Source organism: Podarcis pityusensis (assembly GCF_964106645.2).
Source record: "Podarcis pityusensis genome assembly, chromosome: 2".
NCBI lineage: Eukaryota > Metazoa > Chordata > Lepidosauria > Squamata > Lacertidae > Podarcis > Podarcis pityusensis.
The window spans coordinates 83093180-83165268 of NC_138029.1; the positions used below are offsets into that span (position 1 = coordinate 83093180).

The following is a 72089-nucleotide window of genomic DNA, read 5'->3' on the forward strand; positions in this document are numbered from 1 at the left end:
AGGCATTGGACTAGAGGGGTTTGGGAGTTTCTTTGAGCTTGATAAATCCTGATTTTTAAGGCATATCCTTAACTTCTGAGAACATAATGAATCCCTAAAATGTGAACGCTTAAAATCCCACAAGATTAGAAGACGTCCAGAGTCTTGCCATGGATTTCATCCTGAGGTATGTGTTTTGGTTTACATTGAAAAGGTGTCTTAAGAATGAGCGGAAATGTATTTGTTCCTTTTCTGCATCTCCCACTGCCTTTGTTTTCTGCTAGGGTGCTTCATCGTTATCGCAGACTCGGTATACACAAGAAGGACTTTCCCATATTTCTTTCTTAAACAGGGGTGGTTAAGCCCCCATTTAAGGGCCTGATCTGGCTCCCCAAGCAAATTTTTCTCACCCCATCCAATGATTTTGGTGGCAGGGGTCCAAAAAGAAAAGAGAGAGTGTGCTGGGGTGTGCAGAGCCTAATGCCTTGGTGGTTATTCATATTGCTTCATATTCATATTGCTTCCTCCCCGTTACCAGATCAGTCATTTGGTGAGCGAAGAGGGGACCGTGTGCTTCCTGTCTTTGCCTGTGGACAGATCTACACTCATGGTTTCTAACATTAAAAAGGGTTAAGGAAAGCTGTAAGGGTCACATTCCATTTAGCTTAGAATGTTAATAATGTGTTATTAAAATGTGTGTGTTGGTAAATATTGGCTTGAACGATTGTAACACTCTGCTTTTCTCCCGCTTCACTTACTGTGGGTTTGTTTTTCAGGAGAATGCCAGAGAATGTGGTGGTGTTTTCGGCCTGAGTGCTAGGCCTGCTCTTCTTGCGCTTCCTCTGCTTCTGGCCGTTTTCTCAAGGTGACACTGACTGAGAAGCAATCACTTGGCATGCTAAACAATACATGGATAAACTGTGAACTGAGAAAAGGTGCAACTTAGAAGACATGAAACTATAGTCAAAACATCAGCATTTCATGATTTTAAATGGTGGGATGATATAAACTCTCCAAATTATGTAAAAAAGAGAGAGAGAGAGAGAGAGAGATTTATCTTTTTTTGGTGCATCATGCAAAGATGGATTTGCCATACAATAGTCACAATTCATCAAGAACAGGACTTCAGTAGATAGAAACAGATGGTCATTATTTTCTGCTTTGTTCCATGGAAAACGGTTTCAAACTGTGTACTTTTTAAATAAAGTATATTAAAATCACAATTTTCTAGCAGGTGTTTGATTTAAACCTAGCCATGAAGCAAGCCCCTGTGCAAAAGAATGCATTTTACACCTCCAAAACATTTTACACGGGTGAAAACAGGGAGACACAGTGAACCTATAAGCTTACTGATAACCCTGAATGTGTGAAGACTCCTTTCAGCCTGATTCAGGACTGACTGGGGGAAATAGACTAACCTTTGCACACACACGCACGCACACACACACACACACACACACCCAGTTAATGCTGATTTCTTTCTTTTTTTCTTAATTCTAAATCAGACTAGTGAATGTTTGCCCATTTTTAATTTGACAGTGTGTCTGATTTTGACACAGTACAGCAGCAAATGTAAAAATATTGAGCTTTAGAATACAGGTATTGGGGGAATGATCAGCTTTCCTGCCACTTTGATTAAACGTAATATGCCACACTGTCATTTTCTTGTCATTTTCATCAACACTGTGTCTTCGCTGATGTGTTCTAGATAAAACTGTTTGCAATTTATGATAAATGATGCAAACTCTCACGGGCAGAGCTATCTGATCAACCAGAGTTCTTCATTTAAATTAAGCCCTGCTGGAAACCATATTATTTAGAAATATCACAAGACTATCATTGCTTAAATCTATATGTGTGATTCAGTCATTTTTCTTGACATGTGCTTAACAAAACATGGTTAGGAAATCACTCACATTCAGCTGCAAGATTTTTGTATTTATTCACAGTTATTCCTCATATCTGAATAGCAAAAACTAGGGCTGTTACAATCCGGCACAAGTAAATGAGGCTTAAGGCCAGACCCAAAATCTAATAAAGTGTGCTAGATGCATCTGCTTGTGCTGCAAAGAAGTCTTTAGAGACTCCTGCCAGCCCTTGAGTTTACAGCTGTGCTGTCTTCTGTCTCTCTTTTCTTTTTCTCTTTTTTTGCATCTGTGTCACTTAGAACTCTCAATCCATGGCCTCCTTTCAGTTCTGCCAATGTGTCCTGAACAGGTGGCTGCCTGAGGCAGATTGATTCAAAGGAAGCAGTAACTGTTTCATTGTGTAAGCAACTATAAAGGACCATTTCCCCCTCAGAACTGAAACCCTGCAGGCCATGGGCATTTTTACCCCCTTCTGGTTTGGAGATCAAGGTGGAAGACCGAGCATTTGTAGTTGTTTTGCTTATATCTCTCCTAAAGGAACTCTTTGTGCCTTTGCTCATGATTCTTTGTTATGCAGCTTGTTCCTGTGCATACTTACTCAAACGTAAGCCCCACTGACTTCAAATGGGATTTGCTTTCCCAAGCAAGTATACATAGGAGTATGGACGGCATTTATTAAGGCTTTAACATGCCACAAAACTTATTTTTGCTCAAGGGAGTAACACAACATATCCCCCACCCCCATTCACCCTTGTTACATTTGGCTTTTTCTAGTTTCTAGCAGAAACATCTTTGGATTATCTTTGCCAACTGCAGAAATACAACATACGTATTTATTTATTTATTGCAAAAAAAGGTTCAGCATCGAGGATGGATTGGGAAATAGAACTATAACCACACACTGCATCTAAATGAAACAAACTTATTTTATAGGTCTGCATACTGTATATTATAGGGTTTGACAGTGCTTTTTCTATTTAAAAAAATGTTTAGGGGTACTCTCATTTTCCTTCTCACATTGAAATACTGGCCCTCAGTGAGTCCAAACTTAGATTCACAAAATGCTTAGGGGTATGTGTACCCCTGCGTCCCCCCAGAAAAAAGCACTGGGGTTTGATATGAAGTTACTTTCAGGATAGCAACCATTTAACTTCTTCTGTCTCTTATTTTATTTGCTCACACAATTCACAAGTTGAACAAAAAGGGCCCTGAGCACATATGGCCTATATGAGGGATAGTCAACATGGTGCCCGTCAGACACTGCTGTACTACAACTCCCATGCTCTCTCGCTGTTGGCCACAAAGGCAGATTACAAAGAATAAACACAGATGCAAATAAAAACAATGCAAATGAAAAAAAAATCAAAACATATCAAAAGTATTAAAAACCCAACACATTTGTGTTCCAGCCAAAAAGGCAAAGAGCATTCCCCACAATAATGTGTGTGAGAGAGCAAGAGCAGCAGCTCCTCCTCCCCCCCCCCTTTTTTTGCTTTTCCCAAAGAGACTCATCTGGTACCTTCATTATATATATATATAGGTGCCAAGCAAAAAATGCTTCTCCAAGGCCTTTGTCTGATTAAACCACCTATGGCCCTTTGAACTGGGGAGGGGTGTATTGCTTTTGTTTGTTAATATGTTATGTATTTTTGAGTTTTTATATTGTAAACCACCCCGTGATCCTTGCATGAAGGGTAGTACAGAAATTCAATTTCTAAAATAATTTTAGAAAATATCCTAAACAAACTGGATTTCAGGAGAAGTGCAATGCAACACAGACCAGAGCAAACATATGGAAGAATAAAGGAAGAGAATAGAGCCAGCTAGGCCTAGCTCAGCAAGGATGGAAAAGAGTATTTTGTGGGAGAGAGTGTTGCTCTCTATTATCCCTTCATTAAGCTGCCTTTTCTAATATTCTGTAAGCAGTTGCTGCAATGGCTGTTATTGCAACAGGTATGTATTTAAGGAACAATCGCTGCTGTTGTTCAGAGCCATTTGGTCCTGAATCCCTGGCCTACCTGGCAGCAAGTCAGTATGTCAAGTCCCCAGTCCAGGGTCAAACTGCACATGTCCAAAAAGTGCCACAGAGACCATGGAGCATCTAAGCTGCAGTTCATCAACATAGGCAGTTGAGCAGAAACAGCACCTCCCTTTTATAATTTGCCTGCTGATTGCAGCATCTGGGCTCCATGAGGCATGTGATCCTCACCTGTCCCAAGCCTACTCCAGCTGAGGAATCACACACCTCCTCCAAGAGCTAGCGAGCCCCACCTGGCCAGCTAGGGAGCTTCGGCCTGCCTCAGCCTCCTAGAAGGTCCCTTCTTTTGCTCCCTACGCCTCAGAGCCTGTCGTGTTTGTGGGGGCTTGTGGCTCTGGTGATGGATCCTGCTGCTCTGGTTCCTGTGCACTGACCCCCATCCTCTTGCCATCCTCCGTCACCCTGTGAGTACTTCTTTTCCCATCCCCTGCTTCCCTTGGTGTGTCCCAGTCCTGCCTACACCCCTTGCTGGAATCCTCTTCCTCCTCCCAGTTGTCCTGCCAGTTCATGACACTTTTCAAGGCTTAAAACTAAAACGTTTTAGGAACGCACAGTAATTCCGTGTTTTGGAAGAAAGGGTAACAGATAACTATTTGTGTTCCTCATAGATCTGAGAATGTTTTTCTACATATACTGCTTCCAACCCAAAGATCTTCAGCCTACATAATTTTGGTTCAGTCAAAGGGTTATGGAGATTGCATATATAAAAGCCAGCAGACAGCGCCCCCCCCCCTTCACTCCTCTGTTAAAGCCTATTATAGCAGAATAGTCACAATATCTTATGAGAGTGTTGAATTTATGGGAAATGAAAACAGCATTGCTCAAGTCTGTTTCCCCCCCCACCATTGAATCTTTTTTTAAAAAAAAATCTTAATTTAATTCTTTTTTTACATATGGCAGTTATTACATCTTTGTGTCTGTCTGTCTTTGAAAGGAAAGGCTTATGCTGAACATATTTAGCACTAATCACTTATGGTCTCCCTAACAGTAAACAATGATCTTAAATAGCCTTATGAAGGATGTAAATGATCTACAGTTCATGCACCTTACTTCCAGCTCAGCCTTTGAGGCCTTTAGGCAATTCTGTTTCATATTAGAACAAAGCATGAATCTCCAAGACTGCATTTCGCTGGAGAGGGGAAGGGCTGATAATTCTTAGCTGTGAAGTTAGAAATTTGTCCCATTCACTCTTTTCCGAATACAGCACCCCCTTTCTTCGTAAGGATCTGGCAGATTTAAGATTAGTATAGACAGGATACCCTGAGGAAACATTAATGGCCTCCAGAAGGAAAAAGATCAACACACACAGAGAGAGAAACCACTACTACCCTCATGTCGCGTGCTTGATATGTTATATGGTGGCAGAAGACCTTGCAAGCCAGTAGGGAGGCCAAGGAGCATGCGGACTTCTTAGAAATATTAGGTGGGTTCCTTTTTCTCCTTTGGTAACAGTTGCTCGTGGCATCCATGCCAGATTTATGGAAATATCCTCCCACAAGCAATCTTTGATACTGTAGGCAACTCCAGCAAAGCTCCTCCACAAATGCTGGCAAAAGTGTGTGGCCTTATCCACAAACATCCACACCCCCCCATGCGAAGATTTTATTTTGTAGTCATCATTTTAATTGTATTATCTATCAACGTGATTTTGAAAATGGGGGGAAATAGCCTCGTGTATTTGTATAATAAAATAGCATGCCACTTGCTTGCAGGTTTCCCATGGGAATCTGGTTGGCCGCCGTGAAAAGAGGATCCTAGGTTACTGGCCTGATGTAGCAGGCTCTCCTTACAAGGTTCCATATTCTTATGTTCTTGTCTGTAAAGAAGCCTGGGTACAACAGCTGTAACTAAAAGAAGGAAGGCAGCTGAGTTTACTAATAATATATGGAACTTTGTCCCCCTCTACTATGCTCCTGCCAACCTCACAGTTCGAAAGCACGTCAAAGTGCAAGTAGATAAATAGGTACCGCTCCGGCGGGAAGGTAAACGTGCACTGCTCTGGTTTGCCAGAAGCGGCTTAGTCACGCTGACCACATGACCCAGAAGCTGTACACCGGCTCCCTCGGCCAGTAAAGCGAGATGAGCGCCGCAACGCCAGAATCGTCTGTGACTGGACCTAACGGTCAGAGGTCCCTTTACCTTTACTATGCTCACTACTGGGGTATATCATAGGATGGCTCCTTTCCTGCAGTGCTGTTATATTCCTCTCACTCCCTGGTCCTACCTTGATGAATCAGAGCAAGCAGGGGACACTCCAGCCCCATGGTTTCTGCATGATTCTTATAATCGAAGGACACCGGTGCTGCTTTTGTTTAAACGACCACTGCATTGACTACTGGAGGTCCAGCAAGCACTTTTCTTCAACAGCGTAGGAAAATTGACAACAGGACTGCAAACCCATGCTGAGTTCAGTAGTAGGAATTGGAAGCTGCAAGACAGAGACTCTGGCTGAGCTTTGGAAGGACCCAGTCTATGATGCTAGTGTGGAAGTATTTATACAAGGATGTAAATAGTAGCAGTACTGCGATTAGATGAGATCATTTGTGTTCCTGCAGTGCTGTCACATTTCCATGTTCTGTGTTCTAAAGTAAACTGTACAGAAACCTTGATCTGGTAAATTATTCCAAGGATTAAAAATTCTCTAGGAGGGCAGGGTTTGTTTGTTTTTTGTTGGAGTTAGCAAGTGATGTGATACAGTTCTCACTGGGATCCTCATAAGAACATGAGGATTACCTTACTAAGGTTGCTTCCAGATGACCTGATTTTTGAGCATTTATCCCAGTTCGTTGGCACAAAGTTTGTGTGGAAGTTGTACATCACTAGCTGCTTGTTCTGATTTGTTGAGGGGGGGGGAGTTATACAATGCTGTATCAAATAGTTATCCCAGTGCATTTTCTCATAACGTTTGTTACAGCAAAAAGGCCATAGGTTTTTTCGAAGCAAGTTTGCTGCGCAAGAGAACCAAGCCACTATAATTGTGTGATGTGCATATTTTTTGGTTAGCAATTGAATAGCAACAGTCTGGAAATGTAAATGAAGTCCATCAATCTGCAGGATTCCTGAACTTAGCACGAGTTGCACTAGATTACCTCTTGGGTCTTCCAAATCTTTGATTTTGCAGGCCAGTTGTCTCAGTGAGAATTCCCGATCAGGACCAAATCATCCACTCACTTGTGAATAGTTTTACATCCTGGATGTAAAATTCCTGAAAAGTTGTGGCATTGTGCAGGACTGAAGGAGACATTCTCAAAATGTTTCATCCCAGCTTTGGTGCTGTATATAGGAAGAGGATCTACTGTTCAAAGTAGGAGCCCATTGGGCATTCATAAATTGGATTCTAGTAGATGCTAGACTGTACATAGGTATATTTAGCCAGAATTGAACAATTATCTCCTTTTTTTGTTTTGTTTTCTCTCTCTCTGGTTACAATGAATAACTTTTCTTATAGATAACTAACACCAGAACTCAGAAATAGTGACCTGAATATTTTTTCTTTTGTCCAGCAATTTTTCTGCTAGAAATGAAGAGATCAGTTCTGTTATTCTAGGGGGAATATATTTAGTCCTGGAAATGGATGGTGGAGAGTAGGATTCCACACTTAGTCATTTTTTGTTAATGGTAAGCAGAAAATCATCTTACTTTCTGGTTCTAATTACACCTCTCAACCCCAGTCACTGCAGATGCACTTGGGTGCAATAACTTAAAGCATACCATGGGCCACATTTTTCACACAAGCCTCTTAGATGTCAGTATAAATCACTTTCAATCTTCTGGATCAGTTTTCATCTTAAAGCTCATAGGCTCCTCCTCTTGCTTTTTTTTTTTTTTAATCTTTTAATGTAGGACATCTTCCTATAGACATCAGTAAAGGTTTTCTCTGCTTACAAAATGTGGGCTGGATAGTCAGAATAGCATTCTTTCTATAATGGAAAGAGAGTCAAAAGAGTTCCTAATATCCTGGGAGATTCCATTGCTCTTATCATTCCTCTAGAGTCTAGGTTTAATGAAACTCCAAGGACATGCTTGATAACAGCTTCAAATAATAATTCTCTCTACAGTTTTCAAGAAGGTGATCTGATTATTAAGGTAGATTAAACTCAGGGATAAACAACATGGCCTCCTCCAGATGTTGCTGGACTACAGCTCCAGTCCCAGCCAGCATGGCTAATGGTCAAAGATGATGAGCTACTGTTGGTCTAACATCATCAGTAATGAAACCATACTAAGGCATTTTAGGCCCCTTTGGAGGAGGTGTATACACACACACACGATACAAAATGCAAATAAAAACAAACTTTAAAAACAAGTTGACATTAAATTTAATCAAGATATAATGAAAGTTTGACAAGCTTAGTTTATTTTTCATAATCCAGTTCACACAATCTTGGTCCGATCTTTTACCTTCTATGAGAACTTCATTATGTATTTTTAGGACAGTGGGTTGTATCCCACTAAGTTATAGTCAGAGTAGACCCGTTAAAAAATAGTGTGTCCAAATTAGTCCTCTCCGTTATTTTCAATGGGTCTACTCTACATAAGACTAACATGGATACAACTCAGAATTCTTTATCATGTTAATTTTGTCATGTAAATATCACAGCATTCTTGGTCAATTGTTGCTAAAATCAAAAACTTTTGACTTGGCAGCTTTCTGAAAAGCCAAGGACATTTGACCAATGAGTGTTGACACAGCCCAAGAATAATGTTGTTCCCTTTTGCTCGGATGGTAGGACTAGAACCAGTGGTTGGAATAAATAAATGAATACCCAGTGTACTGAGAGAGAGTAAGAGCCACTGAGGGGTTAATGCATCTGGGAGCAACCAGAGGAGTGGAAGGGGCTGGGTGGCCTTCTCAAGTTCTCTCTTTCAGTTTCTCTTTCACATTTGCTGTTTTTCATAATAAGAAATTTATGATAATATTAAGCAAAGGATCCATGTAAAGCCTGCAGCCATTTCTGTCTTACTTGCAGTGAGACAGAAACCTGCTCTGAAACATGAATGGGTGGAAACGGCCAGGAAACAAACATTAGGAGGCAGTCTTGGCAGTGAAGCTGACTGCCTTAGGAGATGGTGGCCTCTCCTTCAAGGAAGGTGTTCAAGGCTGCCAGGATGCTTCCTGTTGTTCATTTGCTGCAACTGAACAACAATTGAACAACAGGAAACATCCAGGGATGATGTACAAAAAAGAGAAATGAATCTTGCAAATGCCAATGCAAATAATAAAAAAAACTAACTGACAGACAGACAGACGGACAGACACATAAGTTCTTTTTTTATTCAATGTGCCCAACGTGTTTCAACCAAAAATGCCAACAGGAGCATCAGACGTACTAAATGGAAAATCCCTCAGAACATTCAGAAATCCTTTAGATTCTGTTAAGTCTCCAGCGGCAGATCATCTATCCCCCACCTTATAGGCAGAATTTGATACCATCAATCCAAACCTTTCTATGAAATAGTCTGCCGTTCTACTCTCCCAACTCACAATATCATATCATCAATGACATGGCCTCAGGGAAGGGTGACATGCTGCTTTCTCATATAGAGGAATTTTTAAAATTTTATTTTCGATATGTAGAAATTTATTTTATTTTTATATGGAGAAGTGAACCATCATGAACCATCATGTGATTTGAGGAGAGTTGGGCCCATTTCAGGGTAATTGGGTTAGGACCGAAAAGAAAATAATAAAAAGAAAACAAAATAAATCAGATTTATTAGCCTCGATGCTAAGTCACTCAAATGATCTATGAGAGTAAATGGAGGAACAAAACCATGAAAGCCAGAAAATGGATTTCAAATTAAGCCCGAGGGAGATAATGATCAAGATATACAAAGAAAGACTGATTAGCATAGATGGGAACATCAGTGGACAAGCAGAAGAATAAATCTCACTTGGACAGCTGCTCGGATCAGACTGGAGCACATTTAAAAGGATGAAAACAACATACATAGCCATTCCTCATCTAGAGTTTGGAAGGTGGCATCCAATGGAGGGATTTCTCCTCTCAGTGTGTCCCACAGGCAAGATGCAAATAAATGTGGTAGTTGGTTTCCTGAGATTCCTGAGAATCCTTAGAAAGATCATGACAGGGTTGGGACGAGGGGTGGGGGGTGGGGAGGAGAGAAGGAAACCAACCAAAGCTCATGTACAAATGAAACAAGCACTAAGCTGCAGTTCCTGCCCTGCTCTTCTCAGGGCAGTTCACAACATAAAAATACTTTATACTGTATATAAAAACTCAAAATTTAATAAAACCAGTGCTTTTTTTTCTTTAAAAAAAACGTTTAGGGGTACTCTCATTTTCCTACTCATATTGAAATATTGCCCCCAAAGAGGCCAAACTTAGATTCTCAAAAGTTTAAGAGTATGCGTCCCCCCCCCCCCAGTAAAAAAGCACTGCATAAAACAAACAAAAACAAACCAATAATCCAATGTTTAAACTAACTGACAAAATCACTGCTGGTGTGGAAAGAACTTGTTTCTATGTTTAGGACCACATTTTCAAATCCAGTAGGACTTTGTAGAAATTAGCTGTGCAAATGTACCGCATATAGAAAAATGCGAGCCCCAAGATGCCTTCGACAAATTAATATGAAGAGCATATAACAGTCATTTTAGTCAGCTTCCCTAGTTGAGCCTGCCAAAGGTAGGCTATTTTGTGTCAGAAGCCGAAAGTCACGCACTGTTACTATACTTGTGCTGACTCCTCTCTAATCTCTCAACACATTTTAAAGCATATACTAATAACAACTTACTTTGCCAGAAGAGACAAACTAAACAAGCACAATATCTATGGAAAATTTAATTGCCAAAAACTGTATTTTTATTTTTATTTTAAAAAGCTTGAAACTGTTGCTCGAACTGCATTGGACAATTGTCTGACCAGTTCTATTTCAATCACGGTTTAGGACTAGAAAATTATATGGTGCGGGTTTATCGTGCTTCAGTTTCCAGGCTCAGAGAATTCTATGCATTACTGGGCTTAGATGGTCTCATTACATTAGGGCAGAGTTTATCAGCAGCTGAGGCATTAACCAAAAACCATTTTTCTGGAAAGCAGGGGAAATGATGAGTTGGTGATATTTTTTTTGAGTAATGGGTGGGTGGAGTAATACTGTGAAAAACATGTAAGAAGCCATCAAGATTTTTAGATCTGAAGTGTGTGTGTGTGTGTGTGCGCACACACACACACACAGATATACACACACACACAGAGAGAGAGAGAGAGAACTCAACCATTTTAAAGGAGACCTACACTATTAGCCTCCTGCCAACCTAGCAATTCGAAAGCACATCAAAGTGCAAGTAGATAAATAGATACCACTCCAGCGGGAAGGTAAACGGTGTTTCCATGCACTGCTCTGGTTCGCCAGAAGCGGCTTAGTCATGCTGGCTGCCTCGGCCAATACAGCGAGGTGAGCGCCGCAAACCCAGAGTCGGCCTTGACTGGACCTAATGGTCAGGGGTCCCTTTACCTTTACCTTACACTATTAGTAAGCCACCAAACTGCCTGCCTACCAGTTACATATAAGGGCAAATCAAGTGCTTGCTAAACTTGATCTTGCTGATTGCAGAACACAAACACAGAAAAAGGGGGGGTTGTCTAACATGGTGTCTGCCAGATGATGCTGGACTTCAACTCCCATCAGCCCCAGCCAGCATGGCCAATGGTTAGAACTCGTGGGAGTTGTAGTCCAAAGGTTTCTAGAGGGCACCAGGTTGGGGAAGACTGTCCTATTGGGATGGGAAATATGTCTGCATAAGAAAGTTAGATTAAAAAGGAAGCCCCCCAATGAAAAAGTCTAAAGTGGTACCACTTATGCACATGTGATTTCAACAGGCACGAGGGTGATGAAATCACAGCCCTGAAGGCATTCCTTTTTTAGCTCCTGTAATACTTTTGCAGCTACCCAAACGGATAACTGTACTTTTAACAGGCACTCCCTACTTCATTGTTTCCCATCCCTACATATGGAGGCTTTTTAACGGCTTTTTGGATTATTACTATTATTAGTATTACATTATCTATCTTCTTTGTGGGTAGGTAGGATAGACTTTAAATGAGTTTTTAAAAGCTTCCCCTCCCCCTTCCACAAACTGTGTAGGAGGTCCAGATTAAATCATCATGAAAGGTTTCAAAATGTTTATACATGTTCACTTTTGTAAGCAAACGGAAGCCATTAAGCTTCCAGTTTCTAAGGATGCTCCCATCAAAAGATGGGTGGAGTTGGACTGTCATTAGAGATTTATACTAACAGGCAATCACAGCTGAGTAGTGAGAGCTGATTTCCCACAGGGCAAACTGATGGCTGCTTTTCACATATTTCTTCCTAGAGCATGAGGAAGTTTAATGAATCAAAGAACAGGGCATAAGGGGCTAAAGTGTGGAGAGTGAGTGTGGTGTAGTAGTTAGAGTGCTGGTCTAGAACCTGGGAGACCAGAGTTCAAATCCTCACTCAGTCATGAAGCTCACTGGGTGGCCTTGTCTCTCTGCCTACCTCACAGGGTTGTTGTGAGTTTAAAAACAGGGAGGAGGAGAATCATGTGTGCCAACTTGAACTCCTTGGATGAACATAAGAAGAGCCTGCTGAAACAGGACAGTGGCCCATCCAGCCCAGCATCCTGTTCTCACAGTGGCCAACCAGATTATTATTATTATTATTATTATTATTATTTACTTAAATAAATAATAATAATACTTCAGTGACAAACCTAGACAGCATCTTAAAAAGTAGAGACATCACCTTGCCAACAAAGGTCCGTATAGTTAAAGCCATGGTTTTCCCAGTAGTGATGTATGGAAGTGAGAGCTGGACCATAGAGAAGGCCGATCGCCGAAGAATTGATGCTTTTGAATTATGGTGCAGGAGGAGACTCTTGAGAGTTCCATGGACTGCAAGAAGATCAAACCTATCCATTCTTAAGGAAATCAGCCCTGAGTGCTCACTGGAAGGACAGATCGTGAAGCTGAGGCTCCAATACTTTGGCCACCTCATGAGAAGAGAAGACTCCCTGGAAGACCCTGATGTTGGGAAAGATTGAGGGCACAAGAAGAAGGGGACAACAGAGGACGAGATGGTTGGACAGTGTTCTCGAAGCTACCAGCATGAGTTTGACCAAACTGTGGGAAGCAGTGGAAGACAGAAGTGCCTGGCGTGCTCTGGTCCATGGGGTCACGAAGAGTCAGACATGACTAAACGACTAAACAACAACAACATTTATTACTTATACCCTGCCCATCTGGCTGGGCCTCCCCAGCCACTCTGGGCAGCTCCCAACACAATATTAAAAACACAATAAAGCATCCAACATTAAAAGCTTCCCTAAACAGGGCTGCCTTCAGATGTCTTCTAAAAGTCAGATAGTTGTTTATCTCCTTGACATCTGATGGGAGGGCGTTCCACAGGCTGGGCGCCACTACCGAGAAGGCCCTTTGCCTGGTTCCCTGTAACTCACTTCTCGCATTGAGGGAACCAACAGAAGGCCCTCGGAGCTGGACCTCAGTGTCCGGGATGAGCGATGCTTATGGGAAGCATAAGGAGGACCTGACTGCAAAAGCATCCTCCTGCAGTTCCCAGCTTGCATTCTCCTACCCCTAGAAACTAGTTGAAACTAGTTACCTGGTGCATCTTAAATCCTGAGGGTGGGACTCCCACCAGTAGCAAGGGCCCAAGGGTAAAGAGGAGAGGTGTGCAAGCCCATGCATCTTTACTCACAAGTAAGTTCCACTGTGTTTCATGGGACTTGCATCCAGGAAAGCGTGCACAGGATTGAGGCCTAAGAGCTTTGCTGGATGGCAGCCTAATTGATGATATGAAGAGATAAGTTCCTGGCTTTGTAAATGTTTGTTTCCTTGTGTTTTTCTTCAGGGTCAAGTTGCTGGGGTTTTGTTTGTTGTTTGTTTTGATTTGGTATAAAGAATCTTATGAATGAAGAGCTGTGCTTTTAATGTAATTCTGTTATCTGGGAAGCTTGTTTGTGTGTGTGTTTGTGTGTGTGTGTGTATCCTGACAGCTATGCTGGAACAATTATGCTGATACAATCTTATCATGCGGCACATAAGGGTGATTGAAATGTTATGTGGGAAAATAAATGGGACTGTTATAATATAAAATTCGCCATCTTTCTAAAACAAAATAATAGTATAAAAAGACAAAGTAAAGTAAAAATAGGCATTGTATGGGATATCAATTATGAAAAGACAAAAAATAATACTTTTTTGGCATATGGTGCTCAGTTTATATGTGGGACATTATGTTATGTCCCTGCTCCGTTCTTCATTGTTCTCTGTACTCACTCTGAATTCCAATTTTAATTATGAACATTTTGAGACTGGGCAGTGTGATCCAAGCTACCTTTATGCCAGATTGTGGCTGGGCTGGATTCAATGGAGGCATCCCTCCACTTGACTCTGCCAGGTGAGCTGCCTCCAACCAGCTGCCACCAGCGGAGGCATGCATGTTTCACTCTGGCGGGTACCAGTTGCCATATGCAGGTAGCCCACTGGTAGGACCCCACTCAGCAGAAAGTCCTGAAACAGAGTAATCCTAGTACTCGCATCAGATCCACAAAAAAGTATCTTGACCCAACTATGCACGAATCACATCAGGATCTTCCTTCCTTCCTTCCTTCCTTCCTTCCTTCCTTTCTTCCTTCCTTCCTTCTACAGCATTTTTTCAATACGTCAATAACGTGCTGTGCACAAGAGACCTGCACATGCTGTGGTAAATTGCAGAGGCATAGCATTCTGTACAAAGTTTGGCAATAATAACATACCCTTCAACATTTCTCTGATGGAAATAGGGGTGTCCAGTGCTATTTTTCTAGAAAAAGAGGTACTGGAACTCACCATGAACACTATAGAGAGCCATTGCACTGCAGAGAGCGTACTAACTTACGGTCTGTGCGTGTGGTTTGGGAGCTGCACGGCCAGGGAAAAAAACAATGCTATCCAGGGTTGTAAAGACTGCAGAGAGAATTATTGGGTGCACTCTTCCCACCTTAGATCAAATCTATGCTGCCAGGTGCCCTAAGAAAGTGGCAGAGATAGCACATGATAGTACGCACCCCGGAAATGATCTCTTTCAGCTTCTGCCTTCTGGAAGAAGGTATAGGGTTATAAAGGCCAGGACTAGCCGCCTGAAAAACAGTTTCTACGCTAATGCAATTCTGGTTCTAAACGCAGCATAAGGGGTTTCTGTAGTATAGTGTGTTTTAAAATGGGGTTTTAGAGTTTTTAGGGGTTTTTGAATGTTTTATGTAGTTTTTATGTAGTTTTATGTAGTTTTTATGTAGTTTTGTGGTAGTTTTATGTAGTTTTTATGTAATTTTATGTAGTTTTCAATTTCATTGTTCCGCAAGGGACAATGACAATAAAGATATCGTATCGTATCGTATCGTATCCTTCTTTCTCTTAAAATGGCAATGGTGCCTACCTGAGAGGTGTTGGAACTAAGTACTGGTGAGTTCCTGCTGATTAAAAGCCCTGGCGATGTCCTATTCCATACCCTCCAATATTAATCCAATGAAAATAGGGACATCCTACCATACCCTCCATCATTTCATTAATAAATCAAATCAGGAACACATATAGCAGATCCAAAGCAGATCAGGTTGTTTCTCAGTACTGCTGACACTGATGTCAGGCAAATACTTTGCCAGTGCACACCTCTAACATATCCAAACACAGCACAAATAGCACAATAGGGGCTGTAGCCACAGATCCTAAGAAAAAGGCTCTCCCCCACTTTGAGATTCATCTTCAGCCAGCTCACATGTATTTATATTTGTTCTACCAATCCATAGCTGTCAACTTTCAGATTTGAAAATAAGGGATCAGCAGCCTCGAAAATAAGGCATCAGCGCCTCACCTGTCCCTGGCACAGCCTATGGGATATCTAACAATCCAGGATAGCAGTGCGAAGCAGCGGGAAATGGTGCTGGAATAAGGGAATTTCCTGCAAAAAAAGAGAAGGTTGACAGCTATGTACCAATCTCTTTTTTGTTGTTGCTATCTGCCCCCTCCTTTCACCTGGATTGTTGCCAACGTTTTCTAAACATTCGCAGATCCTTCATTCGAAACAGATATCTCCTAAGCATCCATAGACTATGCCACCTGACTTACACGAGGTAACATGAAGTCCAGGAAAGTGGGGAAGAATTTCCTCAATTTCTTCCAGGGAGGCAGGAGAAAGTATAAAAATATTCAGGGCTGGGGACATTCTGGAACAAGCAGCAGTGCCTTACCCCTCCTCTTGTAATAGGTTTGCTGCTAGAAACATCACATGTTCCCCAGAATGCCTCAGTTGAAGCCACCCCAGTAGTGGGTTCCTATTCTGCTTCAAGCAGGGAAGTGTATGGGGCCATCCCTGTTCATGCTACTTTGAAGGAGGCCAAATTGGTTTACCCCCTTCCTGTGAATGCCTATAAATATCGTCTTAGAACTATTAGAATAATATTTTGGAAATACAATGCTTGAACATGTGGAATGAGTTACCTCCCACAGTCATGTGAACTACTACTGAATTACTGCATTAACTTCCCTGTAGCTAATGAACCATGTTATTAATTACAGGCTTTCCAAACAAAACAAAACAACATACTGCAAGGCAAATAAAATATTGGCAATAAATGGAAGGGTCAAGAAACTACAGAGTAGCCCCTTTATTCTAAAGCAATTGTGTTTCATATTTACCCTCATCCTTCCTGGTTCTAATTTGAAGCAGTGATGGTGATGTTCTACATCAAGAATGATGGCTACGGACATGTATCCCGGATAATCTGCTCACGAGTACTGTAGGAACTCATTGGGTGCTTTATGTACTTATATTTCTTTTTGTTTAACCCTTTGATTCTTTTATGATTAAGTGACCTAAAAAAAGCACAATTAATTAAGTGTGCTAAGCTTTTTTAAAAATATTAAGCTCATGAAACTTTCTTGCATGCCTATCGCTCTTCTGAATCTTAAGAAAATGAGGATCAATTCATGCAACTTTTAGTTTGCAATATCCCCTGGTCAAAAAAACAATTAAGTAGATGAACGTATTTTTAAAATAAGCACAACCAAGTCTTTTGGAAGATGAGAATGGAAATAATTGTAATATTTATCATCAAGAAACTCAGAAGCAATACAGAAAAAGCTCTCTACCTGAACTGTGCAAGTTTCAAGAGGAAGAGGAAGTTGATTAATTACTCTGGGATAGTGATAACTCTAGGATAAGAATGTCCATTTTAGGCTGGACCAGAAGATCATCCTTATTGAAAGCCCAATATTTTAACTGTGTTGCTGGGGAGCTTATCATTCACCACCTATTATTTGCTATTTCTGATAGACTGTATGCATTTCATCAGACAATTTCCCTTATGATGATTTCATGACTGAAAAAGAAATATTTTTTTAAAATATTCATTTCATTTCTGTGTAGGCTACTCCACCCCTCATTTCTTCTCAAACCACAGTGTTACCTCTCTCAAAACCAGGGTTGGGGAGGCATTAAACATATGAATACCAACAAGCGGTTTCCCCCAATGAAAATAAACGCATAAAAGCTCTCATACTTCCTCCCTTACATTTGTAACTTTTTAGTGGTTGGGATGATGGAGATAATAGAACTGATAAGTATCCACTCTAAATTTATAGCAGGGGATAAAAGCAGCCAAAACGATAAAATATTACGGCTATCAGGAAACCAGAAAATGCCCTGGTTTGCCGGGAATCCAAAATATTTTCATTTCGTTCTGTATTATGTTCAGGTCTATTTACCCGAAATGCAAAATGAAAAAAATATTGGGTGAAAGACGATATTTCAAGAAGGCTTTTAAGTCAATGGCCAGAATCCAGCAAAGAGTTAGGCATGCTGAAGCTCATTGAAATCAATGTATTTAAGCATGCCTAATTCTCCCCTGGATTCTGGCCAAAGTGTTAAAGATGCTAAATGCTGGGTCAAATCTAAACATTTCTTTCCTATACAAATCGCATAATAGGATTCTGTATTCCCTTTAAATGAATCACAACTCTGTTTAATTCTGAATTTCACACTACCTTGCTCCCTTACTGAGGGGAGTTGCTTTCAATGCAGAGGCTTTAGGAGCTAATCACAGGGATTTCTAGAGAGGATGCAGCAGCTTCTGCAGAGTTCTTAAAATGGGAGATGACCATGACCTTCTCCTTCCTAGCTCTCAGCTGGACCACAGAGCGGCAGGGAGCCAAGGCAGGAGAACTGTGGCCACATTAGCGCCATTCCTCCATGTTGAGAAGCGGTATTGTCGAGACAAACTCTGGAAACTTCAGCAGGCTGACTTTGTTCCTCTCCCCACTAGAGCTAGAACAACAAATGAGGAAGAGGTCATTGGGTGTGCTGTGTGCCACAGTCTCCCCTCTCCTGCCCTAGGAGCAGTAGAGACACAGAAACAGTGTCCATGTCAAATGTCCCTCTTAGATGGCCATGGATGAACCAGCTCTGAGCATGGCCAAACAGCGGAAATAGACAAAATCCACTCCGGATAGGAAATGACAACAGATGTGGGACACAACTTCCTAAAAAGTCATGAGAAGATCAGGTTAACGGATCAACAAATAAGTGATTCAAAGAAAAGGACAGCCAGTTATGGGAGTGGAGAGTAAGATGATCAAAGAACTTTTTCCCTTCTGGGATACTGGGTGCAGAATGTATTTTGTTATTCTGCATGGATTGTATCCAACTAAGTGATACAGTGGTACCTCGGGTTACAAACACTTCGGGTTATAGACTCCGCTAACCCAGAAGTAGTATCTCGGGTTAAGAACTTTACCTCAGGATGAGAACAGAAATCACATGTTGGCAGTGCGGCGGCAGCAGGAGGCCCCATTAGCTGAAGTGGTACCTCAGGTTAAGAATGGTTTCAGGTTAAGAACGGACCTCCAGAATGAATTAAGTTTATAACCAGAGGTACCACTGTACTCAGAGTAGACCGCTGAAATTCATTGACTTAAGTTAGCTGTGTCCATTAATTTCAATAGGTTTACTCTGAGGATGACTTTGTTTTTATTTCTGGTTTGATTTTAAAAGGTTGGTATCAGAAACAAAAAGAATAAAAGGACATTCTGATTACTGCATTACTCTCCACAATGACTATGTACGCAGTACTCTGTTGATTAGTGCATACATAGTCATTTTTCTTTAAAATCAAAGCAAAACGCCCGTTCCACATTAATTAAAAAGTGCCCTTGGGGTATACTTGTATCTATGATGGGAATGCCCCAAGGTTAAATGCTTTGGGGCTGCTTTATTCCATGTAACTGGAACTATTATAAAATGCCAGGTGGCACCTTCTCCACAACTAGCATTAGTTAATTTATTTAAAGATGATGGCATGTATAGCAAAATTCTGGAGGAACTTGGCGGGAGCTAATCTCAATTATTGGTATGGAAGGTATGAAGCACTGCATTTCTTGAAAAGCTAATGTTCAAATTAAGTGTCCTTAGAGGTCAAAGTAGAAAAATATAAATTTATTTCAGTAAGGTATGATATTTTAATGTGTGTTTATGTATAGGAGCATAGACAGTCTCCGTCTCCTGCTTTTAAGTGGAATTGGATTATTTTATTTCTGTCCATCATATCTCTTTTATAGTGGTTTCAATTTTGTTACCCCTTCCCCTGAAATGGATAAATGGGAAGAAGAAGAAGAAGAAAAGTTTTTTAAAAACTGATTCAAATGTTTATTTGATGCCCTTACCTGAGGCAATCTCTTAATGAAAATTTGATTATGCACCTGCTCAGAAAGTTAAATTTATTACAAATTGCATTTGTTGTAATTGGATTTTGTTTTATACTTAAATGTATCTAATGTCCTTGCATGCTATAAAAATAGTTATTATTATTTAAATCATTTCACATCAATTAAAAAGATTTCTAAACCTGGCAAAAGAGGTGTAGGTAAGTGTATTGATGTCATTTCTTCTATAAACTATTAAGAGACACCAAGCTGAACATTATGAAAAAATAATATTTTCAGTGCCCAGTATAATCACACTTGATTTGAAATCCCCTCATGATATTTCCATGAAATCCAAGATTGTGGGGTGGGGTGGGGGGAATCTATTTTTAGAGTTCAACATAACATATATTGTCAGAAAGAATCCATGTTTTAATGCACTAGTTTTAATGTATCAGTATGCCATATTGAAACACCCTATACAGTGGTACCTCCGGTTAAGTACTTAATTCGTTCTGGAGGTCTGTTCTTAACCTGAAGCTGTTCTTAACCTGAACAGCTAACGGGGCCTCCTGCTGCCACTGTCCCGTCAGAGCACAATTTCTGTTCTTATCCTGAAGCAACGTTCTTAACCTGAAGCACTATTTCTCGGTTAGAGGAGTCTGTAACCTGAAGCGTATGTAACCTGAAGCGTATGTAACCCGAGGTACCGCTGTATAGAAAACCAACTTCACCATGTCTCTCATAGAGGGGAGCTAAACCAATGTGTCAAATGACAAAACCATGACATTTGCAAAGGTTGAGGATTTTAAAATAACAATCATTGGCTGAGGAGATTAGGGTTGTCCTCACCAGTAAAGAGGAGGATTTACGGTGATCTAACTCATGTCTTGCAGTTTGTGAAGAGGACTGATACCATTGATCAAGGCAAACTTTCCCCACTAGCAAAAGCACAAAACCAAGATGGTATGATGTACAACCTAGGAAATTAGGCGCAGATAAAAATTTGAACATAAAACTACTGTGTCCCATCCAAAGGGAAGTTCACATATTGAATATATTATAAAGAGTCCTCACTAAAGCTGGCAAAATCAGTTCAGTCAAGAGAAAGTGAAAGAGCTGTAGGCAGCGGGCAGTTCTGGATATTTGCCATTAATTTCAAAGGAGCTGGTTTGAATCTCAAATGCTACTTCTTTTAAAACAAAGGAGGATGGGCAATGGGTGCTTTCTTGAATGTATTCACAGTTAGTTCCCAGGAGAAAAATATCACCTTGAAATTTAGATCAAAGGCAAAAGGTTCTGGCCTGCAGTTTTTATTTTCAGACTTTTCAAAATGATATACAGGGAGAATATCTATATTTCTCAATGTCTAAAGGTAAAGGGAAAGGTACCCCTGACCATTAGGTCCAGTCATGAGCGACTCTGGGGTTGCGGCGCTCATCTCACTCTATAGGCCGAGGGAGCTGGCGTTTGTCCGCAGACAGCTTCTGGGTCATGTGGCTAGCAATGACTAAACCGCTTCTGGTGAACCAGAGCAGTGCACGGAAACACTGTTTACCTTCCCGCCAGAGCGGTACTTATTTATCTACTTGCACTTTGATGTGCTTTCGAACTGCTAGGTTGGCAGGAGCAGGGACCGAGCAACGGGAGCTCACTCCGTCGCGGGGATTTGAACCTCCGACCTTCTGATCAGCAAGTCCTAGGCTCTGTGGTTTAACCCACAGCGCCACCCGCGTCCCTTCTCAATGTCTAGCTTAACTTTTAAACCACTTACTGTTGTACTTACTGTAGCACTTCAAAATTACTTATTTTGCACCTAAATTATCTAATTTATAACTGTGACAAGAAATTGTTTTCCTCCCTGGATCTTAGATGTGTTGCAAAGGCTGCTGGAAGCTAAATGGTTATGCATATTGGACATTGATAGAGACCAAGGATGTATTCAAAACCTTCCTTTGTTTCCATTCCTGAATACTCACTTGTATGGTCATAATTCTATGTACCTGGCAGCCAAACATTATCAGCATCTACAAAAAGCAAACTCTCATCAGTTCATCTCTGCTGTCATTAGAAAATAATAGAAGACTGCAGCAGTGCCGGTAACAGGTTTGACTTGAAATAATCTATGCTCCTCAAAAACGCAATTTAGTTTTACTGTTATTGCTAACAGGGTAATTCAGCTTGCTAAAACGAACAAGCACCACATCCAGTTTTGTTCCCCCAAAACAAATATTTCATACTGTGTGATAACAAAGTGAAGGGACTTCATCCCTATGTAGAAATCCGTGTGAACTCAGATGCACATCTGGATATCTTCAGAACACTGGCTTTCCATGGAAAGGGAGGACTCAGCCGTAAGCTGCTGCACATGCACAGATTAGCCTCCTCTTTTGATTTATGAGCTGGAGGGTCCCTTATGTGTATCACTTCCATTTCATTTTCATTTTTGCAAATGGCAGGCACTAGGGACAAACCATCAGTTGCAGCTTTTTTTTCAAAGGCAATAACTAATCACAAACTATCTACATGATTTTTTAAAACACTTAGTAACTTCTTATGGCTCATTTGTCCAAATAAAAGTACAGCAGCTGAATGGAAGGCCACGAAGGCCTAAATGAAGTGCTAAATTTAAAATATTTGCATCAGGTATTGCCAGCAGATTCAGTGATCCAAAGATTTAGGATTATGGGACGCTATGGGCACATACACCCACCCACCCACCTACCCACACACAGAGGGGGGGGGAGAGAGAGAGTTCTCCCATGCACAAGGACTGTTCCATTCACATCACCCCAAAGGAATGTATTTTGGCATAATCAGATGGGGAGCCTGCCTATTGGAGTTCGGCAGATGGGGTTTGAGGGATGCATTTGCCGTAGAAGGTGGGTGGGTGGATGGATTAATGAATGCAGAGGACTGGAGTGTGTTGATCACTGTATGCTTCAAGAGGATCAAACTTTGGGGGAACTGCCTTCATGTGCTTACTTGGGAGCAATCCTTTGGCTTCTGTGTAGATACTCTGAAACAAAGAGTTTAAATGTAATAAAGGGGAGCACACACAGAAACACACACCCATAAATATGTACAGTGGTACCTCGGGTTACATACGCTTCAGGTTACAGACTCCGCTAACCCAGAAATAGTACCTCAGGTTAAGAACTTTGCTTCAGGATGAGAACAGAAATCGTGCTGCAGTGGCGCAGCGGTAGCGGGATGCCCCAGTAGCTAAAGTGGTGCTTCAGGTTAAGAACAGTTTCAGGTTAAGAACGGACCTCCGGAACAAATTAAGTACGTAACCAGAGGTACCACTGTAGATTGGTACCCATTTTATTTTATTTTAGATAGCAAGACTGATTGTATATAAGCCACTCTGGGAGCCTTTTTGGCTGAAGAGTGGGGTACAAATGCTCTTGATAAATAATAATAAATAAGATAAATAATAAATAAGACGTTAACTATGAAAATCCTTTAATAAAAACAACTTAAATATTTATCATTCCGTACAGCATACATATAGAAAATAGCCCTCTCCCAAAACAGTGGTAGCATAGTAACAATAAACAAAATGATACGCCCATGGACAAACCAGCAGAGAAAAATTAAAAACTTGGAATGCTGACACTCCCTTCCCTAGCCCAGAAATCCCTAACCCAGAAGAGTCAGTCACATCAAACCACTTTTATTTGCGTATTTATTTTCCGCTTGTATTGTTGTTTTCAACTCCCGAGTCCATCCATAAAATAGCCCACAGTGTGATCAATACTGGCTGAGAAGATCAAAGTCTGTTCAACTCCTGTTCACCAACACTCTGAATTAGCAATCGGGTGTCAGTAAAATGACCGTGCTCCCACCCACCCCCCAAACCCACTTTGCCTGCAGGGTGATGGATGAGATTCAAGACTGGGGTGGAAGGGGATAGAAGGCCCTAGTGAAAGACAATCTTTTTAAAAATAAAAATAAAAATAAAAAAGATTGTACTCCAGACAGCACAAAAAGAAATGTTATGGGCGCCATTGGCTTTGTATGTTTATTTTAGGTAAAGGACTGCAATTCACTGTACTTCCTTCCTATCCAGTTGGAAGCAAGGGTTTGTTGAATGGACTCACTACATGATTTTTGCTCATTATTTACTATTACCTCTTCAGATTTGGCCTTATTGGAAATCTTGCTTTCTGTGGCAACATCTAACCCCTTTCTATAAATATAAAGTTGGAGTGGCTTAATATAGTTTTCAAAGATTTCTTAGCATACAATTAAATAGTGTGGATTATAGTTTTCTGGTATTAATCTATGATTATATTTTAAATAGTAGCATCAGGTTGCCTCTCTTTTTTTAAAAAAAGGCTTTTTTCGTGGTCACTTTCTATGAATGGTTATGAAAACAAATGGCAAACCTTAAGAATGTTAACGAATCTCAGTTTTTTACTCATTTTCATCATTGCTTTAAAGGATATGTTTTCCTCAACCTGTATACTCATTATTACAACATCAATTGGAGGTTTTGCCCAGTCACATTTAAATTCTTTAAAAGCTAGTTTGCTTACAATTGCACCCATTTCCCAAAAGAAGCCAAAGGCAGAAATTGTTCCATAGGATCATTTTCCGTTGGTAAATAAAGTAAGCATGGCATAGTACTAATTGTGTTGGAGCCTTTCCTGATGGTGGAACTGCAGCCACACCAGAAGACATCCACACTCCATGCAGGACAAATATTTTATTTCAGCTATTTTTGACCCTTAGTCACCTATGCCCATGGATGGTTTTCAGACACACCACCATTTTCAAATGCCATTGCTAAAGGAGGTCTGTTCCTCAGCAATGCCAGCATAGGAGCCATCTATTTTGAGCTGGGCTCCATGAAGAACAGGGTACAAATATAATAAATAAGCATTTTGATGCTACTGATGTGCTGAATGGGAAATGACAATGCCATTGTTTCGCATATCCATTTTTTTAGGGATGGGAACCCCAAACATTTCCTGGATTATCTGGTTGCTAAGATTTGCTGTACTTAGACGGCCAGCATGGTGAATTTGAATCTTGAATTGCAATGTGGTTAGGTACATATATTTAGGCCATTTTCTGCATGATCAGTTTTCTGCATAATAAATACAGTTGTTTATTCCTTGAGCATAAGTTTGGACAGAAGAGAGGCATATCCCATTCACAGTAGCTGGGCAGTGGATCACAGCCTTATTTAAACTTAAAAATGAAATGGCAAAGGTATGGAGAGCGGTATACAATTATACATAGTGCTGAGAAAGCGGATGGAGATATATTTTTGACACTATCTCAAAATACTAGAAGTCAGGGAAGTTCAATGAAGTTATTTCTTGGAAGATTCGTGATAGACAAAAGGAAGTACAGACGACTCTCAACTTGCACACACTTAACATGCACAATCGCAGCTTTACATACTTGGCAGCCAGCCAGTCCACAATCACACAAATTGAACACACGCATAGCAGAGAGCTTAAAAGCTCTTTCTGCACTGGGTTTTCCTGGTGTGGAAAGAGCTTTTAAAGCTCTCAGATTTGCCTACCAGGCTCTGAGAAGGTATCTCACGGGCTCTAGGGGCCTTCATGAAATCTCACGGGGCTGTCTGAGATGTCACAAAGGCCTCCAGAACCCATGCAAGAGTCTCTCCGAGCCTAGTTAGCAAGGCAGAGAGCTCAAAAGCTCTTTCTGTATTGGCTAGTTGAGGGCATCCTGTTTATCTGCCCCCCTGCCCCATCAAATTTGATCGTAAGCATTTTTACCCCCCCCCCCCATTGGTCTATATTTATCCAGCATATCAAACTTCAGATGCCAGGGAGGGTGATTCGTCTCTATCCTTTCAATTGTTCCAAGTCTGCTGCTCTACATTCTACAGATACGTGACTTCAATTTTTGCTTCTTTTACTCCAGGCTGGATCCAGGGTTTGGGGACCTTTGGCCATTCTTTCCTCAGTGCAGAGGCAGGACATGCAAAGTGATAATTCTCTGAGGCTTCTTGTAATCTACTGGGATATTCTGTAGATTGCTTGCTCTGTTAGGGTGGTGTTCCTTTTGCTGGTCTGGGGGCCCTGGTATTTCCCACACTTGCCACCTTTTAGGAACCAGGTCCAATTTTGCTTCAGACCGCAAGGAATCATCTTATGTTCCTGGATGGTGCCTGCCATGTTTCTGTTCTTTTCCTTGAGCCACCAAGCACGCAGAAAGCGCACACCAAAACGCATGGGAAAGTAAATCAAAATGTTTGTGTAGCAGCTTTGCTAAATTTAAGTCCGTACTCTGTGTGCAAGAGTGGGGGATGTGTGTACTGGAAAGCTCTTCATACTGTAGCCAGCCAGACATGTTGCAGCTTGTGAAAGTTTTTTCTTAACATGGCAAGAGAAATCTTGCTTTTGAATAACGTTAAGGATATCAAACCGCAAAAGCGAGACCATTCAGGCTTAAGGTTAACTATCCACATAGTTTGCCCACCACTATGGTTTCTTTTTTCCACCGTGGTATGAGTTTGGGATGATTTGTCAGGCGCTCTGTGGCTTTTCTTGGGACTTGTATAGTTACTTGGAATATGAATGAAATCTTTTTTAAAAAAAGTTTTATTAGGAGTGTTTGCCAACTTTCAGTTCAGCCTTCAAGTACTGGCTAAAATTCAAAGCTCCCAAGCTGAGAAAATGGCATATATAATGTGCTGCAAGGAGAGAAATTATGACAAGATTTTCAGCCTAAACAACAGGTTTTGCCTGTAGAAATATCATTTCTCTCCCCTGGTAGTACAATCCTAACCTGGGTTGGACTTTTATGCAGTGCATCTGAGCCTAGACTAAGAGAGCTCCCCCAAATCCTTGGTTCTGATGAAGGGTTAAGTCTAACAAAGGGTTGTAATATTTTGTGCCTGTTCTAGGGCTGGGGGTGATAGGAGCAAAAAGGGATGAAAAGCGATGAAAAAAGAATTTATCAGTGAAGACCTTAGTCCTCTTTTTTATTATTATCACTTGTATTTCTTCATACCTTGCTTTAGTTCTTAAGAAGTAGAGCCCCTCCTACTCAACGAAACAATTGAACGTGCTGATAGAATCTATAAATCGAGATACTGATGTTGTACCAAATTATCTCCCTAGCATTGATGTGCTGTAGTTTGGTAAATAAGTAACGCATAATCTCAGTGAAATAAAATAAGTGTTAATGTCACCAGATTTCACCAAAACTTCCACGAGCTACAATTCAGCATGTTCATAAAGCACAGCACGTTGAGATCCATTTCGCTATTTGTTCCAGATAAAATGGACATTAATATCAGAAGTCAAGCACCAGTTCCATACCAGTGTAACTCTGGATATATGTGGAATGAGTCTTCCTTTTTTTTTCCTGAAGGAAGCCTGCCAGTTACAATAGATAAATTTTAAGATTTTAATCGCAGACACTGTTTGCTGAAGTGACTGCAGGATTGGGAGGGCTGCAAAGTCGTGTAAAATGGCATGTTAAATCTTGGCACTGTAACAGCCGCGAACCGTTCAGAGCCTCAGTTGCATTTTCAAGGATAAGGCAGGAAGCCTGAAAACACAGGGGCCGCAATCTGTGGGGAGAGCGCAATCTGTGGGTGGTAGTGGTAGTCTCTCCCCACCCCCCACCCCGTACTGTATATGCTTTTCTATTTTCCTTTTGGACTTGCTTGCTTTGGCTGCTTTGAGTTGAAATCATGCTGATAGAATCACTTTGGCTTGGAGGTAATTCCATTTCCTGTGTCTCCTATTCTACTTCTTACAAGAAACGGCTGGTTGTGTTTGCACAGAGACATGCGCCAAGGTAAGTTGCAACCTTGCAATTTGCTGGTATGAAGCAAATATGCACAGATGTGAGGCTGCCCTTAACATTGACCCGAGCGGTTCAGTTACAGCAGAAGCCAGTGCAGAACCCTGACTGGCACAGCGAGGGTGGCCTATATTACACTTATTTTGAAAGAATGATGGTGCCTGCCTCCTCAATCCCAGCACTGATGCTTTCCTCTGGTGCCCTAAATGACTTGGGAACCAAACCCTTAAGAGGTGCTTCTTCCCATCTCAGCCTGCCTGTGTCTTACGATCTTCTGGTGCAACCTGCTCCAAGGATGGCTTTATTAAATTTGTCTATAGATGACAATAGGGATGCAGGTGGCGCTGTGGGTTAAACCACAGAGCCTAGGACTTGCTGATCAGAAGGTCAGTGGTTCGAATCCCCGCGACGGGGTGAGCTCCCGTTGCTCGGTCCCAGCTCCTGCCAACCTAGCAGTTTGAAAGCGCGTCAAAGTGCAAGTAGATAAATAGGTACCGCTCCAGCGGGAAGATAAACGGCGTTTCCGTGCGCTCCTCTGGTTCGCCAGAAGCAGCTTAGTCATGCTGGCCACATGACCCGGAACCTGTACGCCAGCTCCCTCGGCCAATAAAGTGAGATGAGCGCCGCAACCCCAGAGTCGATCACGACTGGACCTAATGGTCAGGGGTCCCTTTACCTTTACCTTTATAGATGACAGTAAGAATTTATTGTATAAGGACCTACAAATCTTTTTCATGCCTGCAGCTAGAAATATAATAACACAATATTGGAAAACAGCTACTAACTTAACGTTAGAGGCATGGTGGAACAGAATAGTGGCTGGAGAAAGTAATGAGTATCTTAGAGCACTCAGGAAAACAAGTCGATTTTGAAACTGTGTGGTGCGTGTTTATTCAATACGGCAGAAAGGACATGGTTGCCCTCTCACCACCAGTTACCCATGGCTCACTTTGGGACAGTCTGTTAAGGTAGAGATTAGAAGAAACCTACTTATAAATGTAAAGTTTGACTATTTACATGGTTTATACATGGAATGTTTCCTGGGGGTGGCAGCATATGGGGGACATTTGTGATATCTATTTTTAGAAACTGAAAAATAAAAAAGTTAAAGTGGGGGAAGATCTTCTGCAGAGGCCTTTCTCCAAGTACCTTCTTTAATAGAGGTAAGTCACAAACGGCAGGACCTTTCTGTGGTGGCATCTGGTGTTAACATTATATTTTTGGCACAAAGTTAAGATTTCCCTTTTTTAGTTATAGGCACATGGGATCAAGCCATTGGCCCCCCCCCCATATAGTTCTGCCCCATATTTTGCCGAATTTTCAGACTCACCTTATTTCTGTGATCATTTAGTTGTTTTAAACAGTTTTTAATATTGTGTTTTCATTGTTGTAACTTGTTCTGTGACCTTAGGGTGAATGGTGGGTAATTATTATAATGATATAATTATAGTAATAATAATTTCCCAGGAAGGTACTGCACATGATGACATACAGTCACTTCCTGAGATATTTTACTATGCAGCGTGGAGCTTAAAATGTATTTAATGTTTTTTAAAAAGAAATATACGGACCTTGAACCGCCTCATAAATACAGCAGAGATCGAATGCATGGTTCAGTCTGTCATTTATGTGACTTAATCTGCTGATTAAAGTTCGGATCCGTATATGGGTCAGTTTGTGTGTGTGTGTGTTTAAAATGGGAAGGGGACGTGGGTGGCGCTGTGGTCTAAACCACTGAGCTTCTTGGGCTTGCCAATCAGAAGGTTGGTGATTCGAATCCCTTTGATGGGGTGATGTCCCGTTGCTCTGTCCCAGTTCCTGCCAACCTAGCAGTTTGAAAGCACACCAGTGCGAGTAGATAAATAGGTACCGCTCTGGCAGGAAGGTAAACGGCGTTTCCGTGCGCTGCTCTGGTTTCACCAGAAGTGGCTTAGTTGTGTTGGCCACATGACCCAGAAAAACTGTCTGCGGACAAATTTTTCCCTCATCCAGTAAAGCGAGATGAGTGCCGCAACCCCATAGTCACCTTTGACCGGACTTAACCATCCACGGGTCCTTTACCTTTACCTTTTTACCTGAAAATGGGAAGATGCACACCAAAATACAGGTGTCCTCCCCATGCCCATTTCAGAGTAGGGGGCCCTTTGTTAACAACTTACAGGGTTGGCCTTTACATGGTTGCATGTGATAGATTTTCACCCTGTCCTCAGTGCTGTTCTGTAGGAAGCTATTGAAAAAGCCAATGGTCAGGAGCCAGGACAGTTTACTGGGGATGAACACCACTGGAATGCAGCAGAGAAGAGAGGAGGTGGCTTAACATTGCAATAGATGTGCTATACTTGTCAGTGGATGTTTTCAGGATGGGGCTGCCAAATTTGAATTGAGACATTCACGTTCTTAGTCAAGTAAGATGAAAGAGTAAAAAAGCCAGTTAAAGCAAATTATTACATTTTTAAAAATTCAAAGCAACATTCCTTCTCATGTACATTTGTACATTTGTCAGCCTGTATGCTTTGACATCAAAGGAAGACTAACTATGAAATATATGATTGTGTTATATTTCATACTTAGCGAAAATGACTTCTGGATGTAGGTCAAAGTCCCTCATATAATGGATAGCAACAAAGTGGGACTTCTGTCATGCCATCAGTACAAAGTCAAGTCTATGCTTGATGAACCATAAATATTTCAATGGACAGTGTAGTTATGTGACTTCAGTAGAGAACTATGATTGCATAATAAGCACTTGAATGCCTATTTTCAAACAATGTTTTCAGAGCGGTTTGCCTTGGTTGTTAAAATACAAAAATATCAATTTTTAATTTTTAATTTTTTCTATAAATGCTGTAAAAAGGTAAAGGTAGAGGGACCCCTGACCATTAGGTCCAGTCGTGACCGACTCTGGGGTTGCGCGCTCATCTCGCTCTATAGGCCGAGGGAGCCGGCGTTTGTCCACAGACAGCTTCTGGGTCATGTGACCAGCAGGAACCAGAGCAGCACACAGAAACGCTGTTTACCTTCCCGCCAGAGCGGTACCTATTTATCTACTTGCACTTTGACATGCTTTCAAACTGCTAGGTTGGCAGGAGCAGGGGCCGAGCAACGGGAGCTCACCCCGTCGCGGGGATTCGAACCGCCGACCTTCTGATCAGCAAATCCTAGGCTCTGTGGTTTAACCCACAGCGCCACCCGCTGTGAATGTTTCTGCAAAAAAAAAAAAAGTAGAATATTCAAATTCTTATGTACTATTTCTACCCTGTGCAGTGGATAAAGTGTTATGTATAAATTATTATTATTATAATTATAGATTAATTTATACCCCACTTTTTCCTCCTGGAAATCAAGGCAGTTTACAGATAAAAACAAGAATCTCTAAAAACAAGAGAACGTTTCTTGACAGATTCTTGCACAAGCAGAAGCACAAGGGCTTCTGCTTGTGCAGTGAAGCTTTCCCCCTCCCCTCCTTTCCTCGCTACGCCCCGAAACTGGCTCTGGATGGCCCATGGACCAGTGCAAGGGGGAATCATTTTGTCTAGTAAGCAATATTGAATTTCTCCCTTGACTTTGATCCATTAGGCATCTGTTATTCTTAATTTTAGTGGGCAACATATCATTTGTTTTGTCTTTTGTATTTATCATTGGCTTATTGTCAAGTTACATTTCCTCCCTCAGTCTGTGGATCCCTTTTTATATCCCTCATTTGGGATAATCTACTTTTAAAAAAGAAGCTGAATTACCTTTGAAAACTGCCTTCTATTCTATTCATTAACCTTGCTGGCATCCTTTTTCGACTTGTGTGGTGTAACTTTCATAATCTGTGGTGCACATTTTTTGCCCCTGAACTTGTATTATAGTGGTTTTGAATGACCACAAAGCTTCCTATGCAAATCTTGTGGGAAAGCAGTAATCTGGTGATCAAAAAACCACAATACAGTGCAACCCATATGAGATGAATCACAGGTTGAATCATAGTGTGCTCGATTGCAGTTTATGCTGGTGATGGAACACCACACATGCCCACAAGAACTCTTCAACTCAAAAAGTAAAGAAAGGAGGATTGGATGCAGTGCCTGGGGAAAGTACCAGTAACTAATTTTTCTAAAGTTTCTGTGAATTGGCCCTTAAGGCAAACCTTGTTCTGGCTACTTGACGCAAGCTGATTTATTCTAGGATAAAAGTAAGATTGGAATAAAACATTAATATATTTCTTACAGTTGGATGGTTTGATTTAATTTACCCTGTAGGTAGATTCACATTACTGCCTTCTCTACCAGGACATAGTTTTGTGAAGACTCATCCAAGGTATGCGAATTGCTTCATACTATATTATTAGTAGTACTGTTGTTATTAAATTTATTAACTGCCCTTTACCCTAAGGTTACCCCCTAACCCACCTACAATTTTATCAAGGTCAGAGCTGGTCGTGGGGTATTTGGATGCCTTGGAGGGGGAGGTAACAGGAAGAGGGAGAGGCAGGCATAGGGTAAGGGAATTGTTGTTTTCATAATAATAATAATAATAATAATAATAATAATAATAGTTATACCCTGTCCCATCTGGCTGAGTTTCCCCAGCCACTCTGGGCAGCTCCCAACAGAATATTAAAAATACGATAAAACACCAAACATTAAAAACTTCCCTAAATAGGGCTGCCTTCAGATGTCTTCTAAAAGTCAGATAGTTGTTTATTTCCTTGACATCTGATGGGAGGGCTTTTCACAGGGCAGGCGCCACTACTGAGAAGGCCCTCTGCCTGGTTCCCTGTAACCTCACTTCTCAAAGGGAGGGAACCGCCAGAAGGCCCTTGGAGCTGGACCTCAGCATCCAGGCTGAACGATGGGGATGGAAACGCTCCTTCAGGTATACTGGGCCAAGGCTGTTTAGGGCTTTAAAGGTCAACACCAACACTTTGAATTGTGCCCGGAAACATACTGGGAGCCAATGAAGGTCTTTCAGGACCAGTGTTATATGTTAATATAAATGTTAATACAGGATTATGTTTTTATGTTGCACAGCAATGCATAATATATATTTATGAAAGTGTGGTTTATAGATATAGTTTGTTTTATATAGATAAATAAAAATGCACTATTCACAGTAACCATCAGAAAGAAAATATTTCTCCTTACACGTGGTTATTCCCATACAGCTCACTATCCATTTAGAACATCATGGGGGGGAAACCCAAAAAAACTTTTAATGACTTAAACACTATCCCAAACAAGAGATTCCAAAGGGACATGAAGAGGATATAATAATGAGCCAGTGTCAAGAAGGATTTATGATTATTATTCATATAGCTGAACCATATGTTCCAGCTACTGCTATGATCTTGCTAGATTTGGTTCGACATCTGTAGTGATAATGAGTAAAATTGCATTACACCGTAGTAAAACAAAAATCAAGGGTTTTTTTAAAAAGCTAGTAGGCTGCCAGGAGAAACACTGGCCTTCTTGACAGGGTCAAGGGGGATTTTGTTTCTTTTTAAAAAAATGTCAGATGCTCTGGAGAAACCTATAGATCTGGCAGCCAGCTGTCTTTTCATTATTATAGGGGGTCCATATAATTGATTCCCTTTACCATATGCTTTTTATCATTGCTATAAGAAACCAAGCACAATTATGTCAGGAAGATTAACAAAGAAGAAGCGGCAGCCACAGCTACCTACTCTGCTGAATGAATCAGGGGAAGGTGGTGCAGGTCCGGAAAAAGTCTTTGTGATGTCCGAATCACAGTGACCTCTGTGAATGTGCCTTTAATATGAACTAATGCATTTGTGCACTTCAGATTAGAGCAGTCATACATAGGCTCACACTCACTGCCATGCCCTTAACCACCCTCTAACCTCTGGTTTACAGCAAATATGGATAAGCCACACTTTGGAGAAAGAGCGCAGGACTACAAGCATATTGACTTTTATTAGCTCAGAGATCTCCCACACTATTTATTATGTAGGTCAGTTCTAAGCACCGACCACTTCTAACCCTGGCAACATTTACGTGAGACTGAGAGACAATGCAAACCTCAACAGAAGGCCCAAGAGTTGGTCACACGTTTTAATCACCCCTTGCCCCAACTTTTTGTTGTTGTTTCCAGAAGGCCTGTTCATTGAGCACCATCCTAATTTGCCTGCACAAGATTTGTGGGGAGGTCCATTGTTTATTGAACATTCATTCTGAATTGTTGGCAGGGAGGTTAGATGATGTATCATCAAGCAATACAGTGGTACCTCAGGTTACAGATGCTTCAGGTTACAGACTCTGCTAACCCAGAAATAGTACCTCGGGTTAAGAACTCTGCTTCAAGATGAGAACAGAAATCACGCGGCGGCAGTGGGAGGCCCCGTTAGCTAAAGTGGTAACTCAGGTTAAGAACAGTTTCAGGTTAAGAACGGACCTCCAGAACGAATTAAGTTGTTAACCTGAGGTACCACTGTAGTTGTCCCACACTATCCAATGAATTTTCCAGTTACTTTCCTTATGGGGGGGGGATGACCCTGTGTGTGTGAGGGGGGGGGGCTGAGTTAGAGCTCCAAGTCCAAAACTAATATGCTTTAGTGCAGAGGTTTTCAATCATTTTGATTCCACAGCTACATTCTTTCTGCGGCACCCCTGTGGGGTTCAGGAGCCCAGTTATGTCACCCCTTGCCTGCAGAGCTGGCAACCCCTCACCCTTTTTCAAACACCTTCCCTTGTGGAGTCTTCCCTCAGCCTCCTCCCCTCTCCCCTCTCCTTGGGAGTCCTCTGGGCAGCCGCTGCTGCCGCCCCTGGTCTCTAAGCTGCTCCCCCTGCCCCAAAGAGAGGTGCCTCCTCACCCCACCCCACAGGGGCATGAGACTTGTCTGTCCATTCCCAACAGCAAGGGTTGGTGGACTGGCTGGCTGGGCTCCATTGCCTGTTTGCTTGCTTACTCTGAGGCCGCTTCAGCTCCTGGCAACCAGCACCCCCTGGCCAGCCCCAGAGGCACCATTTGCCTGGGGAGCTTATAGCCGGGGCTGCTGCAACAAACAGCTGTGTATGCCTTTGAGAGGCAGAGACAGGAGAGGGCATCAAAGGAGGGAAGGAAGGAAAGAGGGACACAGGCCAGTGTTACCCGTGGCACCCCTGACCATCATTTAAGGCACCCCAGGGTGCCACGGCACACTGGTTGAAAGCCACTGCTTTAGTGGTTAGAGTAGGATTGCCATATTTCGAGGGGTAAAAAAAGGTTTGGGGTGGTTGCCTGCTCACTCCCCCAGCTGCCTACCCCTCCCCCGAACCGCCCACACCAGAGCCAAAAACAGCCTGAACCACCCACTCCAGAACCCAAGACAGAGCCTGGGTCACTTGAGCCCGTGCCCAAACCCAAGCTGCCTACGCTCACACACAATTTTTTTAACCTGCCCCCCAAAACCCAGGCATATGCTTAAAATTTGGGGGGGGGGGGACAACCAGATGGCAAAATAGGACATGTCCATGATTTCCCAGCTGTATGGCAACCCTAGGTTAGAGTGTTGGACTAGGACCTGGGGAACCAGGGTTCAAATCAGGGGCAAACATTGGTTGTTGTTATTGTTGTTGTTTAGTTGTTTAGTCGTGTCCAACTCTTCATGACCCCATGGACCAGAGCACGCCAGGCACTCTTGTCTTCCACTGCCTCCCGCAGTTTGGTCAGACTCATGCTGCTAGCTTCGAGAACACTGTCCAACCATCTCGTCCTCTGTTGTCCCCTTCTCCTTGTGCCCTCAATCTTTCCCAACATCAGGGTCTTTTCCAGGGAGTCTTCTCTTCTCATGAGGTGGCCAAAGTATTGGAGTCTCAGCTTCAGGATCTGTCCTTCCAGTGAGCAGGGCTGATTTCCTTAAGAATGGATAGTTTTGATCTTCTTGTAGTCCATGGAACTCTCAAGAGTCTCCTCCAGCACCATAACTCAAAAGCATCAATTCTTCGGCGATCAGCCTTCTCTATGGTCCAGCTCTCACTTCCATACATCACTACTGGCAAAACATTGCTTTAACTATACGGACCTTTGTTGGGAAGATGATGTCTCTGCTTTTTTGAGATGTTGTCTAGGTTATGGCACCCTGAACAAGCCCAAAATTTAGTGCCCACAAATAGATCTTTTTGGTTTTGCACCTCCTTGGCTCAGTGCCATGTGCGGGGGAACCACCTGTCCCACTCTAAATTCAGCGGTATTCAAATACTTACTTAGCCATGAAGTTCACTGGGTGACTTTGGGCCAGCCACTGACTCTCAACTTAACCTCATAGGGTTGTTATGTGGATTAAATTTGGCAACGGGGAGCCATGTCCTCTATCTTGAGCTCCTTAAATGTGATAAATAAATCACATTTAACGGCACAACTTAATTTTCCCAGTAAGTAACTGAAGCTGAGCCAAAGATAATGATGCTCCCCTTGTCTATGCAAATGAAGATTATTAGGGGGAAATCTAGCTGGAATTCTACCCCAACTATTTATTCTGCCCACATACATTTTGTTTTCTTGGAGAGAGAAGGAAAATATAGTTTGGATTTTTATTTTATTTTTTCAGCAGATAAATCATCTTCAGAGAAAGGGGTAAACACCACCTCACTGCATACATCCATTCAAAACTGGGCATCTGTAAGAATTAAACACACACACTGCATATCAAGTTTGTTCCCTGATAACACAACTTGCCCTTGGCTGATGGCAAAAGTGTTTTCTGGAGATGCAGAAAGTGCTGGAGGTAGACTCTGCAATGCAGCATGTTATTAAAATTGGCCCATCTGCTGCACCAACCCTAACATCATAGCCCAAGAGTGTGAAGCCATTGGCCCTCCGAAAGTTGCTGAACCCCATCATTTTCAGCAAGCATGTCCAATGAACAGGGATGGTGGGAGTTGTAGTTCAGCTAGTACAACTGAAGGGCTGAAAGTTTCACACTCTTGGTCTATGATGTCATAGGCAACTGCTATAGATTATACATCCCCCCCCCAAAAAAAAATCCTGCTGACCAGTAAATCAGATTGACTTTTGGTGTGGTATGTCCCACAGAGGAACTTATGATCTTCAAACAAAAATATATTTGAGGTCCCAGGCCACAGAGAGGTTAGGCTGGCCTCAACTAGAGCCAGGGCTTTTTCGGCTGTGGCTCCGATCTGGTGGAACGCTCTGCCACAAGAGACTAGGGCCCTGCAGGACTTGACATCTTTCCCCAGGGCCTGCAAGACAGAGCTGTTCCACCAAGCCTTTGGCTAGGGCACAGCCTGACTCCCTCCTTTGGCAATCTTCACAGAACTCTAGCCCAATGGTTGCCATCAATTTGATTTGAATTAATTTTATAATGAAATGATTTTAGAATGTTGTATTATTTGATTGTTGTTAGCCACCCTGAGCCTGGCTTCGGCTGGGGAGGGCAGGTTATAAATAAAAAATTATTATTATTATTATTATTATTATTATTATTATTATTAATGTCCATGAAAACAAATGCATGTTTTAATTATGTAATGGCGCATCTGCAGTCTTAGGGCTGTCTGATTACTCTCTTCCTGCTCACCTCCATGTGCCAAGATGGGTAGATACTTCAGTTTGCCTGGATACCGTACTGTATCTCCTCTTTCACTCTATGTCAGTCAATGCAGTTAAATACACATGTAGCCTGTACTGTAATACACAGCTTCTCATGTTTGTAGCAGATGTATTATAGGTAATTCAGGTTAAAATAATTGAATGCTTCCAATTTTCCACAGAGATTGCTTCCTGAAGCTTACAAAAACCATCTCAGAAAAAGTCAATGGATGACAGATAACCCAGTCTGAGCTGTGGGGAAATGCTTAGGCAACATTCTCCTTGAATGGTCATTTGTTAAATTTTGGAATAATTGATGTGGAGCTTGGTCTGAATTCAGACTTTATGTTCTTTGACATGTACATAGTTTCTACTAACATGGCCAGTGAATTGTCCATAAATGTAGGCTCAGCAGCTCCTTAGCGATAATCAAACTTTCCATATTGTCAGGGAACTGCCATCAGTGCCGGAGGGAGAGAGCAAAATCCAGAGGGATTCCGGAGAGCGTCCCGGGATTGGGAGAGGCAGCCCATCTTCTGGGGAAGAGAATCAGCGTAGCACCAGTGGAGAAGGGGGGCAGATGGGGGAAGCGACGAGGCGGTCCCATGACTCCTTGCCGGGGACCAGCGGGGAGAGTAGAGGTCCTCCGCTGCCTACGCCCTCCTTGCGCAGAAGGTTTTCTCGCAGAGAGAGTAGGAGGAGACTAGGCGTCAAAGAGCTTCTTTGCTGGAAGAAGTTTAAGAAACGCCCACTGACGGATTCTGCCAGCGATTGAGACAGCCACGAGTGAGTGGCTGTCCGGACAGAAAAGGTTCACTCAGGAAACCCAGCCAGGTGTTTGCACCGGCTTACGCACGAGCAACCCCTAGAACCATTACATATGTTTCAGGTAGGGGGAGAAAATAAACAGTAATCCAAATGTTAAAAGTGAATCTTGGTGATTCCACCCCCTAAAACATTCTGATGATTTTGCCAGAATAATCATAGGCACAATATTTTAAAGCACAGCAGACAAAAGCCATGCCCTGCCAGATGTTATTGGACTCCACTTCTCTTCAGCTGCAGCCAACATGATGGGAGTTGTAGTCTGACATTAATCACCCCATTTACAAGGCTAAAACGTAATTGATTCTTGAGAAAGGCTGTAACATTTAGTAGATTAATTACATAATTAGAACCATTTTCCTACAGCAAAACTTTGTCCATAGTTAACTGGTTGGGCTGTCACTGATATCCCTTATATCAATGATCTTAAGGCAGAGTTTAGATATGATGTCTATGTGTTAGTGGGGCGATTGTTTTATTTTGTGAGTCAGGGTGTGCCCTGGCAAGGGGGAGGCTGAAGACAAAAGGGATTCCTGACTCTTAAGATGTTTCAAAGTGTGCTTCTATGTTATTGTTTTGGAGATTTTATTGGTTTAGAGTGTGGCATTGTATTATACAGTCATACCTTGGGTTGAAGTAGCTTTGGGTTGAACATTTTTGGGTTGCGCTCTGTAGCAACCTGGAAGTAACGGAGTGTGCTACTTCCGGGTTTCGCCGCTCGCACATGTGCAGACGCTCAAAATGATGTCACACACACGCGCGGAAGCAGTAAATCGCGACCTGCGCAGACGCAGACGCAGGTTGCGTTTGCTTCAGGATGTGAACGGGGCTCCGGAACGGATCCCGTTCGCATCCAGAGGTGCCACTGTATTGAAGTTTCTCAGGTTCATAGTTTGTTATATACACATTATGGATGGAGTTCAGTGTCACACAAAGATGAATATTCTAACTGCACAAGCATAGCAGCATGCTAGATAGAACAATTTCCCTCTCCACACTGTTTTTGGGGTTCTCTCAAGCCAAGACAATTTGGGGAGGCATGGCAGAAGAGGAGGGGAAATGCCCCATTGTGCAAGCGGAAGCACTATCAGTTGGGGTTCCTCTCTTTGGCTATTCTGGATTCCAGGGAGTCATCTCTAAACTCCCATCCCTGCTAAGAAGTGTGTGTAATTACTACAATCACTATGTCTCTCCCCACCACGATTCCCAGCCCAAAGGAACAACGAAAACTCAGCAACATTAATCCAGCTACCAATGATGATAAACTTTCTGCAGAAGCATATCCCTCTGAAGTAATGCTGGGCTGAGAAAGTGCCAACCCTATTAGAGCATTTGCTTTGCATCAGGAGGTCTCGGTTTCAACCCCCCAGCATCTCCAGGACCAGGGCTGCAGAAGACTCTCTGTCTTAAATTCTGCCCATCAGTGTAGACCAGTGTTTCCCAAACTTGGGTCTCCAGCTGTCTTTGGACTACAACTCCCATCATCCCCAGCTAGCAAGACCAGTGGTCAGGGATGATGGGAACTGAAGTCCAAAATAGCTGGAGACCCAAGTTTGGGAAACACTGGTATAGACCATGCTAAACTAGATGGACCAACACTCTGACTTTGTAGAAGGCAGATTCGTTGGTTTGCTCCTAACTGAGTTGAATATTGTCTGTGGATGAGCAGGAAGCAGATCTGTGGAAATGCTGATGCTTGCTCTCCTAATCCTCCCCCCCCCCCATCATTTGGCAAATGGGAATTGGATAATATAGTAGAGAGAGGTACGCAGGCTGAAGAGACTAACTTGCAAACCACCCTTGTTGCTACAAGCGCGAGGCCAAGCATAGCAGTCAAGGGCAAATATTTAGGCAATGTCAGTTATCTGGCCAACGTGTGTATCAGCATATTAGTGTGGAAATCCCCATAAAGCTCTGTGGGAGGTTCAGCTTTGATCCTAACAGCACCTGCCAGCCTGCTGAGGCTTTCTGTTGCAGGAATCCCTGTCAGGGGAAAACAAGAGGGAGACGCTCACCTGGGGCTTCAATAATGCTCTTCTGAAAGCAAATGCTTCCTTCATTATTTTGAAAGCTGGGTGGGCAGGAGGCAGGAGAGCTGGGTGGCTATTATCCAAAGAGCCACAACGTTTTTTGGGGGGGGGCGAATGGGGGCCAAGGGGAGAGAAGAGTGCAGGATTGAGGAGCATACGCTGGATAACTGAGGCATTCTTTTTAGCAGAAGTAGCTGCCTGGTCCTTAGCACCACTACAATGTTTCAAGCATTCTTCTTCCTTTCTAACTCCACCTCCAATTTGCTTTGGCTTTTTAATATACCTTGCATCACGTTTACTTGCACAGTATTCAAAATCCTCCTCCTTGTCCACTCAAGGCCTTCAGCCAGCAGAAATATTCCACATCTGCCACAACCTCACTTCCTCGGCTTGCACAAACATGTGCTTCTCTGAGTAGGCTTCGTGATGTTGTTTTAAGCACCTGACATATTCCATCTATCTTCTTTATTTTTAATTATTTCTAGTCTATAGGGTGACCTAATCAAACAGGCTTCTGTCTGATGTCAGGGGTTCTTTTTGTACTTTAATCTGCTCTCATTTCTATATAATTCTCCTCTTTTCTCCCCCCCCCCTTCCCTCCTTGCTATCAAAGTATTTTCTTTAACAAGCCCATCAACTAAAACAAAGTCTGCATTCTTGGATTCTAAGTCACACATAAAGTTTAAAGATGCTGTTTGTTCAGCGTTGACAGAAGCAGTCGGCTGTCCTAATTTACCTTCTCCATATGTTTTTATTAGAGCTGTGAGAGCAGGCAAAAACCAAGTGGGAGGACAGGCTCTCTAGTCTCTTTCTTTCCTTTAATATGAAAGGCTTTCCTACTCTTCAAGTTCATAAACTTCTCTGCAATTCAGCTTTTACTGGGAAAGAGATGGACCAGGTTTCCCTGTGACATTTCTGGTACCGCAGCTGGGAAAGGTCTGTCCACCAATAGCCACAGAAACAGCAGTGTTTGGAACTCGGAACAATCCTGAGGTAAACTCAAAGCTGCTGACAGGACTTTTAACCTCCTCAGTCACTCTGGTGGAGCAAGGCCTGGAAGAGGAGAGAAAAATAGTGCTAGGCAACACTGCTAGTCTCTGGTTTGCACGCCTGACGTGGCTTCATCCAGTGGAAAGGTGCATTTGTGTGTGAATTTGTGGGTGGAGGGAGACTGGGTATGTGCGGGTGTGATGGCCGCTTGACCTTAAATGATGTAGAACATCTGAAGTAGTCAGCAGGGTTCAATTTTATCCCCCCACGTTGTTTATGAAAAGATGAAACATTAACCTGGTTCACACTACATGGTAAGCCAAATTATGGCTTAGCAGAACTAGATTTTAGAGAGCTCTGTAGCCAAGGTTTCCTGTTGGCTACCTGTCATTGTTGAGGAGGAGAGGGCTTAAACATGAGCCTGGGTTCAGATGACCTACTAAGCCAAACCTTGGCTTAGCTGCCTCACAACATGGAGCTTAAAGGATCTGGGAAGAGCAAAGGAGCTTCAGTCTCCTCTCTGGAAGTCTGCAAGCTCACACTAAGCTGTAATTTGGCTTAACATTGTGTAAAAATGCAACCATTGACATTCATGCCAACTGATACTGGCTCTAAGCTAGCACCTGACTTTTGACTATTTTACTTTGTTGAAGATACTACAGAGCTTGTGAGGTCAAGAACTATTCCCAGTTCAGGTTTTGAATATTGGCAAGGAAATGTAGCTGCAATTGTAACTTGAAAATTGAGCTTTTAATAAGTATATGTGAAAAGGATCAGCTGTCAGATTTGGGTTTGTGTCTGCTGAGAGCTGCTGTACTAATGACATTGTAAATATTGGGCAACTGTTGCAAGTTGTCCAAACCTCAACCAAAAGATATCTTTTCTCTCTCCCAATAGACACAGTGTGAGAGTAATCACTGCCACCTTTGCCTCATCAGGATTAAATATCTTGACTTTTCTATCATTTTCCTTCCAGTAAGTGGTTGGGAAAATAAGCTAACTCTTATAAGTGAAAACATAAACAGAGCTTGTGGCATTCATAGATACTAGCATAAATAAGAAATCAAATATTTCACCAGGAAAATGGGACAGAATGCACAGATGGATGCAGGCAAAATAAATCCAACCAATATGGATGTCTTCTGTATTCCACAGACAGCATGTTTCTGAAATGTTGTGGTTTTGTTTTTCATTACAGATGCTCCATTCCAAATATTTAATAATAGCCTATTTTAAAAACTAAACCTGAGCCAAATAGCTCTTGCCCACCTTTTGTGGGAAGGGGAAAGTGGAGGGGCATATTGGGCAACTTTCAGGGAATGAGAAAATCCTAAAAATGCTCAGGGGTGGATAATTTTACCTATAAAGATTAGATGACTAAGGATGCTGCCTTTGAAGGTGACGTGGAAACTACAATTAATCCAGATTGCGGCTGCCAGACTGGTGACTGGGAGAGGCTGCTATATGGGAACATATAACACTGGCCCTAAAAGACTTACATTGGCTCCCAGCATAGAAGCCAACTCCAGGGAGCTGTGAGTGCTTGGGCACCCACAATAATATAACTGGGGCACCCACAAAGTCAATGAAAGAAAGCCAGCAGGGAGAGAAGCAGTTCAGCTCCATCTTCCTCAGCCAGCAAGCAAAGCATCCTTTTTTGGGGGGTGGAGTTCAGATGTGGAGACAGAGTCTCTCTGCCTCCAAGTCCGAGCCCCTTCCCACGGAAAAGGGTGCCTTGCTGGCTGAAGATGAAGAGGAGTCACTGCCGGCCACCATAACGCAGACATGCAACGTCACATGCACACGCCTGCATGTAGTGTGTGTGACGTCACATGCACTATGTGCAGGTGTGTGCGTGTGATGTTGCACGTTTGCGTGCAGTGGTGGGCACTCACAATCCTGAGGGCAAGATGGCACCCCTGACTCCTAGTATGCTTCCAAGCACAATTCAAAGTGTTGCTGCTGGCCTTTAAAGGCCTAAACGGTTTCAGCCCTGTATACTTGAAGGAGTGCCTCCACTCACATTGTTCAGCCCTGGACGCTGAGGTCCACCTCTGAGGGCTTTCTGGTGGAACACCCTGCTGTGAGATGTCAAAGAGATAGCCAGTTATATGAGCTTCTGTAGACATCTGAAGGCAGCCCTGTATCAGGAGGCTTTAAATGTCTCATGTATCATGTGTTCTTTTACATTCTGTTGCAAGACACCCAGAGTGGCTGGAGCAACCCAATCAGATGGGTGGGGTACAAGTTAATAATAATAAAAAATAATGTTTGTGCATTTAGAAGTTTTAAAACTATTAAGTGATTTAGAAGTGCTTTTAAATAAATAGATAGTCAGTGGCAAAGATGCCAGGGACTTCTAATGTTAGGCAGATGAGGGATAAATGGTCCAAGGAGAGAAGGAGATATATCATCTGCTTTCCTCTCTGTCCCAAGACAGAGGGAGAGAGCAGGGTAGGTGTGGCTGGAAAACAACAGAAGCACTTTGGCAGACAGACTGCAGTTTTGAATGAGACACAGTGGAAGAAGGTATGCTTTGAGCTCTGGGCTGTCTCTGGAGGTTTGACATAGGGTAGTGGATTTGGCTTCTGCAGTTTTTAAGCAATTTGCTCAACCTTTGTATTCGTAATAAACTCAAATATCATAAGCTTCCAGTGACTCATTCCAAAGGAAACTGAACACAGATAAATTATTGCACCTGGGACAATAGAACAGCTGTAAATGGCTTTAAATGTGCACGAAAATTCAGGATCATATACAAGATAAGATCTGGTACCTTCAGTGAGAGAGGCAAGGTTTAAACAAAGGCAAATATTCATCTGGATTAAAAAGAAAATTCCCAGGCATGCTTATAAATGACATTTCATAGGCTATGATTTACACCTGTGTATCGGAGTGTAAATGCAACACATGATAATAAAACCTTCACAGCCACCTCTTCTTTGCAAATATCTGTGGTACTCATCAACTTTAAGCAGAACTCACTCTTTTGTTTTTCTGCTTGAAACAGAACTCACATGTTTGCAAATTTGTATCTGTGCACACATGCACAAACAGAAAAGTTGGCCCAGAAAGAACAAAACTGTGTGTATATGTTAAGGGGAATAAAAGTTGAATGGTTAATGTCCATAATAAGTAGCCATTGTGTATATTCACCAGGCCTCATGGAGAATGTGCACATTAACCTTCCATGAATAGGGAATCGTAAACATTTCCTGGTCAATATACAGTACATAATCCCCAACATACCTTGGGAAGTGTGCATATCTCAACTGAATTTTCTAGATCCTCCAGCCATTATACATAATTGGGCCTTGGAGAATGTGCACATTTGGCTTAATTTGGTACATTCTTTGGTTATTATGCATAATTCTCAGCAGGCCTTAGGTAATGTGCATATCTCAAATGTAGTATGTATACATTCTCCAGTCAATGTGCATGTTCTCCAGTCAGTATGCATAGTCTCTGAGAAACATCTGCACCCCCTGGGCTGCTTCTGGCCAACTGACAAATCTTACATGGCCCACAACATACCCTCCCACTGATCAGCAGTGGGAAGAATGGTGTGGGGCTACACAAGAAGATTCATTCTTTTCAGCAGTCCAGCTCCTTTTCATCACTCTGCTGTTTCCTAGTCAGCTCAGCAGCAGAAGTGGGATTTGCAGGCAGAAGAAAATGTAAAACCTTCCTTCTCCTCTTACACTTCTGATGAAAATTCCCCACTCCTGCACTGTTACTAAAGGAAAAGCTTAATAATGGCATGGTGTCAATCAACAGGGGAATTGCAGGGGACGGAAGATTTCACCAGTAGGTAAAAAAAAGAGCAGGGAGAGAAACAGTGTGGAATACATCTTATCCTATCCACCGCTGTTTCTGGCAGGGAGGATACAAATGAGATGAAGGAATCATAAACAGTATGCTCCAATTCCCGAATTAATTTTAGACCTTCTCCTAGTTGAAGCAGAATTCAAGCAGAGTGGAATGCAGAACACACTGAATGAAGATGAAGGAAAATGGCAGAAATCCATTATTCTCTCGCTGCAGAAATCATATGTCAGCAATGCATTGTAAGTCAATACAGCGATGGAAATAGATCAGAAATATCCATTTTACTGGCAAGGATTTGTAGACCAGCCAAGTCAATATCTTTGGAAGCAATATTGTAATCTATCAAGTGCTTTTATAGAGGCCTATTAAAAGAATGCAATAGCCCTGCCTGGTGACATTCAAACATTCCTTGTGCCTTTCCTGTGACCTAATACTGAGCATTCCTTGATGAAAACTAAGAGAGTCACAACCGTGATGACTTTGGCAGCTAGGAGTGCCTTTTCCCAGCTACTGCTATAGGTCCATTTTGAACAGAAATAACTTGGCCACTGTATTCCATGCTCTGGTAACTTCCTCTCTCCATGGGGCTGCGCTTCAAAACAACTCGGAATTTCCAGTTGGTTCACTGTGCAGGTGTCAAAGCCCCAAAGGACTCAGACCCCAAATACCTGAGAGGTCTCCTCCTTCCCTACATACCCTCTCAGGTGCTGAGATCAGCAGAGAGGGCCCTCTTGGTTGCTGCACTGCCCTCAAAAGCTCAGGGGCTGCCCAGGAGAGGGCATGCTCTATGGCAGCCACAAAGTTGTAGAACCCCCTTCTCAGAGAAGTACATCTGGCATCTCCACGGCACAGCTGTCAGTGAATGCTGACGACACACCTCTTTACCCAGGCTTTTGTCCCCTGAGGTATATATTTTTAGAACTCAATTTATTCTAAGTTGCTTTAAACTGCTACCTTAGGGTGAAGGGCAGGTAAATGATGATGAGGGTTATGATATGGCTGCAATCCTATCTGCACTTACCTGGGAGTAAGTCTCACTGAAATCAATTGGAGTTACTCATGTGTAGATATCTATATGGAATTCTGCTTTGAAATAGATACAATAATAGAACACTTTAGAGCCGCTGAAATTCTTAATACACTTCCAGTACATGCCATAAAAAAATAAGAGTGACCTCTTGTGGTCAGTTTAACACATGTCAGTTCTACTCTTTCATATGAACTAATGAATCCAATTGCCTACGTGGAAGAAAGTCTGTCCTCTGCTTTGATGCTGTGGAACGGATGTAATTCAATGTATGTAAGATCCATATTGACCTTCTCTCTCTCTCTCTCTCTCTCTCTCTCTCTCTCTCTCTCTCTTTTCTTGGTATATGGTCATTAAGTATTATGTATGTATTTATACCCTGCTTCTTTTAAAGCTCAAGACAGTTTGTGAAATACCTAGAAGCAATGCAAAAAAAATCCCCATAAGCTAACTCCCGACATACAATAAAAATAAAGCATCAAAATTATTACAGGACCAAGATTCCCCCCCCCCCCCACACACAATAAAAGTAGTGCTATCCCACTCCTCAACTAGACTTGTAAGGTAGAATTTTCAGGGTTTAAAAAGTGGGGGAGAGAAAGTCAGAAGGTTGTACATTAATGCACCCTAGAAATGAATACAGGAAATGTTCTTATACCATGTCAGATTATTTGTCCATCAAGTTCTATGTTGTCTGTTGTGACTGGCTGTGGTTCTCCGGGATCACCGGCAGAGGTTTCCCCCACTGCATTCCACCTGGAAATGCCAGTGATTGAAACTGGGATCTACCTACCTCCAGAGATCTATTCCGTCTTCTCAGGAGTTCATTTCATAGTTGTGAGGTTGCAATGGAAAAGGTTGTATATCTGGAATATTGTGATGTCAGTGAAAATGTCCAAGATATCTTACTAGTGCAATCTAGCTAGGGGCCATACTTTTGTGGCAGCAAGCATTTCTTTGTTTGCGTGAGGAATTTTGCATCTGTGCTATTTCCCTACCTTATTAAGCAGCTGGGCTACACAAATGTAGCCCCAGTAAGCACTCTTAAACTTTTCAGGGTGGAAGGTTATGGAGATGGTTTTATTTCTCCTTGTTTTCTTCTTGTTACCAAACAGCTGGTTGGTCATATTCAGAGTATCTAACCAAGGCTACATGCACATTGATTTGGATTGTCACTCACCAAAGTAATGCTTATATTCTGAGTAAATCTGATTGTTTATGGTATGCTGCTCTATATGCAGCTGATATAGAAATTACGCCTTCCCTGAGACAAAGTTTAAAAAACAAAGAGCAGAATCATAGACTTGGCAATACAAGCTGATTTAGATATTTTACTTCTTTTGAATTATTTTTTCTGTCCCCTGGTTACATTGAATGTAGTTGTAGTTAATATTTCATATCAATTGTTTTACAGGATTTCTAAGCAAAATGCACCATATCTCAAGTGTGGTCCATTTAGCTTTGCTGTCATATATTGTGAAATTGTAAGTACTATATCCATTTAAAACCACACACACACACACACACACACACACGAAAACAATCTTCAAAGTGGAGGGAAAGGAGTAGCAAACCATATTTTGATTGATTTTCTGCTAGGATTCAAAGAAGAGTCAAACTGAAAAAGAAAACAGGTATTACAGAACATATGTTCATAAATGGCTAATTTCAGTGACAGAGCGGTGGACTGAGTAAATATAGAAGGGATTTATTATAAAATTCTTTAGTGTTGTTGGCAAAAGAAGCAAATTGCTGGGCAATCTTATATCACCAAAATCCAGGAAATAGCACAAACACCAAACCACTATATTTTCAATGACAATAATGAGAGAAGTTTCACCATTGGTTGGCATCGCCACAAATGGCGCATGTTGGCATGTTCAGGAGCATGAATGATAGATCTGCTGCTCAGGGTTTATAATTATTTAATCAAATCCAGATTGTGGAACCTGGAGGGACATCAGACATCTTTGCAAAAGGAGTGAAAGAGAGAAGGGGATCTATATCTTCACAGTGATGGAATGTATTGGTCCCTTGAGTGTGCCTAGCCACACACTGTCGATTGCTGCAGGGAGTCTGTATTTTGTTTTCTTTCTCTGGGAGATCTTTATTGCTTGATACATCAGTGTGTGTTTAAGTGTTCATGCAAAAGAACAAATGTTGGCAATTGTTGCTGCGTGCAGATGGGAGCTAAATCAACAATTTCCATTTCCTTCCATAAAGAAAACTAAACACCCAGCTTAGGAAAATTGCATTGTTCGTTTAAATAAACCATTTGTGTGCTGCACACCTAGTCCAGGAAAACATACAGACACAACTTTCTTTACACGTGTCTTGCTTATATTACATTACTGGAAAATTATAGCACTCCCCTTTGCACATATTAAAGTATAACAGAAATAAATTGTGCCTATCTATTCTGCCTTAGAGCAAATGGGAGAGTCACACATCTGTTATGTTCCTAGGCTAGGCTTCCTATCAGTGTGGTAATTAGTGAGGGGAAGGTATGTCAAAAATAATGATTGAGTGAAGAGCAAAAACAATTTGCTACATTCAATTAGCATTGCTTTTTAGTGGTAGGTGATACAGAGATTTACATGAGATGCTTTGTTAAGATCTTAATAGAAATATTTGGGGTACAATCCATTTAACACTAAACTCTTATATGCCATTGACAAGGTCAGCTGGGATATTTTGTTGCTTGCGCAGAAGCCCCCTCTGCTGTTCCTTCCGGGGGCCTCCAGTCATTCTCTTCTGTTGGTGAACAAATCTGCCCTTTACACCCCTAAACTAATCTTCTGCCTCAAGGAATCGTGATCTCATTCTAAAATCAGTGATAGCACAGGGCTACATACTTCTCTAATATTTGTACAATTTTGATTCAATTCCATACTTTGCAGCAGTGAATTCATGACATGGTCATGGTCTAGTTTTACTTATTTAAAAAGTAATGAAATCATGTCCAAACCATTATTAAAAAAATCAGTGTGAAAAAATAGAAGGATTTCCCACATAAAAATATGAGAGTATTAATATGGCACTTCAGGTATAGCAAAGTCTGCATATAAACATTATTGACATGTATGCAATGTGACAAAACCCAAAAATGACTGTGAATGCACCAGTATGTATATTTATTTGAAAATAGATGCCATTGAACCAAGGGAGACTTACATTTGCAATGGATTAGTCTGTAAAGCTATTTAATAAAACAAAATCATTCACAAAGGTCCTAAATAATGAAAATGCATGGAAAAAACTGACAAAACATTCATAATTCAATGATTCTATATTTCAAATATACACAACTCTGTGCAATGATCAGAGTCCACATTTTGTTCATTCACATCAAATATAATCCACATCATACACAACATAGAGCACATGCCTCAGACAAGTCTATACAATAATAAGTTATGTATCCAAGTTAAACTAATTACCAAATGAATATATATTTGGAATGTTATCTTTTCAGCTGGAGGGAATAGAGGCTGTTTTTTACATGAGATCTTTGCATCTGTACATAATTATGCACACGCACATACAATTACATATGCTGATAACTTAGCTGTGCAGTACACCACTATTTTTTTTTATAAAAAAAAATTTATTAAGGATTTTCTTGTTTTACAGAAAGTACACCACTATTTTAAATAAATACTGGTCTTCAGTGTAATTCAGAGATTATTATGAAATGTTCTAGCTCTCTTAGTTTTTGAGGCTTTGTTCTTTATCCTTGCCTCCAAGATTTTTATGTTTTTAGTATCTGTGGTGAGTTTAAGGGCTCACCCAGGCTTGCTCTTGTTCTGTGATGAGTCTGCGTGGTTTTGCTCTTGCCCCATCACTTTCCCCCAGAAATCCCACTCTTTAGCGATAAATAGGCACAAACATCAATCTGGAGAAAGCTCGATTGACGTTTGTGCCGATTCAGCTGTAAAGAGCGGGTATTCCTGGGGGAAAGCAGCAAGGCAAGGGCAATTCTGGATGAGCCAAAAGTGAGTCTCATTTATTTAAGCTGACTTGTGATTTTATACTTTTTAATATTTTGTTCTTATCAAGATTTTCCTCACTTACCACTATATTCAAAATGGTGGTCCTTAACATAGGCAATATTGAGAACTAGGCAGTTTAAATGGTTGAGGCCTTTTCCCTCTTACTCTTAGGCGGCCTAGTCTTCAAGAGTTTTTGCACTCCAAAACTAAGAGATTTATCATGATATATCCTTTGAAGGTAATAGATCCTTTGATCCTAAGAGGTGAAGACATTGAGTTGAGTACACAGTATGAAGGAGGAACGGGTATTGAAAAAGCAGGAAGGCACTGAATGCAGGAAAAAGGAAGGAAGGATACTTTCAGGATGGGGGTGGTGAGAAGTGGGGGGAAATGATTCAGTTCTCTTTTAAATATAAACTTACTAAATTAGCGATTTCCGAAACAATAAGTGAACAGAAACACAGTCTTCCTTTGAAATTCACACTTTTATGAATTTTGTGAGGCAGTTCTCAAGCTAATCAATGTGTATAAACATGCATATATGTGTACATATGAATGTACATATTAGTGAAAGTAACCTACAACAATGTATATTTGTCAAAACTACGTGCAAAAATGTGTATATTAGGAGAAATTAAAATGCTAAAGAATTTTCGCAAGGATTTTCCTTTAAAAAAATCGCAAATGGCTATAGAATTGCAAACTGAATTTAATATTGGGAAAAGGAGGAATTGAGTGAATGTTGGCTGGTCCATCCCTACTTCAGGTGCATGGGAGAGGGGATTCATTGAGCTGAATGTGTTTAGAGCATAGTCTCTCCTTGGGGGCAGTCTGAAACTACAACTGATGAGAAAGGCACAACATTAAAAAAGAATTCTTTCCCAACAACAATCTGCTCAATTCTCTCTCACAAGAGACCTGTATCATCTGAGGACTCTGTCTGGATATGCCAATGGTAGAATCATTGTGAGGTTCGGGGTCCCATTTTTGAGATTTGGGGGCAATTGCTGGGAAGAATCTCAGCCTGGAAAACTAAGAAAAAGAAACAACTTTAATGGTTATTGTGCATATCTTATATTTCATAGCATCTTTCTGAACCATCCATTTTGTCATTTATGCCACAATTAAGAAAACATTTAAGTTACAATTCCCTTTAAGTAAGATATTCTGTGTTACAATTTTCCCCTCATCCAGTAGCAGAGGTAGTGTTAAGATTGAGGTTTGAGTATGCAGCCTAGTAATATGTATTTGGAACAAGAAACCAGGCTCCAAGAACGAGTGTTACAATAAAGCTTGGCTTTATGGAGCCCCAGTCTCTTTCTGAGAGTTCTTCTAAAGGACATGGCCCTCACAGAAATTGGAATTGTTTTTCTTGGAGCAGAAGGGCAGCTCTTAAACATAGATTTGTGTCACAGAGGCTCATGCAATATTCCAGGAATAGAGCCTTCAAGAAAAAGAAAAAGAAACTTGGGGACAGAATATCAATTGAAAAACTAATGTTAGACATACACCCCACCAATATGCCTGCAGAATAGAGTTTTAGCATGAAAACACATCTTGATCCCTGTATCGATGATTCAGTTATCTTCTTTTACATGGATATACAGAGAAAAGAACACTAGGAAAGAATATCCCAGACACTTGATATCTGGGGTGAATAGAGCACGTGGTGAGCAATTTACACAGACTTGAGCAAAAACCTATTTATTCCCCTACTCCAAAATTTGGTAGATAGCTATAGTCTTGTTACTTTATCTTATAATATTGCAAACTGAGATGTGTTTTAAAAAGATTTCTTTTTTCATTTTGAGAAGAGTTTGTTATCATTTGTCTGCCTGATATGTGAATTACTGTTCCTGTTTTGGGGAAGATTTTCATCATGAAGTTCAATGGTGGTGGGGGCCTCATGAGCATTTGACAGATGCGAGCTGGTTGGAACACTTACTATTTTTGTCAATTCCAAAAGGATAATGTGCTGTGAATTAATAGACCTTCTTAATTCCACTTTTACTGATTCTAAGTGTTTGGCATGAAGAATCCATCTCCCTAATTACAACTAATATTTACATTCTGTTCAAGAATGCTCAGGCATCATTTGGCAGAAACTGAGCTCTGTCGTAGAACTTCTGAAGAATAACTGTACAAATTTTACACTGCCAAACGACTGTGCAAAGTGTTATTAAAAATAAAGTTTTGGCCCATCACATGGAACTGGATCTTGGAAATTCCTTCTGCTACCCACATTGTGAATTAAAATATGGAAAAACTATGTTTGCAGGTATCTTTGTTAATGAAAGTCCTTTTCAAATTATATCTAATTATACATAAGCACATGACAAAAAGGTGTCTCAACTTACAAATTGTCCTTATTGTGAATAGGGTAGATTACATTTGTCTTCCAGCTAAGACACTTGGCAGCTTCTTTAATTTTGAATAAGCTACCATTTGGTGTCTATGATCATCAGCCTATTAAGGCCAATTTGGAAATCCCTATTGGAAAGGAACAATTTACTATTAACAGCATGCCAGGGATGATTGACTTAGAAGTAGTTTGCATGACTAAAGCGGAACGACTACATGACAGATCATATTAAGATATTACTTCATTCTGAGCCTATGTTACAGTAGCATAATATTATTTTGAATCTCAGGGGTGCTCAATCTGATACTTAGACCTTTTATAGCTATAGAGCTCAAAACTCATTGCTTTGTTCCTACACAGGGGTGAGAGATGTATGAGTCTATAAGAAGGAACTTTCCAAGACCAAGCCCTGCCTACTTCTCAAACCAGCACACATTCCCTGGGGCTCTGTGTGTAGTACCATGGGACACCTACCTAATACCACTCAATCAGTGCCCACGCCAAAAAAGAAAGAAAAGAAGTCATATGAAGGAAAGCAAACCCCTTTCGTTCTTGCCTCCAAAGCAACATTAAAGGCCCAAAAATTTGGTTTGAAATTTGGCAATGTTCTTACCTAAAGGCCCCCTTTTTATGTCTTCTGTTTTAGACCAATTGCCTGCAAAATGCTAGGAGGGATGAAATCATCATACCTTTTTACCCACCCTCCAACAGTAATGGCTGCCTTATGGGAAATTTGCTACAGCTATTCTTCTGAAAATTGGCAGGATTCGTGCCCTCAGAAAGAGCAATATTGCCTGCAAATTTCATTACATTCTGCCAAGAAATAAAAAGTTATAGTTTAAATATCTATCTATCATCTATCTATCTATCTATCTATCTATTTCAAAATTTAAAGGTGGCTAGTGCAAAAGCCCTGAAACCTGTTTGCCTGTAATTTGGATGGCTTTATCTACCCTGAAGGGATTACTATGCCTTCTTCATATAATTCTCTCAATAGCAAAAAGATTCATAGGAATATTTTTATTTCCGAGGCATAAAAAGGGGAAACCAAGTCTCATTTTTTCCAAAGCGCATTCAGAACCCAAGCTAAATTGGGTAGGCCCTGAAGCACTTCAGACCAAAGTGGACTGTTTCATGAAATTTCAAACTGGAGTCATAACCAACTTTTGGAGTTCCCCTAATTTTCGGGTTTGTTTGTTAGATTAGGTAATGAAGACTATTATTATTAAATTTGACTAGAGCTAGCCTATGGTGCCTCATGGGGTCAGGCCTGATGGAGTTCATTCCTCTGCTGTCGTGAGGCAACGTGGCCAAGGAAGCTCATTCCTCCCTCTCCATGCCAGGCACACGGAGGAAGAAATGACCCACCCCCAGAGAGAGGCGGAGCCACTGCCCCCCCTCTGATGGGCAATCACAGCATCGGAGAGGGGCAGCGCCGCCACCTCTCCAACACTTCCGCCCCTCGGCCAGACCTGTGTGGAGCAGCTTCTGCTGCCCATGTCCCAGCCCCAAAGGCCAGCCCAGGCACGGCCTCACTCAATGAATGAAGTATAGTGGGGGGCGCCTGGTTGTGCCCTCTCAAAAAATGTGCCCAGGGCAATGGCCGCCCAGTGCCCCCCACCCCCACTATGCCACTGACCTTGCTTGTCTTGATCTTTGGTCACCAACCTCTCATTCTGAGACTGAGATAGTTTAGGAAGTTGCTTATGAGAAAGCAATACTACCCAGCCAGATTTCTGATATAACCAAGCTGCTTAACTTTTTAAAATGCAACTGGCTGTATCCCCTGTAGATGGAATATTAGCAGAGTGGCGCCAATCTTTATAAATTATAATTCACCCTCAAACCATCAATTTAATTAATGCTCTGGCTAGGAGTGCTGTGATAATCTGCCAGTTTCAATTTCTGAGACAGATATTGTTGTTCCACTGGTGTGGACAAGTACTTCACACCCTCTTTATGCCAGATTTTATCTGCTTTAATTTCCATAAGGGGAAAAAATGTATTTGTTGGTGGCTGGCGGTGTATTCCTTTTTGCATGCTGCTCAGAGAGGCAGGAAGTGCATGAAGTTAGATGTGCAAGCTCAGAGAATTATACATGAATCCTGCAAAGAGCAGTGGTGAAACTGACAGTGTAAGTAATGCATAGCAATTTAGAATCATAGAATCATAAAATTGAAGAGTTGGAAGGGACCCTGAGTGTCAATGTACTCCAACCCCTTGCAAGGCAGGAATCTCAACTAGATCATATATGAAAAATGGCCACCCAACCTCTGCTTAAAAACCTTCAAGGAAGGAGAGTCCACCACCTCCCAAGGGAGTCTGTTCCACTGTCAAATAACTCCTATCATCAGAAAGTTATTCTGGATGTTTAGTCAGAAGCTCCTTCTTGTAACTTGAAGCAATTGATTCAGGTCATAGCCTTTAGAGCAGGAGAAAACGAGCTTGCTCCATCTTCCATGTGACTGCCCTTTAGATATTTGAAGATTTATATATTAGCATCCTAACTCGAACAGATCGACGAAATGTAGTCAGAACCTTATGGTAGAATTTGTTTACCAGATCAAGAATTTAGAAACCCTGCCTTGATCCAACAAAGTTAAAGGTAGATTAATCAGACTAGATTGGTTGGGATTTTGTTTTTGTTTTTTTAAAAAATAATATTTATTAATAGTTTCAGAATAATAGGGGGGGAAAAGAAAAAATAGAAAAACAACACTACAATACATAAAAAAGAAGAAAAAAAGCAAAACATAAAAACCAATACAGCAATGCAACAAAAAAACAAAAAAGGAAGAAAAAAAACACAAATCCCAAATTACATATCTTTAACTTCCATTTGCTTGTTTCATTGACCTCCTCACACCTCCCTTTTTGTATTCTAGTTTAATTAGTTATTTCAGCAAATTCTTTCCATCTTTCTCAATTTTTGTTAAATAATTTATCTTAACATTTTAACCTAATAGTTAACTCAACAAATCCTTTCCATCTTTCCCCATATTCTGTTATTTAAATTACCTTGATTTATTTAACCTTATCTTACCATAAAATACCTTAATGCTTGAATCTTAATACTCAAATATACATAACTCCTGATATCATTTCTGCTAGAGTCATATAGTTTCATTCCAACATTTTCCCTAATATTCATTTATTTTAGGCTAATTCCCCAAATAAAAATTTTCTTTATAGATTTACTTCCAGTCTTCATCCAACTGGTCTTCCTGGTCTCGGGTCGTGTCAGTCCTTACTGTCCATTCCATCTAGTCCATCAACCTGGAAGTCTTATGTCCGAGGCCCTTAAGTCTCTTCCATATCCCTTCTGCAGATCTTCTTCTTCTTGTTTATACTTGCCCTTTTCCTTGTCATTTGTTGGTCTCTTTCTTAATTTCTTTCCTTTCTCATTGAGGAGTAGGTCTCTGGGGGGTTCCAACCCAAAATTGTCTCCATCTCCCTTCATCAAACCCGCCCATTCCCCACAGTCCCACTCCCCACAGTCATCAGTGTAATCCAAAAAGTATTTAAAAACATATTTCAAGGTCTCTCCAAAGTTAGGAACCTCCTCAGCTCCAGACTCCCCCTGGCCCACTCCAACTTCCATCTTCAATGGCAGCGGCTTATGCTCCTGTAGGGCCTCGGGTTTCTCCATTTGTATTATTTGAGGTGCAACCGCATCCTCCTCCATTATTTTCTGCATTTGCCCAGTCAGTACAGGTTCATGAGTTGGTCCCTGAATGGTTTCTGTATCAATGTTCCCTATTTGTCCACAGTTGTTAACCACAACAGTCATCAAGTCCATTTTCTCATTCATCAAATCTATCTTCTCATGCATCTGTTCCAGCAAGGCACTTGTCTTGCATAAAGCAAGCACCCAGTCTTCCTCCCAGCTCATCTTTAGTCAAGGTCAGAAAAGACTGGTCCCACGATCTTAATCTCACAGCTGTTGAGTCCTCAAGTAGACAGCAGCAACAATTTAACAAGCTCCCTCTAGGGGAGACAATTTCTATTTGTATCCATTTTTTTTTAAGGCAAGTCCAACAAAGGAAAATTACTTTCATTTTTCAGATATTTTGTTTCTTTAGAATGCAAAAGGCAACATTGGAATCAGTTTATTTCTCTTCTTTAGCTATCTGTCAAAGTATTCCATTCACAGTCAATGAACCTCTCCAACTATTTCTGTCTCTGACACCCCGTTTCCAGGTTAGAGACGGTGGAAACTTATCCTTCTTCACTCCCTCTCCTGCAGGGGTTAAACAAAGTTCTCCCCCCTTTTCTCCTACTTCCAAGGGGGTTTCAGTAATTATAAATGAAGGAAATTTAGACTTTTTTAACGGCTTTCCAGGCTTTAGCTTACAAAGTTTTTGCTTTAGTCTATATACAGAAAGCGGAAGGCGGACTTCCTGTTTTGAACCTTCCCGCTTCGATGCCAAATTAAGATATTTCTTGATCCAATTTTCCGTTTCTACTCACGGGTACTTGTTTTAAATCCAATTGTCCACAGGAAAAAGTCAGGGCTCTCCGGCAATGGCTGTGCGGCTTCACTCCGTAAAAATAGCAATCAGTTCGCAGCACCGCGCCGCTCACCCCACTTCGCTCCGGCGCCCCAAAATGGGGTTCCCGGTGAGTAGGGGGGCGCTCCTGGTGCCCTGCCGAACCCCACGTTCCCAGGCTTCCTCTGCCTGGGATTTCTAGCGGGTCCCCACCTTCGCTGAGGCGGGAAGACCCAATTTCCACGGAGCCCGTTCCTCTGATCGGAGGAACTCCGCCATTCACCAATGGCGCTGACCCGGAAGTCCCTAGATTGGTTGGGATTTTGGATTACATGGAGGAGGGATGTAAATTTTACCTGTCTTCAAAATTATGGACTCTAAATGCTGTCCGCAAATAATCTATGACTTGGAAAGATAGGGCTGTTATAGTATATTTTGGATCTGAAAGCTTGGCCAATTTGAGTTTTAAGATCAACCTTCCCTTCCCTGATGTCCTCAAGATGTCTTGGACTAAGACTCTCATCATCTGAATTAATTACTATTGTTATAATTTGGCTATTATTGGGGGTATATTGTAAAACTAATAAAAATATATTTAAAAAGACTCTCGTCATCCTTGACCACTGGTCATGCTGGCCCTTGGCTGATGGGAGCAGTAGTCCTAAGCATCTGGAGAGTAGCAGGTTGAGGAAGGCTGCTTTACATCAATATTGGGAACTCTAAGAGGACATTGCTTCGGTTCTCTAAAGGCTGTAATCCTACCGCTGGAATCCTACATAAGTGCTGCTACACTGGCAGAGATGGAGGCCCACTGTCAAGATGGCAATGCCAGAAGGCCCCTAGAACACCCACAGCAGGGACTAAAACTAGATGTTCAGGGGCTTGTTTAAAGAAGGCTATATACCCCCAAGGTCCTCTTGTTCTTCTGACATGTCCCCTAACAGACCCCAAAACCACATCAGCCCCGAAATACACAATTGCCTCCCATTGCAGTCAGGGTGGGGGGAGCAGAAAGAAGAGGAAAAATATAGGAAAATCCACCTCCATCCTCCTGCCCTGGTCACAGCTAGCCAGCAGGGTTTTGGGTACAGTTGATGATTCACTATGGGTTCTACACACCCACACCCACACACACTGCTCCGCCTGAACTGAAACTGGACTTTTGCCTGTTGTGATGAAGGTTCCTCTGAACCTTTTTAATTATTGGATTAAGCTTCACTTACTTTCTATCTAAGGATTGGCTTCCTAAAATTTGCCTGGCAGAACAACTGCAAGTAAACTTTTCTAATCAGGCTACGTAGGTAAACAAAATAAGCCGGATGAGTCATCATGAACTGACTATGGGGTCCCCCCCGTTGGATAATTTAGTGGAATCAATCTGGATGTCTCCAAAAAAGAAGAAGACTCCAAAGTCCACAGTTGGACTTCATTAGGACCAACCGAAAATTCAAAAAAATGTGGCAAGCTGTCAAGTTCTCCATCTCATCAGGCAAGTTCTCCATCTCTCATCTCATCAGGCAAAACGTTACACAACTTAGGGTGTGTTTGATTGAGGGAAAATAATTTTAAAAAGTAAAGAAAAAAACTGGATATTATACAGTAGCCACGAACTCTGCTTACTGATTAAGTCTAAGGTGGAGATTGCAAGATATATCCCTGCCAGATATTGAGACAGGTCTGCTACTTCAGATTCTAGGATGATGAAGAAAAAAAATGTCTGCTGTTCACAAAGCTTGACATGTGAGACAATTTTTACATTTAAAAAACAGTTTGAGATGAGAATGCACAACAGTTTTAATCAATGAAATTTCTCATTAAGGAATTTTCAGGTGATTTTTATGCCATGATTAAATGTAACCATTCAGCTGAAGCATATTTATCAGTTTCTACATCCTCCCCCCCCAAAAAAAATCCATTTAGTTATCCTTTTTATCCTTAAAAGTTTCATTTGTTTCATTCCTTATTCATGATGATTACATTCATTGCATTAATAATTTGGACATTGTTTTTCTTCTGTAACTTGCATTTGTTTTCCTTTGCAAGTTATTTCAATGGAAACTCTACTCAGTCCTCTGCTGCCTGTAACTTTGGTGTTTTCATTGGCATGGACTGTGCAGGCTTCCTGTTCCTCCTCTGAGGTATCAAACATACAAAATTGCACATAGATAACACATGTCAGCCAATCACATGTTAGATGTTGTCAGGATTGAAGAGGGTGTTTCAAAGGTTTCAAAGTGCACTCTGCTGAAGACACTTGGAAACCTCTCTGCCAATAAGAAACCCTGATTAGAGCCTGAACATGGCTTTAAACTCTCTTTTGATTCTTAAAAAATTATTCATTTTGCTGCCTATCTTAAAAGTCGTGCTGTAAATTGCCTCAAGCATTTAAAAACAGCAAAACAACGACAGAAAAGCAGGGTAAATGTTTAAATTAAATAAATATCTGCTGTAGTATTCACAAAAAAAGTAATCAAAGGGATCTCTCGTTATATGTTCTACTGCTCCTTTCTTAGACAGCTTACCATGGTGGATCAAACTCATTGGTCAAAGTTGCGAAAAATCAGATCACTGCAAGGATCTCTGGTAGTAATGAGCTAATTTTGCTGTAGAAGCTCTTGTGATACTTTTGCTGTAGACTGAAAGTTGGATTTCTGATGTCTTATTGTTACAGCCTCATGATTTCTGTCAGTTTGATTCTTGTTTTATGCTTATGTTGATTGCAGCATTTTTATATTTTGAACTTTGTTACGGCCTATGGCTAAAACAAATAAAAGTAAACTAAGTAAATATTGGAAAAAATAAATTTAGCCTCTGAGAAATAAAAACAAAATATGTATGGCATTCAAAATAAAATGTATTAAGGAAAGCAGAGAAAAGGTCCTGCTTTTTCTGATATTCCGATAAAACTGTGTGTGTGAAAGAAAAGCAAGGAGGAAGAATGAAATTCCGCTAGTAGTTATGTCAACAGTAAATCCCCTTTTAGCTTTGACATGGCAAAGGTTTGTCACCATGGCAGTATATTTGGAAAACCACACTAACCTTTTGTTTCCTCATAGTTCTTATATTTCTTTTTTCCACAGCAGACATGATCTTTTACATTTCCTTGCCTTTTATCAGTTTGCTGACACTTGGCTGCTTTGGGGGGATTTAAACCTAGACTCTTTGCTATTTTTCTTTAAAAGCAGAATAGGTATCTTCTCTTTGCTTCTCCTGATTTCAAAACCTCAGGTACCATTAAAATATTTTATACTCTACCTCTTATTAAAGAAAGATGTGGTTTGGCTTTTTACAAGACTGGGAGCGGGGAGGGAGAAAGAATTTAAATAACGAAGGAATGAAAAACAGACTTATTTGGAAGAGGTCTGAACTCATTGTTTCATCAATAATGATCAGTCAGCACCATGAAGGCAAGATCCACAATGCCTGCAGAAGATTTGATGAGATATATAACCCAGGTACATATTTCTTTAAAGTATTTCAAGTAGCTGAATTTCCTGCAGCAATATTCCTCACAATTGCCATTTCTGTTCCTTCAGTTTCCTCTCTGGGAATGACCAGCTTTTAATATTTGTTTATCTGTCCCACAGGGCATACGGTAAATAATTCCTGGTTTCGATGTCGATTTTTAGAGCAGGGTTGTTTTTCGAACAGAGGACTGTCCCCTTAAATTAGGACCGCCCCTAAAGTGGGCATATTCCAAAATGTAAGGCTTGCTTGATTATAGTGGGATAGTTGAGTGTCAAAAACATATCTGTAGAGACAGCATTCACCCAGACAGCTTAGCCCGTGGCATCTTAGCATAAAGCTAACATGGGCTGATGAAAACTCTATTGCCGCAAACTCAGGGGGTCATGTGAATTGACCTGTAGCAGGCAATTGCTAGTTTTATCACTTAAAGGTAAAGGTAAAGGGACCCCTGACCATTAGGTCCAGTCGTGACCGACTCTGGGGTTGCGGCGCTCATCTCACTTTATTGGCCGAGGGAGCTGGTGTACAGCTTCCGGGTCATGTGGCCAGCATGACTAAGCCGCTTCTGGCGAACCAGAGCAGCGCACAGAAACGCCGTTTACCTTCCTGCCGGAGCGGTACCTATTTATCTACTTGCACTTTGACATGCTTTCGAACTGCTGGGTTGGCAGGAGCGGGGACCGAGCAACGGGAGCTCACCCCGTCGCGGGGATTCGAAGTGCCGAACTTCTGATCAGCAAGTCCTAGGCTCTGTGGTTTAACCCACAGTGCCACCCACGTCCCAAGTTTTATCACTTACAGTAGGTCTAAAAGGAACTGCTAGTGCCTGGGCAAGTTTTTAGGTGCATGGGTCCACCTACCCATGACAATGGGGAGGCCAGGTCCTTCTTTGAGCATGAAGCTGCCCCCTCGTCTGTCATTGTGGCCTTCATTTTCTTCAAGGGGTGCGGTCAAAAGAAAAATCTCAGAGATTTTACCTGAAAAACGCCTTCCGATAAATTTAAATTCAGCTCTCGGTACTGCCATCCCTGTGTTGGCAGTGGGTAGCAGAGCAGAGTAGGGGGTCTACATGGCAATGGAGAGGCAGACAAAAAGGAGAAACGTATCTCAAAGTTGCCAAGAAGAAAGAGTATTTTATTGTTCGGAATGCCTGGCATGTTCTGGCAAAAGTGCCTTTATCAAGGACTTGTTTTCCCATATCTTAGCAAACTAATCACAGAACGTTCTGTTACAGAAAATGAAACCCAAACCCTTGAAGGAGAATTTCCTGCAAGTTTTGTTTGCTTGTTTGGTAACAGTTATACAGTGTTTCTCTGTTTTGTTCATCATTTTTTAATGCATCTTGCTTTTCTTGGTTTGTTGGAGCAGAGGAGGGGGATCCACATGGCAGACAGCAGTGGCTCCCATGCCCAGTATTGACTGATGCTGAACATCCTGAGTAGCGGGGAAGAAATGGCAGAGGGGGTGGCTTAGTGTGCTTGGCATTTGGTGCTCAGAAAGGGCCAGAGGAGGAGCCAGGGACCAGCTTTACCACTGAGCTTCAACTCTTCCCCCAATGAGACAAAGGAGTCCTCATTAGAAATGAAATCCTCCCATTTCCCAATCGCTATTAAATCACTCTAAGGCATCCCATCTGTCCATGGGAGCTGGGGTGATCATCCTGTATCTCCCCCAGCAAAGCCTGGACCCTTAGGCTGGGCAGCTGGAGTGCCAGGACAGGAGCAACAATAACAGCTGCTGTCACTGAAATCCAAACATGACGAGAATCTTCCCTGCCATCAAATCAGAGGACATGTAAGCTACCATGGGAAGTTGTCCTTCCTTTGAAACATTCCAAGCAAGGTTAGCAAAACATTTTTCTGAGATGTTTTAGTGGGCACATTGCCTCAGTGCAGGGATCTTGCACTCAACAGCCTGCTGGATCTCTTCCAACTTGTTTTACTACGATTCTGGGTGGGCCACATGAGCTCGATCTGCTGCAGGCAGGTTAATCAAATGTAGAGACATATAATGCAATGCAGGTCTTTTGTTCCCATGCGCTAATTGTTCCTTATCACACACACATATATATAATAACTTGCACTGTTGCACAGTGGATTAAATGCACTAAAGTGTACTGATCATTTCTTAGTTATCATTCAGTGCAACCCAATGCACGTCAACTCGGAAGTCAACTCAGAAGTCCCACTGCAATCAGCAGGGTGGGAAATGGCAGCCTTAGTTATTTTAAAATCATCACTCTAATGCAGTGACCTGATTTTGCTAAATGATCCTTCTATATTATCAGGCAAAGCTCAAGGTTTGCTGTTGTTATATAAAGACCCAGCCAGCTTGGTACCCACTGAACAAGCCTTGCCACATTCCCACAAGCTTTCTCAACTGGATAAATGGGTCTTCGTCACGTGTGCCTTTCTTGTTATAGCTTCAGTCTTAAATTTGTTTTACATTTTCATGCATTTAACTGTTTTTAACAATCTTATGCATAAATTGCATTGGGATTATCATTTAGAAGGTGAATAATAAATTGCTGAGGATGAGAATATGTGCCCAAGTGACCGCTTTGATCTGTGGAACTTGCACTTTTACAAGTGCCATATCATGTTTGCTCTGCATCTGTTCACTGACCTTTTAGTGTGGCACCAGCTATGCTTTGGAACTCCCTGCCTATTGATATAAAGCAGGCACCCTAACTATACTGTTTCAAGCGCCTGCCCAAAACATTTTCATTTTAGCAGGTCTATCCAGATATATAATTTCGTTGGGTGTGCTTGTTTGGTTGTTCTTGTTGTTTAAATTGCTGGTTTTGCTCGGTGTGTTATTGATCACTGTTATATATTGTTTTACATACACCGCTTGGAGGCTCTGCTTAGATTAAGGAGTTGGTATTTCCCCCGCTAAATAAATGCAGTTTTAGGGTCCTGTTTTAGGTCCCTGTGTGATAGATGTCATGTTACTAGCCGGTCTCTGTAGGACTGTCTTTGTAGATGTGTCGCTAAGACAAAATGTGCCTTCAGGTTCTCAGACTCCAACCTGAGCACGTATTGACGTGTTTTGCTCCCATTACTCAGCTGCTCCAGACAGGAATATCAGCCTTCTGTTCAGCCAGCTGGAACAAAAGATAATGTGTGCAGCTGACTTTGCAGCCTATACCCAGCCCAGATGTTCTTCTCTAAATAATATGCCGATGTGTATGGCCTACAAGAGGGGGGAAGAAGAAGCAGGATCCTGGTCTGTGGTCACACTCAAAGCAGCTCTTTGGTGTCCACGACTGGAAGCCTGCCTTGGACAATAAAAGGAGCAAAGGCATCATGAAGAACAAGTAGGCACTAATTGCAGAAAATATGTTTGCCTTTATACTGCTGTCTCTCACTGAAGCATATGGCATTTCCTTTTGGAACCCTCCACACTCTTTCCAAAACCTAATTATAGGCACATCATTCTACATGGAAAGGACATGTTTATATAGAAGTGTGTGCTTACAGCCAAATAAACATACAGGGAGGTTTATGAATGAGGTGATTCACATACTCTTTAAGAGAAAAAAACACCCCTAGCCTGATGCTTCCGTGAGGAGTTTGCCCTTTGTCTTGAAGAACATCTGTTTATGCCATCACCTAGATCAGGGTCATCAGCCCTGACTGCTGACCATGCTGGCTGGAGTTCTGAAGTCCAGCAGCATCTGGAGGACCACAACTTAACCACTTCTGGCCTAGATGAGTGCTGTGATATAATGTGGAACTACTTTCAGCGGCGGAGACTATTTTGGCAGCAAACGGCAATAGGCCAGGGTAGGGCATATTAGCATCAAGCATGTTCTTGGTCCAAGGAGTGGTCAGAAGGGCCCTTCACGGGAAGCTTTTAATGTTTAATAGGTTATTGTATTTTAGTGTTTTGTTGGAAGCCACCCAGAGTGGCTGGGGGGACCCAGCCAGATGGGCGGGGTATAAATAATAAATTATTATTATTATTATTATTATTATTATTATTATTATTATTACTACATGTTTCCAGGCTGGGGGAAGGGTGCTTTGTGAGATTGAAGAGGCCAGACAGGACCAATGGGAGGGTCACACGTTTTCTGAAAAGGTGTCACTTGTGGATTGGCAGACTTGAAAAGGCAGGGGGCTTGTTGGGTGTTTTCAGGGGTGTTTGGCACTTGCCCTAGTCAGGCCACACAATTATTGGTGTCTGATTCACTGGGTGTCTTGCTGGCTTTTTTGGTGATGCAGCAATTCACCGTTGGCCAGAGTAGGTTGTTGTTAGGTTGGAGCTGGTGGATGTCAGCCTGCTATGGCAGCTCCTCACAGTGAACTTGGGCAGGGTGAGTGGTTAGTGCCACAAATTGTATTGGGGCCATAATGTAGGGTCTTGGGAAGGAGAGGAAGAGGAGATAATGAAAACACTGATGAATGTGGAGCTTGGGATGGTCTCCCTGGTCATTTTTGTGGAGCTGGTGGCCATTCCATCTGGCGTTGGGATGCAGTCCAGGGAAGGCAGGGTCTGACCCTGTTCAGATAGCAGTGGAAGCTATTTGTGGGTGACTGTGCCAAATGGAACAGGTGATGCTGCTGCCATTGGCACAGCTGCCAGCCCTGATGGTGGAGGATGAAAAGTCATACTGCCTCTGATCCTGGAGATACATAGCCATCAGGCTCAAACCTTGCCTGATCACTGATCATATTTCTCCTCTGAAAGGGGAAAGCTGAGTTATTATATGCGTCTCCACTTGCATGCATCTTTACAGGTGATCTCATGTATATATGTTGTCTCTGACTATCTGGACTGAAATCCTAACCATTTGGGCAGAACACAAAACGTTCATTTGCATGTGTATTTTCTCTTCTCCTTCAGCCCACGTGCCATTTTATTCATGTTTTTGAACGTCTCCTCAATTTCAGAAGTGGCCTTGCGCCCTGGGGGGCTGCCTTTTGACAAACGAGTCTTGGATGTGCATAATTTGTGGTGCAAACGTTCTTGGAATCCATCCCCCCTGTGTAAAGTGGGTCTGTATCCTAACTGGAGCTCTGAGTCTGTCTGAGCAGATTGTTTCCCATGCTGACCTGTAGGCACCGAACTCAATCTGTTTTTACATGTATTTGGGGCAGTGGGACACAGTCTAAGTTCACAGTCTGAGGCTCAGCAACCCAAGGGCATGGCTGAGTGGGAGAGTATGTTAATTATAGTAATCTTGACTGTGGAAAAGGGGGCAAATGACTTTGCCTAGTCTTCGGTTAAGTTTAATTACCCAAGTAATACTAGAAGTTAATTTTATGTAACAATAAGAGTTGACAGTTGGTTTTCTTTTCTTTTGACATCCCCTCACCCCAGTGTGCAATAGTACCAAGCATACATTCTTGGATTTAGATTAGCACCTGATACTGTTTTGACAGAAAATGATGAATGCCACCATTAGTGAGGTAGCGTTATGAACGTAAAATGAAGCTAGTGCTTGAAGGGGGGGGGGTTGTAGTTACAGCAATTACCCCCAAATTACTTTCAAATTATAGCTTGCCCAGTCATGACGGCACAACAGGTGAACAATTGAGAGCAATCAGCTTCTTGTGTGCCCTTGGAGATGTCTGCATGCACAGTTCTCAGAGGCTGGGCCATCTGTTGCCCCTTCCAGGATACACAGAGTAAGGGAATGGCTGACCTGGGTCACCTCAGCTCAGCAGGGCTTGTGCAGAATAACCAGAGTAACACAAATGTAAAATCCGTGCTGCACGTATATCACTAGTTGGCTTTGGGGAAATTAAAAAATGAACATCCCCCCATCCCCCCTGGGGGAAAAGAAAATCCTGACAATGTTGTATTTGTATGTCTATATCTATAATATTACATTATCTGGTTGGCTCTGGATTTACTCATACTCTTCTGCCTGAGATGGATGGGAGGGACCCATAGCAACAGATTGGCTAAGCAGGGCAGAGTGTTGATTGGCCAATCAATGGAATATTGACAGAAATGTCTCTCAGAATTCAAGCGTTAGGTGAATGAGTGTATGGGAGGCAGGAAAGATTGCGGCCGTGAGATTTTTGTGAATTTTGGGAAAAACTTTAAATTTGCTTCTAATTCCCCTTGCTTAGGCCTGTGACAGTTTGTCCTTGGCCATCCTCCACTGGTTTCCTCCTTGTTCATACTTTTATAATGAGTTCTGCTTTTCATCTACTATCTTATTAAATACTTTATTCCCGTTTGCTTGAATAGCTGGTAGAAGGGAGGTAACAGTAAGAGCTATGTGCACATGGTACCATCAGTGGGGACACCATTTTCAGAATACAGATTAGCTTTTTCTGAGCGCCTACGGACAAAGCTCATAAACACGCTAAGCAAGTTCTGAATCGAGCTGGTGGGAGCTTGCCGTTGCTAATTTCCCGTATTTCGTGCTTCTCCCAATTTGTCTTGCAGATGTGATATGAAATGATTTGAAAGCTTTCTTGGAGTCTACCCCAGTTTTAGATAGATTGTGCTCATTTTGTCTACTACCAGATTACTTTCAGAAAGATGTGAATTGCATTGGTCTCGCATTATTTACTCTTAATAAATCTATGTTGTTAGGCGGAATGCTGTCATCTGGGATCCAATGAATGAACTCATGTGCTTTCCTTTGTGCACACAAATTCTCTTAATTTGTTGCTTCCAACACCACCCTTGAGCTGAATTGGACGTCACTCTGGCAGGTTCTTCAACACCCTGAAGTGACTTGAGGGAAGGGCGAGCACAGAACTGTTGTGGGAAGAGTAGATCAGAAATTCCCAGTATGTGTGTCAGATGCTGCACACTGACTTTTTTGGATCTTACTTTGTACATTATTGTTATCTAAAAACAAATGCATTTAAAAAACCACACAGGTGTAACTGGCTGCTTTGAATCGCATAAAATTCCATTCATATTTCATGTATTTTGATAGGCTTAATCTGCTATTTTAATCTGATGGGAAGAAAGGGGATATAGGGCTGCTCCGCTGGTGCAAGCTGAAAGGCCAGCAGCTTGTGTTGTCTTGGCCTTTCTAAGCCAGCAGGTCATTAGAATAGCGTGTAACTTAGAACCTGAACCTCCTCCCTCTCAGTCCATTTTCCTTTTGTGTCATGTCTTTATAGACTATAATTCTGAAGGGAGGCAATTTCTTTCTCCGTTTTTTAGTGATCTGGGGATCTTTTTTCTTTTTTTGGCTAAAGTCTGATTTTTTAAAAAGTATTCTCAGTGGGATTTTTTGCTATATACTGTATTTTTCGCCCCATAGGACGCACCGGCCCATAGGACGCACCTAGTTTTTTTTTTGGGGGGGGGGAATAAAGAAAAAAAATTATTCCCCCCCCAGCCGCGGGAACTCCCGCAGGGCTCCCTAGGCTGCGGATAGCTTCCCGAAGCACGGGGCGCTCTGCTTCAGTGCGCCCCGCGCTCCGGGCAAGCAGGCTGCTATCCGCAGGCTAGAGAGCCCTGCGGGAACTCCCACGGGCTCCCCAGGCTTATGGATAGCTTCCTGAAGCCTGGAGAGAGAGAGTGGTTGGTGCGCACTGACCTCTCTCGCTCTCCAAGCTTCAGCGAAAGCCTGCATTCGCCCCATTGGACGCACACACATTTCCCCTTCATTTTTGGAGGGGGAAAAGTGCGTTCTATAGGGCGAAAAATACGGTATGTCATTGCCACATATTTTGATCCTGTTTTTTGTTTTTTAAAAACTAACTACCCTAATTCTCTCCCCTGCACTTGATGTAATTGTTGCTATGCCTGCCGCTATACCCATAGTCCATCTTCCTGACATGTTGAAATTTTCTCTTCTGTCCTAGCAGCCTTTTTATCTCCACTTCTCTCTTGTTTCACAAGGGTATGATATTTCATAAGCACCTGGTGATTTGGTTAAAATAAGGAACTGGGCTTTTTACAGGCTAACATTCTTAAAAGCTTGGCATTCAGATATGAAACAGATGTTTAGTTTGTGTGTGTGGTGTTTAATGCCCAGGAAAGCTTATTGGAAGAGTCTGGCACATCCAGTATTTTATGCAAAATGGTAGAGTACCTTAACACACACACACACACACACACACACACACACACACACACTTTACTCGCAGTGGCCCACCTCATAAACATACACATTTATTATTGAAGAGCAGATTGTGAAGAGGACACTAAGCTGTGACCTTCTGTGTGCACACATGACAATGTGCTTCAGAAGTGTCTGAATCAAAGACTTCTGCTAAAGCTTTATTAACTAGTCTAATAAAATGAACTGTTGATTGATGTCGAACATCTGTCATGCCTAGACCCCTTTTAGGTTTACCTGTGCATTCTGGATACTAGATTTTCCCATGTCATCTGTGTACCAGACATTTGGGATAGAGCATGCCCACAGGGAAGCATCCGGTGTGGAGAGAGACCCTCTGCACATTATCAAGGGGCCCGGAGGAGGGTCTTCAATGCCAGCTCTCACTAGTCTTTAAAGAGATGGCGTATCTCTGTCTCTCAGTTTCCTGATTCCTATCCTCACATTCTGGAAGCTACGTGCATGATCCATCTGACAGGACTGAACTGCTACTCTGGCCCTGTCAGAATTTCCATGCTGGGTCAGATCGGTGGCCCTGGAGCTCAGCTCTGTCTCTCTATTAAATCCCTCCCCTCTCCTGACAGCAGCCTTCCAGATGCCAGGAGGAAATTCCAAAGAAGAACACGATGGTGATAGCCAGAGTCTGCAGACTGTCCCTTACATATCCCTTTTAGCTGTTTTATTGGTTAATTAGAAGGCTGAGGACATTAGGATATTAGAAGGGATGTCATCCGATGAGCTCCTCTTCAAATCAAGCCTTGACGAAGAGGCAGGTTTTATGAGCCCCCAAACGTGGAATGAAATCTGAGCTGAAGAATAATGCCTGGCTTCCCTTCCCTTCCTTACCTTCCCACCAGAACCTTTGTTCTCCAACTTCCCACAAGGCTTCCTGGCTGATGGCAGCAGTGGTGGCAATCGGAGAGATGGAATGGTGGAGGCATGTTCTTCTCCTTCCCTCTCTGATGCCCCAGTGCTCTGAGGAGCAGCATGCCAAGGTGAAAGACCCTGGTGCCCATGGGAAATGTCCAAAGGACAACTACAACTCTCCCCATGCACTGCTCCAGCTCTTGATGCCATTTGCTAAGGTTTTGGGGGGTTGGTAAAGAAAGATGGAGAAGATGAGCTTCTTTCACAAACTTTGGATTGACTTTTTTGAAATAGCTCATTCCTGAGCTAGTCTGACACGAGTGGAGATGGGTTCACTAGTATTTGGCTGCAGAACAGCTTTGCAAATTTCAGAGTAGTGTGGATTTAGAGAGGTGGCTGTGTTTTAGTTTGCATATTGTTTCAGAAAGTGTGGGTTTGTCTTGAAATGCAAACTGAATTGAATACATTTTGGTATCCATAGAAGTTTAGGGTAATTTTGTGGTCAGACACTTTCTAGGAAGGGAGAGGTGAGGCTGATCACTTCTCTCTCTCTCTCTCTCTCTCTCTCACACACACACACACACACACGCACACACACACACACACACACACAAACACACACAGACTTTGCTTTTCCATGGAGTCCGAGTATAAGCCAGAACCATCAGAATTAAAACAAATCCACTTGAATTTGTATGGTTTTTTCATGGTGCCCCCTCAAAAGCACCATCTAATGGTACATTGGTACACTGTTAGACTGTACAGTAAAAATTACAGATCTGGTGCTAATAAGGACCACAATAGAATTGATCCATTGAATGAGCGTGGGTGTGGGTGGGTGCGTGTGGGTGTAAACCTTCTCTCTTTCTGGCACACAACTTTTTATCTCTCTTTCCTGACCACTGTGACCTCTCCTGCCCTCCACACCTCCCCTGTCCATTCAGTTTTTCTTTCTGCAGTGTCCCAGATTGCTCCCTTTCCCCTCCTGCTCTGATCTGAGCCATGAAGTGTGCATTGAGTAGAAAGAAGAAGTGGGATAGAGTGTCGCCCTTCCCACTTCCTCATTCAGCCTTACATGCTTTTCAAGGTTCAGACTGGCAGTTTGGAACCCTGAAAATTTGAAAGAGAAAGTGGGAAAGCATGTCTCCTAAAGGGACGGAGAAAAGGTAACCATCCTTGCCTCCTCATGATGAAAGGAGCAGGTAGAGGGCACCACACTGGTGACCTCAAGGTGAAAATAAGATACCACTCTGCCCTATGACAACATCTAGCCTAACATTTGCAAGCACCATAATAGATTCACCATTTCTTTTCAGGGTGCTCAGTAAGGAATAATTTGCAGCAGTGTACACCCTTTTGAAAAGCACTGCATTGTTAAAGCCATACCACTGTCCCCATTAATGGGTTTCCCAACTTGGTGTTCTTTCCAAGGCACGAAAATCTATTCTGTCACACTATATGAAGCTTTTCGTCTATGTAGTTTCATTAGACAAAAGTAAATACCTGCCTAGGTATGGCCCAGTCAATCAGCGGCTCAGTCTGTTAACTTTGAAACTGTCTATCACACGATGGAGGCTGTGCCCCTTGATCTTTCCACTGCCTATGACATAATCTGGCATTTTGGCAAACTAGTAAAGCTGACAAGAATGTTATTACGGCAGTTGTTAGTTGACTCAATGAAGCTCTTGCTCAGAAACTAATATAGGAGATTAAACCATCGCCTAAAGGCATCAGATTGATGGTCGTATGCAAAGGTTAGTTGCCTTTCCAATACTCTCAAGCACGCAAACCAATCATCTGCAGAGCACACAGTCTTCTTTGTGTCCGGGTGGCATTCATTTGCCCCCGATACTCCCTGTCTTCTTTCCCAGTTCCTAGAGAAGGTGGGACTGGGATCCTGCCAAATGCAATGCACAACATTAACTCTTTGTAAGTAGACAACCACTTGGACAGAGACTGAGAAAGGTGAGACAACCCAGGCTATTCCCAACATGGTGGTTAGCTGAAAAGAGATTTGTGGGAAGGACCTTAGCTCAGTGGTAATGGGTATGCTTGGCATATACATAGTGTCAGGTTCGATCGCTGGCATATCCATTAAAAGGCTCAGATAGGAGGTGACACAAAAGAACTCAGATCCTAGAGAACTTTTGCCAGTCAGAGAAGACAAAACAGGACCAGATGAACAAATAGTCTGACCTGGTAATAGGCAGCTTCCTACGATTCCCAACTAGCAGATCCAGTCCAAGGGGGTGGAGCTATAGCTTGAAGAATGAATAAAGGCTATTTATGCCTTCAGGACCAGAGCTTGGGGAGAAAGCTCATATCCAGATAACCTGTATATTGTGTATTCATTATTTAGTTGGTGGAAGCTTAGATAACATTGGCTGTTTATTCTGAATTATTTGCAGGGAGATTACATGAAATTGCATCAAACATCTGTCATCCCACACTTTCCCACTGCAGAAAAGGCCTGTTCTCATGTTGCCACCCTCTGGACCTCTCATGGAGGAGGCAAATAAAGAAGGGCATATGAAGTATGTGATTGATTCTGAAAACAGTGGCATTCTGGAAGCACCCAAAGTTTCAAAAGTGACAGAAGCAGCTCTATGGTTTCGATGTTTCAGAAGTGACAGGAATTGAGAATATGGGCCTGTCTGCTCCTCCAGCTAAAAGATAATTGACACTACCTTTTGCTGCAAAGAGCAATACTGAAACATTGCATTAAAAGAGCCAATATCAATAGTTACAGCTCTCCGATTTGGTAGACTACCTGTGTATATACCAGCTGAGTCTGGGACCTAAACAAATGCAAAACACATTGAGGGCATAGCAGTACAGCCTACAGAGAATAATTTTGTTTGTGTTGTATGATTGGCTCTAAATGTTTCATATTAAAAAGAATATGGAATAAAGGCTGCTTTTGGCCAGTGTGGGCTGGTTCCCTGTTAGAATTCCTGCCATCAATAAATCCAAACCAGTATATTTATGAATATGCAAAGTAGTTGGATTGTATATGTTTTTGTATATATTATTTACAGCACATTGCCATGCTTGCTGAAGAATTGCTGAGTGGAAGCAGTAACTGGCATATGTTCTGGATCGAGAAATGTCAGGGTCTCCCTCCGATCCCTGCATTTTAATGTCGACTCGTGCTGCTTTCATCAGAGTTATCCTACTGTTCTCTGTGCTCTGACTCCAGAGGAGGTAGTATGAGGATCGTAGCCTTGGAGTGTCTTGATGCAACCCATT

The 72089-nt window shown here is 41.9% G+C and overlaps 1 protein-coding gene and 1 long non-coding RNA gene across 3 annotated transcripts in view; one reads left to right on the top strand and one right to left on the bottom strand.

The window, feature by feature from the left end:
* Positions 1–1202, top strand: part of CACNA2D3 (calcium voltage-gated channel auxiliary subunit alpha2delta 3) — a 479869-nt gene extending 478667 nt beyond the window's left edge. For both annotated transcript variants that reach the window (XM_080996726.1, XM_080996727.1), the window contains 2 exons: positions 84–166; positions 756–1202. In XM_080996726.1, the coding sequence (XP_080852852.1) occupies positions 84–166; positions 756–848 (176 nt within the window). In that variant the 3' untranslated portion in view covers positions 849–1202. The remainder of the gene's footprint in view (positions 1–83; positions 167–755) is intronic.
* Positions 1203–20478: 19276 nt separating this feature from the next.
* LOC308471479 lies at positions 20479–53637 on the bottom strand. Its single transcript, XR_013982980.1, has 4 exons — positions 53608–53637; positions 46408–46480; positions 21563–21610; positions 20479–20524 (listed from the first exon to the last, which is right to left on the bottom strand). It is a non-coding gene; the product is annotated as an uncharacterized lncRNA (long non-coding RNA).
* Positions 53638–72089: the final 18452 nt, after the last annotated feature.